The sequence below is a fragment of the Psammomys obesus genome, unplaced genomic scaffold (assembly GCF_907164565.1).
Source record: "Psammomys obesus unplaced genomic scaffold, mPsaObe1.curated_primary_1811, whole genome shotgun sequence".
Lineage (NCBI taxonomy): Eukaryota > Metazoa > Chordata > Mammalia > Rodentia > Muridae > Psammomys > Psammomys obesus.
In genome coordinates this window covers 3413831-3485919 of record NW_026587216.1, presented here as the reverse complement: position 1 = coordinate 3485919, position 72089 = coordinate 3413831, and the positions used below count along the sequence as shown (strand labels likewise).

At 42.8% G+C, this 72089-nt stretch overlaps 1 protein-coding gene across 1 annotated transcript; it reads left to right on the top strand.

Annotated features, from left to right (window-relative positions):
• Positions 1–22631: 22631 nt before the first annotated feature.
• Positions 22632–60899, top strand: Il31ra (interleukin 31 receptor A). Its single transcript, XM_055603486.1, has 14 exons — positions 22632–22704; positions 28636–28750; positions 31940–32103; positions 35328–35474; positions 39546–39695; positions 41568–41647; positions 44053–44269; positions 50413–50598; positions 52005–52106; positions 53123–53269; positions 54705–54845; positions 57402–57495; positions 59028–59109; positions 60429–60899. The coding sequence occupies exons 1-14, from the start codon at positions 22650–22652 to the stop codon at positions 60897–60899; spliced, it is 2151 nt and encodes a 716-aa protein (XP_055459461.1). The 5' UTR covers positions 22632–22649.
• The last annotated feature ends 11190 nt before the right edge of the window (positions 60900–72089 follow it).

Genomic DNA, 72089 nt, shown 5'->3' with positions numbered 1-72089 from the left:
AAGGAGATAACTGACTCCCACAAGCTGTCTTAGGACTTTCACACATCAAACACAAACATTAAAAATGATACAAGAAACAACTTACTAAATCCAATCTGTCTGCTAGGGATATAGTATAGTGGCAGGGAACTTGCCTAGTTTGTGTGAAGCCTCAACCAATAGGAATGGAAAAGAAAAATCCCAAACCCTATCATAAAACCTAAAAACTTGTCAGGTCTCAAGTCTTATCTTTTTTTAGTCTTTTCCAGGGATTGCTTAGGACCTCAGATTGTTCCACTTTTTTCTGGACATACCTTGAAGGAATTTTGGAAAACAAGTGACATGACTACAAATGAAAATTGATATTCATTTGTTTAGCTTATATATAGGAAGGAAAAACAGGGAGGTGAAGCTTGTAAATGCTTCCTTCTGTTTGTGCCGTGACATGACAGCAATTGTGATTACCTGTACAGATTTACACACGATCCCACAGTCAGAATTTCAGCATAGATGGGGAGGAACTCTCAAGGCCCCACTCATTACAAAGGAGTTTATTGGCAGTTGATAGTTGCTGGATGTGGAAGAACCATTCTTCCTTGGGGAATTCTGTGACTGGTAGGCTGCCTAAGGGTGACTCCATACCTACGTACATGGGCAGCATTAATTGGACTTCCTAGCTTATTTTTAAAAAGACGTGAAGATGAGAGAGGCACATGTTGAAGGGAATCTGTGGGGAATGTGATATCTTACTTCAATATAGGTATATGTGTGTATGTATGAAAATTTCAACTTTATTTTAAAATACACTGATGAAATAGATCACTTCACTGGACATTTTGCCAAGGGTGCCAATGAGATGCTCCATATTTTTCCCAGTGCAAAACAGATGAATTAAAAAACGAAATGTCTGTAAGCATCTTAAGAACCCAGCCAAAGCCATTTTACCCAAACCCATCAATTACACCTGCCCAGGAACAAGAACTGAGGCTATAGGTCTAATGGCATCATGATGGTGTCTCTCTACACGGTCTTTCACCATTATAGTTTGAGAAATGTCCCCCACTGGGTCATGTGTTTGAACACTGTCTTTAACTTGTGGAAATGTTTTGGGGTTTTGTGGAATCTGATGCAGAAGGCATGGCTGGAAGAAGTATGTCACTTTGAGGATTGTATCCTGGCCCCACTTCCAGCCTGAGCTCTGTTTTCTGATATAATAAGATGGAAAGAGCTGAGCCATTGGGTAGAGCCAACAGCCTCTGAAACTGAGGCATAATAGTTGTTTCTGTCAGATATTCAGTCAGAATGAGAAAAGTAACAAAAATTTGCTGTTAGTGTGGGTTTGGATACCATAACCAAATGGTAAAGGAGGAAGCCAGAGTCCTTTTATTTTTTACTATTTTTGTGGTGGTGGAGACTGAATTCAGGGTTTTACATATGCTATTGCTGCAAGTACCACGTTGCTGAGAAACATCCTTATCCCCCTTTTTAAGCAAAGACTTTGAAACCAAATCATGGCTCATTGGCCCGGGAAAGTTTTATTTGCAGTGGACCCAACCAAGGGCTTAGAGTTATGACTCCGTAAGATGGAGCTGATGCTTCTTTTGCCTCCTTACCATTCATATATTTCTCCCTCCTAAGTTTTTCTTAAACATGGGCTATTATGTTCTTGTGTGCTCCTACTTAACTACTGGCCAAAGTTACATGATTGTGTGTTCTGATGTTTATTTCCTTGAATTTTGCTTTAGTTACCTATTAGCATAAAACTACTCTTAAGCCTAGTGACATAAAATATTTACTATCTTAACATTTGTGCAAGTTAGAAATATAGACAAGATTTAACTACTTCTTGGGTTTTAAGTTCTTTTTTATTTATTTATTTTTTTAATTTTATTCACTTTATATTCTGATCGCAGCTCCCTTGGTCTCACCATCCCTCCCTCTTCCCCATTTCTTCTGAGCCCTCCTCCCTTACCAACTGAACCCAGCCTATCAAGTTTCATCAGGACTAGCTGCATCCTCTTTTTCTGTGGCCTGGCAGATCATTCCGCCTGGTGGGTTTTAGGTTTTTACAAGACAAGATATCAGCTACAATATAATCAAGGCACAGCTTGTCTGAGAAAGGATCTGCCTGCAGGCCTTCTCGGATGGTTGTGACTATCAGTTTCTTACGAGCTATTGACCACTGTCTGCCTGGAGATTCTTGTCCGAATAGAGTAGCTAGGAACATGGCAATTGACATCAAAGCAGAGGACAACAGTGGGAAAAAGATACTATCTTTTAACTGGATCCAGGCATGTCCCATTGCTTTTGCTGTGCTCTCTGTTTTAAGTGAGAATCCATAGTTTCAAGTGCAGGGGGGGAGAGAGATTACATAAGAGGACAAATAAGGCAAATTACTGAAAGATATTTTCAAAGCTTCCCACACTCTTCTATTCCTTAACTTTTGAGTATAAGGCAATCACCCTTTAAACACCTAAACTGAATCTAACTGAATTTTCTAGACTTAATCCTAACTTCTTACTTGTATTATACTTGATACTTGACTATCCTAGTCTTAGCATCTCTGTTATAATGGGTAAAAGTGGGAAAAAAAATGCAGTACTAATTAAGCTGTCAGAATTACCTCAGTGGATAAAATATCAACAGAAAAACATCTTAAAAGATCATTTAAATATTAATATTGTGCCAAGCTATTAATAATGTTTTGGAAATTTTTGTCTTCTTTGGCAGTCAAACCTTATGAAGGGTTGATTTATCTGTATATTCTGTCTTCTGCCCAATTCAAGCTTGTCAGTGGAAGTGCTAATTGCTTTTGCAATCCTTGTCTGTTTACTATCAGCGTGCATTGCTCTTAATTATCACTCCGTGTTACTGATGTAATGCTGTGAATCTCTCCAAGCAAATGATCATCTGCCCTGCAGAGTTTCCAGTTCTTGGCTGTATTTTATAAAAACATCAAATTACTGACATATTGCTTTAGTAACATGGGAGTGTTTAGCATCAAGGACTAAACTAGCAAAACTTATTTCAGTTATACATTCTCTGTTTTTCTTTTGAGATATCCAAATTTTAATGGAAAATGTTTACAGTAACATGTTTTTATAAAATATATTTTATTATAGGTAAATATAAAAATTGAAATAGTTATAAACAAACTAAAGCATTTATTTAATTGAAGTATTTTTGTAGCTAGTGAGATGAAATGAAGTTTACTTTTTGTTTTTGGTCAGTTTTGAAACACTCATCTCTGTTATGTTTTATTCTTTTGTAAGCTGGAATGAGAAATTTCTCCTCTAAAAGTATTTTCCACAGGTAAAAATTATATGTATATATGCATATATACACAACATATACATATATATTCCTAACTACAACTGCTTACAATTTTTATAAGTTATATGTATGTTCTCATATGATATACATATATGTATATATATGCATATATATGTGCATGTATACATATAACAATGATGAAAAGATGCCATGAATTAGAAAAAGCAAGGAGGGATAAATGGGAGGATTTAAAGGAAGGAGAGAGGGATTGCTACAATTACACTGTCTCAAAACTAAAAGAAATATAAATTTGGTAGTGTGTGCCTATAATATTGCTCTCTGGACACTGAGGCATTAGGTCAAGTATTTGAGACGAGGAGCTAGAAGATTGTTCAGTGGTTGAAAACACTCGCTGCTCTTTCAGAGGACTTCCCTTTGACTGTCAGATCCCATATGGAAGCTCACAACTGTGTGGTAACTCAGTTATGGGTTCTGGTGCCCTTTTCTGGCCTCTGCAGGCACTGCATGTACACAGTGAATGTACATGCATACAGGCAAGTAAAACACTGGTACATATGAAAGAATTAAAACCACTACCACCAGCAGCGACAAAAAAAATCCCATGGGACCAACTTGGGCTCCATAGCAAGTTTCAGGCCGAGTGACATATACAGTGAGACCCTGTCACAGAGAGAAAAGAAAGTTTAGGTGATACCCACTGTTCATATTGTTTAACTTTACCTCTAAAAATTTCAGCCGTGCATCTTGTCCTACCCCTGGAATCCCAGTGCTCAGATATGTTAATTTGAAGGATAGTGAATTGAGGCCAACCTTAACTACTTAGATAGACCTCTTTCTCAAAGAAACTGAATAACTAGATCTGGTATTGTAGCTCAGTTATTAGAATATCTGTCATTCATGGAGTACCTGTATTATTGCCCAGCACAGAATAGAAGCATTGTCTAAAAACTAACTGGAAGGTAGAGGCTGGAGGATCAAAAGTTCAAGATCACCTTCAGCTCCATAGTAAGTTCAAGGTCAGTCTGGGTTACATGAGACACTGTCCTATGTCTCCCCACCCAAAATCGAAATAAATGAACCATCACCTGAAATATATACATGTACCTAGTTTATGAGATGCTTGCCATGCAAGTGTGAGGATCTGAGTTTGATCTAGAACCCATATTTTTTTTTTTAAAAATGAATGTGGTAAATGTGGTAGTGTACGCCTGTAATCAAGCACTGGGTGGTTGATGCAGGAGGATAGTGAGGCTTGCTGGCTAGCCAGTCTAGCTGAATTGGAGAGCTTCAGCAAGAGACCTCTTGCTAAGGTGGAGAGCAACTGAGGAAGATGGCCACCATCCATGTTTCCACGTGCTCATATGCATGTACATATGCATTTCCTCCCACATCTGCAGTTGCTTGTGCTATCCTATCACTGCAGCAAGGACTTGAGATGATCGATCTACTCAGAGAGATCAAAGATGTGTTAATGCTCAAGTTTTTATAGCTTTGGGTTCATTATCAATTGGCATTTTTTTCTTTTAGGTTTATGGTGAGAGAGTATAGTGTGGCCGTGTGTGGCAAAGCCATTCACCTCATGGTGTGGAGGGAAGGAGAGGGACATGTCTGAAATCTAAGACTCTCCACTAGCTCCGTCTCCAAAAAACCACCATCTCGTTGTAGTGCCATGTTGCCGGGCCTTTACCACACGAACCTTTGTGGGAAACACTGTGGTGCGTGTGGGAGAGCCAGTCCTCTGAAGGCTCCCCTACTACTCCATGTTGGTCAGATAATAAGAGTGGCTTACTACTTCTGAGGCTGTGAGCCTTTTACAAGAAGGACTGTGTAGCGCTATTGCATGGATTTAACGTATGCGTGCACAGTAAATAGCTGCAGGTTGGTTTTGCCAAATTTCCCTTGGTACTTATTCTATATTCAACTCACTGTTGGTGTCGTTCCCATCCTTTGTGCCAGGAGAGAGAGCAGGAGAGATGGGTTGTGACCAGAGCTGGAACCCTATAACCTAGAGACTAAAACTGCAGTAAGAGTTATAAATATGAACAGCAAGTGTACTCAGGGGAAGCACTTTGATGTTTCTACTTGTCTTCAATAAGAGCCAGACCTATACATGGAAATTTTATGCAAAAGGAGAATTTGGGGCCCTTACCAAAAAAAAAAAAAATTAAGAATTTCAAGACAGCTGGGCTTGGTGGCACTTGCCATTAATCCCAGCACTCTGGAGGCAGAGACAGGATCTCTGTGAATTCTAGGCTAACCTGGTCTTCATATTGAGACTCAAAAAACCAAACCAAAGCAAAGCCAGAATTTTAAGGCAGTAAAACCAAGACATTAAAACAAAAATATGTAGAAGACATGGTTATATGGGTCATGCACCCTGTGTTATAAAGATTAACGAGCAATGGAAGGTTGCAAAGTGGCTGAAAGCAAAGATCCATTTATGTAAAGTTAGTAACCCAAAAGACTGATTGCATTCCATAGAATGTTAGGCCAAATCTTCGTCTCATGTGATATATGAAAGACTGGCATGATTTTTAGTGTTGGAGACTATCAACTAGATGGAGTCACTTTCTCAGAGGGAATGAGTCTAATTTTTATGTTGGTCAACATAAGGAAGATAAAAACAACAGGAACAGATTGCCAAGAGACTGCAGTTGTTCTTGCTGAGAGCTTCTACTTCTGAGTCCACTCAAAAATAAGAGCCTCTATGAGTAACAAGCAATTAGACCTTGGGAAAAAAAAAAGTTTTCAAAAGTTGAGAACCACAGCTATAGAAATGCATAAATTTGAATATGAAAGATCACGGTGAGAGCTGCAGAATACAACTGCATCTATTCAAGTATTCACAAAGAGCCTCATAGACCCTGATTTGTACAGAAGTGCAGTAAACCTTCTCTTCAAGGTGAAAATTGCTTGTGCGTGCTTTCTCTTTGGACATAGCATGCTCATCAGTGCCTGTGAAAGGGATGGGAGGAATTAGGGTTGGCAGGGTGGTGGGCAACCTGAAGCAGAATGGGAGAGGCAGGTCCAATAAAACCCAAGAATCACTGGTAGACAAGCTCTTCATACCTTTGTGCTGACTGTGGCTCATACTATGAATAAAAACTGAAAGACATGAGGGACCTTATATCTGTGTCCAGGTTTGCTGTAGTTTCTTTTCAGTCATAATGTGGGGAAAACATTTTGTACTAGTGACATATGCATAATTATGAGAAAGCAAATAACTTTTTCACTCACTGTTTTTAAGGAAACATTTTTAAGAGTAATTAGTGAGGCAAAAGCTTAAAAAGCCTGAAGAGTTTCCAGGAAATTATGATACTGCATAATACTTGCCATGAAAAGGTAATGGGATCCATTTGTACTCCCTGCCAAGTGATTACATCTGTGTCATTCTGTTGTATTTGAGGAAGGGTTTCAGAAACCCTGCAAAGTGCCCGATTTGCACTATTTTTTTAATAGTGGAATTGTACGTTGCTGCAGCTTTCTGAGTTAGTGGAGCCATAATTGCATTCTGCAGTCAGCCTGATAAGTTCCCAAAGCCAGTTGCAAGTAAACAATTGGAGGTGATATATTAGGTTAAAGATTAATGTTTTGAAAACATCAGAATTTATTGACCTATGTCAATACCATCAAAGTGTCAACAAATATATTCTAAGGGTATTATAATTGTTCAACATTTAGTAATTCCAAATATCTTTCTTGATAATTCCTTCATTTGGATTTTCTAGGGTGAGAAATTTGTGAGAAATTAGCATTTTGAGAATTGTCCATGTTGATTTTCCTAGTGGCTCCCCCCGTGTGCAATCCCGCTCACAGTGAATAAGGCCTCCCTTTTCACCAGGCCCCTCCAGCGTTGTTGTCAGTTTTGTTGATCTTGGCCATTCTCACTGGGGTTAAAAAAACAAAGTCTCAAAAGTTATTTTGATTTGTATTTCCTAATGCAAAAAATTCATTTCTGTTTTTTTGAGTTATTTCTTTTTTTTTTTTTTTTTTCTTTTTTTTAGACCTTTTTCTTCCACAGTCTTTTTTTTTTTTTGTTTTTTTGGTTTTTTTTTTTTTTTTTTTACTTTTTTTTTTTTCTTTTGAGACAATTTCTTGTGTAGCCCTTGCTCCTTGCTGTCCTGGAACTCTTTGTAGACTAGGCTGGCCTTGGATTCAGAGATCTGCCTGTCTCTGCCTCCTACGTGCTAGGATTAAAGGTAGTTCTGTATATATTCCGTCTTATATAGCTTGGGAGAATAAAGATATTCTCCCATTCTGTACGCTTCTTCTTCACCCAACTAGTCTCTTTGACTGTGCCAAAGCTTTTCAGTTTTATGAGGTCCTACTTGTTAACTTTTGACCTTAATTCTTAGAGAAATTAAGTTCTGTTCGGAAAGTCCTCTCCTATACCCATGTCAGGTAAGGTACTGCTAGTGTTTTCCTCCAGCAGTTTCAGTGTTCCAGGTTTCACATTTAGCTCTTTGATCCATTTGGAGTCAGTTTTGTGCAAAGTGAGAAATACAAGTTAATTTCTTCATGTGGGCATTCAGCTTTCCTGGCCAGCACCAATGGTGGAAGATGACTTTTTTTTTCCTGCAGTGTACTGTTTTTGGCATCTTCATCAGAGAGTAAATGGCTGAAGTTATGAGTAATCATGTTTGGGTCTTCATTTTTGTTCCATTGGTTTACACATCATTATGTCAGTACCATATTCTCATTGTTATGGCTTTGTAACATATGTTAAGATCTGGAATGTTAATTTCTCCAGCATTGTTCCTTTTTATCAGAATTAGTTTGGTTATCCGGGGTCCTCTGTGGTTTCATGTGAAATTTAGAACAGTTTTTTTTTTTCCTATGAATAATGAGATGAAGTTTTTTGGTTGGGATTGCATTGAATCTGTAAGTAGCTTTTAATAAAATGGTCATTTTTCACAATATTAATCCTGCTAATCCATTAGCAATAGCTGCCTTTCCATTTCCTAATGTTGTTTATCTTTTTCTTCAGAGGTTTAAAGTTTTCATTGTAGAAGTTCTTTGCTTCCTTGGTTAGATTTAATCCTAGATTTTTTCTTTTCTTTGACGCTATTATGAATGGGAATATGTCCATAATCTCTAACTCTGTATTTTTGTTGTTGGTATAGAAAAGCTATTGAGTAGTACAAGTTGATTCTGTAACCATCTGAATTTTCTTATTTCTTCTTCTAGAAGTGTTCTGGTAGAATTTTTGGGATCTATAATGTATCATATCACCGGCAAATGGGGATAGTTTCACATCCTTTTTTTTTTTTAAAATACCTTAATTTCCTTTTCTTTGCCTTACTCCTCCAGCTAGTATGTCAAACACAACATTGAAAAGAAGGGGGGTAGACACCCGTCTTGTACCTAATTTCAGTGGTATTGCGTTAGACTTTTTCCACCATTTAGAAAATGTAGACTGTGGGTTTCTCATATATAGCTTTTATTATGTTGAAATTATTCCCTCTAGCTCTGTATTCTTTAGGATTTTTATCATGAAGTCATGTCGGATTTTGTCAAAGGCTTTTTCTGCATAACTGAAATGATCATGTGATTATTTTTCTTTAAATCCGTGTATGTGGCTTATTACATTTATTGACTTGGGTATGTTGAACCATCCCTATATTTCAGGGATAAAGCCAACTTGGTAATAGTGGGTAATGTTTCTGATGTGTGTCTGTATTCTGTTTGCAAGTATTTTATTGAGGGTATTTCATTCTATGTTTATTCTCCATATTTGCCTATAGTTTTATTTTTTTGTCCTGTCTTTACCTGGTTTGGATATTAGAGCAATACTGACTTTATAGGAGTTTTGGAGTATCCCTTCCGTGTGTGTTTTAAATAGTTTAAAAGGTATTGGCTGTAGGTCTTCTTTGAAAGAGAAAGTATACTTCTGCTGATCCATCTGGCCCTGAACCATGTGTAGCTGGAAAGCTTTTTTTTTTTTTTTTTTTTTTATTTCAGGCTCCTCATTTGTTATTGGATTATCTAGGCTGTTGACTTCTTGGTTTAATTTTGATAGTTTGGCTGAATCTAGAAATTCATCCATTTATTTTAGGTTTTCCAGCCTAATGGGGTACAGGTTTTTAAAGTATTCCCTTGTAATAGTCTGAATTTTTTTGTATGGTGGTTTTCATGCCCATTTCTGATTCTGTTAATTTGGGTCCTCTGTTCCTTTTGGTTGGTTGGACCAAGGGTCTATTAATCCTGTTCATCTTTTCAAAAAACTAGGCTCTTTGATTGGTTGGTTCTTTGTATTGTTTCTATGTCATTAATTTCTGCTCTGATTTTTATTATTTCTTGCCATTGACTGGTTTGGATTTGGCTTGTTCTTATTTTTGCAAATTTTTAGTAAGTCATTTATGCTTTCTGATTTCTTCATTGTAGGCAGTTAGAGCTATAAATTTCTCTTTCAGGACTGTGTTTGATGTGTCTTAGAGGTTTTGTTGTGTTGTGTTTTCATTTTCATTCAGTTCCAGGAATTTTTTTATTTCTTGATTTTTCTTTGATCCATTCAGTAAATGAGTTGCTTAATCTCCGTGAGTTTGTGCGTTTACTCCAGATTTATTTGATGTCAATTTTTAAATTTTACTGCATTGCAATCAAAAAGGATACACAGTGTTATTTCAGTCTTTTTGAATTTGTAAAGATTTGTTTTGTGTCCCAGGATGCGGTCTATTTTAGAGAAGCTTCAGTGTTTTGCTGAGTAAAATGTGTATCTTTGGTCTTTAGGTGGCATATTCTATAGATATTCTTGTTTCCCCCCTGTTTTTTTTTTTGTTTTTTTTTTTTATTTTTGGTTTTCAAGACAGGGTTTCTCTGTGTAGCCTTGGCTTTCCTAGACTCACTCTGTAGACCAGAGTGGCCTCAAAATCACAGGGAGTAAAGGCATGTGCCACCATGCATGGCTTTTCCCCCTGTTTTTAAAGACACTCTCAACTTTGGTGGTTGTTTTCTTGCTGTATTAGTTTCATTTCTACTGCTCTGATAAAATGCCTTTACAAAAACAAAAAACAAAAAACAAAACAAACACCTTTGCAGTGAAAGGTTTTATTTTAGCTCACAATTCTAGGTTATAGGTCAAATTGGAGAAGTCCAAGGATTTTGTTTTTTAATTAAAAATTTTCTATTTTTTAAAATAGATTTATTATTGTATGTGAGTGTGTAGAAGCACACACATGCATGTGTGTATGTATGTTGCATGTGTGTTGTATGTTGCTAGAGGAGACTAGAGGAGGCCCCTAGATACTCTGGAACTGGAATTACAGGCATTGTGAGCCACCTGAAGTTGCTGGGAGCCAAACCCAGGTGCTCTGGAAGAGCAGCCATGAGCAACTGGATCATCTTAACATCTGATCCAGCTCTCCAGCTCCTGTTTGAGATTTTTAAACACTGCCATAATTATCCTCAAGTGTGTCTCCAGAAAACTCCATCATTATCAATTTTGTAAATGTCTAAATAGCAAAATTCCTGGATCAGTGACATATCCAATGCTTTTATTTATGTTTTCCACTAACAAACTATGACATGCCTGTTGTCCTACTCTTCAGGACATGGTTATGAGTGGATCAGCCTCAGGGACTATAACTCACAGACCATTTCATAGGAAACTGTTCATCAGTCGGACAATTTGCCTTTAACTGTTTGTCTCTGGCTTTCTCTTTTCAAAACCAATAAACAAGGAAAAAAGAAACAAAACACATATCTCATTTAAATTCTTTAGTTACCCAGTAAACCAGTTCCATTTGTCTTTCATGGCAGGAAACGGTTTAAATATCAGATTGAGAATGACAATTCCTACATTCTTTAGTGGAAAGAGCACTTATTATCTGTTCATTCTCATCATCATGTAATTTTATGAATTATCACAGCACTCTGTGTGCATAAGCCTAAGGCAACTTAGGCAACCCGGTACCAAATCTCTTCCCAAATTTTCCCCAGAAACACCAACTTTAGTTGTATGGTGGAGATTGAGCCCAGACCCTCATGCCTGCTAGGCAAGTACTCTAGCACTCAGCCACACCCTCAGTCTTTGAACTTCTCAGAGGAGCTCTCACTGAGTCAGGTTGAAGTCAGGTTTTCAGGTTTGCAGGTCAAGGGCCTTTGAGTACTGAGCCATTTCACAGCCCCACACTTTTCTATTTATTTAGCACCAAGCCTCCAAACGTTTTAGCAGATCAGCCAAGCTTTTTCAGTTTCAGTATCTCATTTTTTTCTTCATTCATTTGAGCTATCCCTATTCGAGCCCTGTGTCTGCCACTTGTCTGGTAAAGATGATTTCTAGCTGGTCTCATGTTATTTGGGATTCCCCTTGGTCATCATTCTCTCCTATTGCAAGAGTCTGCATTTCTCCTTCAGCATATTTATCTAAACATCTTGAAGACATTATCTCGTATTAAAACATTATTTTTGTAAATCTTCCATGTTGGAGAATATCTTCACCATTCTCCTGTGATACTCAGATGGGTACAGCGCCCTGGGTGAGAAGTAGTTTTCTGAGTGGAGAAAAGTCATTGCTTCCTGGCTTTTGGCTTTGCCTTGAAAAGTCTGAATCATCCTCAAGGCTGAGTTTTTCCTTCTTTGTTTCTATTTATCTTTGATACCTGAATATAGCTTTTGTGCTTGAGGGTGGATTTGTTTTCATCAGTTATACTGGATACAGTGGGAGTTCTCAATCCAGTCAGCAGTGTTCAATTCTGGGGAATTGACTTTTTTCTCATGATTTTTCCCTGTCACTTCTCTCTCTCTGGAACCTGCTGTAGCCTGATGTTATATGTTTCATCCTCTTGCTTTTTCTTCTTTGTGGAACACTGTGCTAACTTAAATTTTGCTTCCTATATCCTTAATCTCTAAGGGGTCACACTCTCTAAGCATGGCCTTTTCTTAGATTATTCTTATTTTATAAGTCCACTCTTTTCTTTTTCTTTTTTGAGTGTTTCAATAATAAGTTTATAACTAAAAATACTTGGTTTCATACACTGCATCCTCTTCTTTCCACTTGTTTCTTTGAAAGTGTGATGGGGGAAATTGAGTCATTTAGCTTTGTGGATTTGGGAAAATTCTAGTATATTTTTTTTTCTCGGATTTTCAACCAATCAATATTTCATATATTCATTTCCCTGAAAGTCAGTTATTATTTCTGAGAGTTTTGTTCTCTAAAGTCACTGAAAACACTGATCTAGCAAATACTGAACCATTTTCCTTGTGGGAAATAAAGGGCTGGGCTCCTCTGGGCCTTTGCGCTGCTTTGTACTTTTGTGTGGATTTGTTTTCACTTACCATGCTAGGGACAGTGGGGCCTTTCAATCTAGAAGCAAATGATCTCCAATTCTGGGAAATATTTTAGTTTTCATATATTTCCATCATCTAAATAATGCATAACCTAGTTTTGAGTATGTTTTCCTTTAAAATACCTTATTTGTAGTGTATCGTTGATTTATCAACATTGAACTCTACTCACGGCTAAATCCTATAATTCACGCCTGGGTGAAGCCTTGTCTAACATTTATTTGCTTTATAAGGCAAATAGACCTGTGAATGGTAGCTAGCACTCAAAACTATGTATGCATGGGGCCATTTGAAACAGAATAGTCAGTAAAAATTAGTGCCGTAAAAAAAAAAAAAGTGATACTAAAAGAATACTTGTATACCCTAAGTGCAGGTCAGAAGGAAGCCTGTTGCCTTGTTTGGCCTCAGCTAGAAAGTTGTACATCAGGCAACTTATTTTTTCTGATACTGTATGCACATAAATTGTATGAACAATACTATATTAATTTGAGATTTTACAAATAAATGCTAGTAGGCAAGTTTTGAAATAAGAGCCATGAAAAATGAAGGTCACTTATACCAACTGATATTTCAACTTCCTGAACCATGTGTGATTCTATGACATAATTATGCCTATGTCCTATTGACATTTTTATATATACTTTTAGGCCACAATTTTCTTATTTACCATTATTTCCACTTTTTTGAAAAATATATTTAAGTTGTTTAATTAAAATATAATTGCTTCACTTTTTCTCCTTCCTGTTCTCCCTCCCACCCCTCTCATATCCCTTCTCTGTAAGGCCTTCCATACACCCCCACTCCCTCTCAAAATGATGGCCTCATCCTAATGATTATTGTTACATATGACATAAGTGCATAAATACAGCCCGCTGAGTCCATTTAGTACGGCTATGTGTCTATAACTTGAGGGCTGATCACTTTGTCCTAGATCACCAAGGAAGGGTGCTCATCCCTGGGAGAGACTGTCTTGGTCTGGGGCGGGACCCTGTGGAGTTTCCTCCTTCCCTGTAAATATATCTGCTGAGCCTATCATGTGTTCAGGTCTTAGTTGGTCAGCCACATTGTTGATGTAACATGAGTATAGCTTCTCTGCCATTTCTAGGAGGCACAAACTCAGCAGACTCTCTGTCCTCTGGCTTTTACGGTCTTTCTGCGTTCAAGTTATATCTAGTGTAACTGGGCTCCGCGTAACCTGTTGATCTTGGCATCATAACGTGTGGTGGTTTTCTGTGATGGTCTTCAGTGAGGCGTGAGAGCTTGTCTGTGGGTATAAGGATAAGTTTTAGAATGTAGTTAGGGATTGTGCTGGTCTATTAAAGTGGTAGTAGTAGGTTCTCTTCTAAGATTCATGACTTCAGTAGCCCTGGGTAGTTGACTAGGCTTCTGCTACCAGTCATGACCTCCCCCCTGTTGAGTGAGACCTGAAGTCCCATGAGATAGCTGTTACCGAGTCTTTAGGCAGATCTTGCCACTGTCCATCCTTGTCATTTATTGGTCCCACACTGTTGATTCCTTCTTTCCCTTGGCAGCTTACATGGTGCTGTAATTTCTGCCACTATGAAAGCTTGACCATGAGAAGGAGGCCTTCAGATTAGAGCCAGCTAGCATTTGAGTTCCGTATCCAACGTGTGCCCAATCTTCAACAATAGAAACTTAACCTGCAACCTCTGAGAGGCAACCAAGGGCAGCAGCAGAAGCCTCTATCGTTTGGGGAGTCATTTACACTACCCTGATAACAGTACAAATGAAGGTTTTCTCATGCCTGGTGTGGTGTTTGTTTTTAGTATATTGTTCTCATAGGGAGCATTGTCAGCCCAAGTGACATAATTTTATTTATACATGTGTGTATGCAAGCATGTATATGTATGTATGTATGTGTATATATATATATATATATATATATATATATATACTTATATGCGTTATATATAATTTTAACTAAACATAAAATAAGTGATTCCTTGAAGCTTTCTTAAAATTTTATTTTATTTATATATTTATTTGTTACAATTTATTCACTTTGTATCCCCACTGCAGCTCCTGTCTCCTCCCAGTCCTGCCTACCCTCCCTCTTCTCCCTAGTCCCCTGATAAGGGAGTACCTCCTCCCTTCTATCTGACCCTAGCCTATCAGGTCTCATCAGGGCTGGCTGCATCATCTTCCTCTGTGGTCTGGCAAGGTTGTACCTTCCAGGGGGAGGTGATCAAAGATCTGGCCACTGGGTTGATGTCAGAGACAGCCCCTATAGCCCTTACTAGGAACCCACTTGGAGACTGAGTTGCCAGTGGGCTTCCTTTGAACAGGGGGTCTAGGTCCTCTCCATACATTATTCTTGGTTGGAGTATTAGTCTGGCCCCCGACCCAGATGTTTTGGTTCTGTTTTTCTTCTTGTGGAGCTCCTGTCCCCTCCGGGTCTTTCTATCTCCCTCTTCTTGCATAAGTATTCCGGCACTCTGCCCAGAGTTTGATTCCCTGAAGATTTAACAAACATCCTAGGTGTTACATTTCCATCTTCCCTTCCCTCTTCACATATATTGAGTATATTGACTTCCCATTAAGTCATACTTTAAAAAAAAATCATTTGCTTGCTGTTATCTCTTTTCTTATTTATTTTGTTTGTGATTCTATAGTTTCCTGAGTGGAAGAGGATGCCTTCAATCAGCCATGTCTTAACTAAAATTCCCTTTGTACATGCTTCTAGGCAGGTGTTACACATTTATTAGGGAGTAAGTATTGGTTGTATAAAGAAGTGCTCTGTACCTTCTGCTACTATTTAGCTTTCCTGTATAGTATGTTATAACAAGACTTTAAATATCTTATATTTATGTTTACTGTATAAACAACTAGATCTGCTTCTCCCTTGTCTTTCTGCTAATTTCTTCTCCATAGTGGAACATTGCCTAAAGAAGGTGGGGAGGGGACTAAAAAAAAAAAAAAAAAAGTGTACCAAACAGACCTTGTCTTAAAACTTAGGCGGGATTTCTTTCCTGTTGCACCACAACATCTTCTCTGGTCTTCTTGTTTTTCTGTGTTTATGATTTTATCAGCCAGTTACAAAAGATTGCAAAAGTGTACTCATCCCCCAAATCTTCTACTTTGACCTTGGTATAGGAAACAACATCAGGTGGCCTTGGCTTAGTTCTTGGTTCTTAGTTACTTTTCTGCTGCTGCATTAAACCAAAAGCAGCTTGTGGAGGAAGGAATTTGTTTGTTTTACATATCCTGAATCATAGACCATTGAGGGAAGTCAGGCAGGAACTCAAAGAGGGCAGGAACCTGGAGGCAGGAGCTGATGAAGAGGCCACGAAGGAGTGCAGCTTACTGGCTTGCTCCTCATGGCTTTTTCAGCCTGCTTTCTCATAGAATCTGGGACCACTAGTCCGGAAATGGCACCACCCATGATGAGATGGGCCCACCCCCATTTATCACTAATTAAGAACATACAGATTTGCCTATACAGACCTATGGAGGCATTTTCTCAACTGAGGTTCCCTCCTCTTAGATGACTACAGCTTGTGTCAAATTGACATAAAACTAGGCAGCATGGCTGCCTAGTTGAAGATACTCTTAAGGTTTTATATCCACTGCCACATTTGTCAGGACTTCCCAAATGTAAACTTGAAAACTGAGTCATTTTCTTTAGTTGTTTCTGGCCTCTCAGATGGTGCTTCCTTTAAAGTCGAGTGGTCTAACAGAAACAGATAATTATTTAATTGCACAGTTACAGTAAATGCAACCCATTTCCCAGTAGAGGTGGGTAAGTGCTACCCTGGGTTGGGCTGGATTTGAAAGCCAAGGGAAAGCCCTCAGAGAAGCAGAGGAAGCACACGTCTCCCTGAGGATAAAGTGCCTGCCACCTCCAGGTGCTGGGTTGTGCGTAGCATCGGCTTCCATAAGGATCGTTTGAAACTGTTGGACATTATAGGGTACTACCTAGTCATGAAGGTGAGTGTGACGGTTCATTTGATAATCAAATTCCCCCCTTCCTATCTGTATGGGTTTGCTTGCTGAACGGATGGGTCAGAACCTTTACATGGGTTTCTCCATAGACAGTTGTTGATAGTTACACTAGAGCCTTGGAAGGTCATGTTTTTAAAAGCTATGACAAGTCATGAAGATCCAGAGAGAGAGGTTAAGGAAATTTTCTGAACAAAATAGATTTCAACTGTAGACTATAGAAAAGCAGATGAGGGTGAATTGGAGCAAATTCCTTGTGGGTAGTGGAGTTTTGAAGCAGGGGAGATGTGGGGAATCAGTCCCTGACAGTGACCGCATAACTCTAGAGCTGTCATACAGCTTTAGTGGAGAGCCTGTAGTGGGAAACTTGGATTTGTTTTTATCCTTCACAAACTTACTTTTGAGTGTTTTGAATGTCTCTGATGTTCAACTTGCTTATCTATGAAGTGGAGATAATACCATCTCTGCAGAGATTTGTAGATGATTTGTGGTTGAGTTTGATTTACAAAAATTGCAATTTCATATAACTTAACCTAAACTACAATAGATAAAATATATTTTACACAATTTAAGATGTGTAAATAAATATGAAATATAAATAAAAAGTTGTCTACTTACTTCAAAGGTCTAAGTAAATATACTTGTGTAAGTGATATATAAAGCTGAGACCATTATTATTATTTCAGAATCCAAATCAGTATTCAAGGGAATAAGAGGGGATATAGATACTTCTTAGATGATAAAGCGCTTGACACACAACCATAAGGATTGGAGTTCAATCCCCTAGGACCCATGTAAAAAAGCTAGGCCCAAGAGTACACAGCTGTAATCCCAGCACTGGGGAGGCAGAGACAGGAGGCTCTCTGGGACCCTGCCCAGCCGAGCTAGCTGAATCACTGGGTGCCAGATCACCAAGAGACCTGGCCTCCATACTGTGAGAAGGGAGAAAGCTTAGCATCCGCTACTCTTCAAGAGGACATGGATTTTGTTCCAGTTTCCAGCACCGCGTAGTGGCTCACAGCTGTGTGTAACTCCAGTCCCAGGGGACTGAAGCCCACGTGTAGGCTCTGCAGGCATCAGGTGTGTGATATATAGACACACATGCAGGCAAAATACTCAAACATAGTTTTTTTAAGGTGGAGACATTTGTTGTTGAGTGCTGACCTCTACACTCATGCAAACATGAATCTATACGCACAGCAACAAAGGAGAATGCGAACAGGGGACCCTTCTCTTTAAGCAAAAGAAGGAAAACTGTATACAAGCTCCTGTGAGGAATTTTGAGTTACTGTATTCAACCCTAATGGGCTGGGCAGCTTGTTGCTTTGTAAAGACAGAAAAAAAAAGTAGGCGTGACCATAAAGGTTCAGTGCCTTAGACTTAACACGGGGTGGCGGTACAGGGGTGGTGGGGTGAGGATGGGGGCGGCGGGGTGGGGATGGGATGGTGGTGATGGGGGATGGTGCAGGGGTGGTGGGGCGGGGGTGGGGGTGAAGCCATCAAGCAAGCTGCCACGCTTCCCTCCGTCCCTCAGAATTGCTCACAGACCAATAGGAAGTGGTTGGCAGCCATTCTGTGCCAGGCACAGTGGAGTAAAACTATCAACAAATAGTTGAATGAATTAATGACTGAATGAAAAAAAAAAAAAATGGAATCGGACAAAATGTACCATCTAGGACCCAGCCTTGATTGAAAATGGAAATGCCGACAAAGCGTCATGTAAACTGGAGGGTTGCTAGGGCGTAGAACAGCCATCCCTCTTGCTCCTTCACATTGTGGGCATGTTGATAGGACGTGGAGGCAGAGACAACAGTCTCAGACTTGAAGTATCTACTCCAGAGGCAGGAGACTCCTGCTTTTCCCCTCTTCATCCTGGCCACTCCTTGTAGCAAAATACAATTTTTTGGAGTTTCCTCATCCGTGATGGCAGCTGCCGTGGGGTTACACGTTTGTTGGTGTAATGAGTGCGTAAGATGGAGGAGCAGTATCACTGAAGGCTCTTAGTCTGCTATGGCATATCCGTTGTGCTTGTTGGAAAATTCTGGGCCTCCGCCAAATACTCCATCCAAATGAGTTTCCTCCGAGTGAGAGTTTCTAGGAAGGGAGGGTTTTCTCTGAAGACCAGTGGCTGCTCCATTTCGAAGGGAATGCTGATGACCCAGGGGCTGATGGCTTTCCCCGGGAGCATAGCAGAAGCTTTGTGGATTTCCCATAACAGGCTTATGGAGACTGATTCACCTCACTTAAGCCTCTAAGAGACCCGTAAGGCATGGTCTGCCTAAGACTAGAGTCCGCATCCCTTGCCCTGGGCTGCTCCTTCTGCTAAATCTGTAATCAGAAAAGGATTCACTGATTATGAGCAACTGGTTTTGAGGTATCTTTCACAAGGCTGTGGCATGGTCTTACGGCTGCCCTGCTATAATCTGTCACTCTGGTGACAGAACATTTTGCAATTTCCCCCATGAAATGATACTGGATAAAAACTGCCGTGTGTGTGTGTGTGTGTGTGTGTGTGTGTGTGTGTGTGTGTGCGCGCGCCCGTGTGAAAGCCTTCCTGCTCATGAGTGCACCTGAAGGGCCCTTCTACATCCTGCTCTGTCACTGTCTGCCTCAGTGCTTTTGAGGACAGCTCTTGTTGGCTTTCTAGTCATCACCTCATTTCTCTTCTTAGTTGCTCTGTGTCCTTTCCGCATAGTTTATGATCACCACGGAGTATTTAAGATCAGTTCGTTCCCAGACTCTACAAGGAGACCCAAGGCTTTTACCCACTCTGTGCTCAGACTCCCTGGAGGAATCGCAGCCTGATAGTCATCAGAACTAACAGCTCCCTCTGGCATCGGTAGCTTGAAAACAGAACAAAACAAAAAACCACTCCGGCTGTCCTCTCTGTCTTTGCCCCTTATGAAGAAGCCACGATCCGGCTCCTGGGAGTCAGAGCTGGCCTCTGCCACATTCAGAGCACAGTGCTGAATGAATCCAAGAAATCCCAGCTGTCGGAGTCTCTAAGTTTTTAGAAAGTCACTCTCCTCAACTGTGAGCTCTCCAGCCTTGCCTCCAGGTGTGATAGTGCCACATACTGTTTTAAAGCTTGTTTTTAAACTTTCACAAGTAACAGGTAAGTGTTCTCATAAGAAAGGAATGCAGTGATAATTGGCACGAATTAAAACAATATTACATGTTAAATTTTATCTGCCATGAAATAGGCATAGGTTTAGAAATGAAAAATAACTCATGGTTAACAGTTTTAGCTTTATTATATAGTTATTAATTGATTAATTATTGGGTTGGTGGCATCTGTTTTTATAAAATTTTTGTATCTGAAATTTCCATTCTAATAATGCTTTTTGAACATGTAAGGAAGTGGGAGGGAAGTCTAAAAGACATGTTTTTTTCCCTAAAACTAGAAACAGATTAATAGAAATTTTTAACAGTGAGAAACAGAAGAATGTTATTGTGCAATGATTAAGTTTTTTGGTCTCTTCTTGTTTATTTTTGTCTTGGTAAAAAAAAAAAAACAAAAAAACTTTATAGCGTGTATGTGTGTGTGCGTATCACAGTGTGCCTGTGTGGGTCAGAGGACAACTCTCAGGAGTGAATTCTCTTCTTCTGTGATGTGAAACCCGGAGACTGAATTTGAGTGGTCATACTTGGCCTCACATGTCTTTGCCCACTAAGCCATCTTGCTGGTCCACATTATAAAATTTTAAAGACGTATTTATTCTTCAATGAAAAATTAAAATTTCCCCTTGATGTTTTATACTCATTTATATCCAAGTGGCTACATGGTAAGTAGAATTCTCTAGAGTAACATTAGCTATTAACTATCGCTCTTCTGCAACCAGCAGTCCAGTCTTTCATTGATGACATTTTCATTCTTCTTACTTTTTTCCCAGTCTTGTGAATTGAGCTTTTATGTAGTTTAAACTCTCCTTAAACTTGCTATGACGAGTAGGATGGTGTTGAATTCACAATTGATCTCAGGCCTCAGCCTCCTGAGTGCTGGGATTACAAACATGCTTCACCACTCCTGGCCCTTTTTATTCCTGTAGATCTGAGCTCTCATTCTGCTTTATTCCTTTAGGTATTTTCATTTAGGAGGCATTTTTGTTGGCTTATCCACAAGAGACTTTTATTCCTGTAGCTTTCTCCAGAAATTTGTTTCATTTGTTTTCTTTAGAAACCTCCCCCAAACACACACACACACACACACACACACACACACACACACACACACACCACAATGTGTCACAGGGAAATGTATCATCATTTATTTCGTCCTGGAAGGAATTACATTTTTACATTTGCCTCACCTTTAGGTTCTCCTGGCCCAGAGCTAGCATTCATTTTACTCCTTATTAACAGCTCATGTTACATAAGCAGTACTGAATGTTTGATATGCAGCAGGCTCTGCATTTAATAGGCTTCATTCTCACAAAGATGCCAGAGTGAGGGCATTCATGCAGCTCTGTGGGTGAGGCTTAGAAAGGTTCAGTGGGTGTTCAGAGAGGGCATCCATCCTAGCATAGAGTCTGACCTGACACGAGTCTAGGAAAGTGACCAACTTGTTGGGAATAAGGATGTGGCAAAATAACTGCTGTTATAGCACAGCCACCACAGAAACTTGGAATAGCAGATGGGTGTGCATTTCTCACATAGCAAACAATTGATTCTGTAGCACTGATGCCAGATGTGTGTCCTCTCATCCGATTCAGCTCTGATACCATATTCCCAGATGTTACATCAGCCTCCCCGCCCCCTAGTTGGAGGCACAAACCCCAAGACTGTCTCCCAGAAAATGAAGCTGTGAATTCCAAGCCTTGGTTTTTATTCGTGTGTTTGACCAACTGACTATAAATCATTATTGTTACAACTTTCTCTTTGAGTTTGGCAAATTTGCCTGAACAGCTCACCAAACTCAGAGAATCAGGCTTGTTGGGTTATTATAAAAGGATATTAGGAAACATAGAGTTAAAGAGATGCATAGTAAGTGTGGAGTAGAGGTAGAGGGAGCTCTCACAACCCTCCAGGTGTTTCTACATGTTCATCTGTTGGGGAGCTCCTGGAGATGTGTCCTTTGTTTTTGGTCCCCCCACCTACCCACCCATTGTATAAGCTTAATTCCTAGTAGGTTAGGTGGAAAACCCCAGCAAGTCCTCTAAAAGATGGAGTGGGCTCTCTCTGCAATGACAAGAGTTTTATGACTCTTGATCCTACAGGAGAACAGGTAGGTCAGAGTGTTCATGTATGTCCAGTAGCAAGATAGAAAGGCAGGAGAAGCTGGTATGGTGACTTATGCCCCGAATCCTAGCACTTATGGTGGCTGGGACAGGAAGATTGCTGCTGTGAGTTCAAGGTCAGCCTTGGCCACATAAAGCTCTTGGCTAACCTTAGTTACAGTGTGAAACTCTGTCTCAACAGAGAAAGCAAGAAATAGATGAAAGGAGGGGTAAGAAAGGGAGGGAGAGTAGAAGAGAAAAAAAGAAAAGATAGAAGTGAGAAAGGGGGGGAGAATTAGAATTTCTGTTAGAATTTCTATGGCTCATCTCCAGAAAGAGAAATTTTAGTTTTTGTGGCCTGCCTTAGGGGAAGGAGTTATAAGGCAAGAATCAGGTTCAAAACCAAAATAATCGTGTATCAGAATTTCATAATGGAAAAGGGCCCTGGTAGACAAACACAGTTTGGAGGCATGAAATGAGAATGGTATTTCTGGGAAACTATGGGTTATTCCATTTGTCCCAGTGCTCAGTAACTGAGGCAAAGGCTAGAAACTGGTCTTGGATCTGTACAGATTCATAGTACCTTCAGACTCTCTCAGTCCCGTTCTCGGTAGTGGTTTGCTTTGGGTGTTGCAGAGTGCAGTGCACTAAGGACAAAAGAGAAACCTGTTGCCGGTACACGTCTTTAAAATGGGGGTTGAGTGGATGTACTAGAAATGATCTGTGTTGTGACAGCCAGCCATTGTGACAGGATGGCATGGATGGGATGGAATGGGATGGAAATAAAACGCTCCTTCCTGCCTAACTGCTTAGAACCTGTCACTGGAGTAATGTTAAAGAGACAAGAAGCAGCCTCTAACTGACTGATGATATTTTTAACTCTTTCTCCAGCCTCTGGGTGTGAATTCTGGAACAATGTGGACCTTGGCACTGTGGGTGTTCTCTCTACTCTACAAATTCAGCCTGGCAGGTAGGTTAGCTTTTTATAGAGCATGTAGTTTGTATGTTTTTGGACAAGAATTTTTAACTTTGGAACAAAGGGATTCTGAATATGCACAGATGAACAACAAAAGAATCTGTGACATTTTGAATGTGTGTGTGTCTGCGTGTGCATGTGTGTGTGTGTGTGTGTACATGTATGTGTGCCCTTACATGGGCACAAGTTTGAATGTGTGTGCCAACAATAGAAAGTGAATACTCTAAAATGTGTAAATTTGGAGAGATGATGTGTCACATTCTTAAAGGCAGGGATGATCTCCTAAAGGTGAAGAGCATTCAGACATGTTCAACACGTGATCCACAGGCTACATGCATTCCAGGACAGCTCTGAATGTGACTCAGTACATTTCTAGATCACAGCATCACACCACCATGTCAAAGGGGTGGACAGCCCGAGGATATCTATAAGTACAGTCTGACATAAAATTGTAAACTTGCTGTGTGAGATAGCTTTTGAATTTTTTTTTTTTTTGTAACTCAATTGTGTGGTTCTCAAGAGTGAAACGTGTAGATGACAGTTTCTTGTTCCAATGTCAAAGGTGTGTTTTGTTCACACCTAAGCCATGCCAACCTAAGAGCAATTTATTTTATTACAACCTATGTGTTTTTTAAAAAATTAAGATTGAAAATAATCACAGTGGGCTGAATATTGAAAAGCAGGGATTTAATCATTTTCCCTTGGGTCCTTCTTGTTACTTATCTTCTTTGGATCTGAGAATTGTAGTATAGTTATCCTGTACTGTATGGCTAATATTAGCTATAAGTGAGTACATACTATGTGTGTCTTTCTCGTTCTGAGTTACCTTACTCAGGATGATATTTTCTAGTTCTATTCATTTACCTGCAAATTTTATGATCTCCTTGTTTTTAATAGCTGAGTAATAGTTGTGTAAATGTACCAGTTTCTTCATCATTCTTCAGTTGAAGGACATCTAGGTTGTTTCCAGTTTCTGATATTATGAATAAAGCTGCAATGAACATAGTTGAGCAAGTGTCCTTATCATGTGGCAGACCATCTTTTGGGTATATGCCCAAGAGTGGTATGGCTGGGTCTTGAGGTAGAGCTATTCCCAGTTTTCTGAGAAAGTGCCAGAATGATTTCCAAAGTGGTTGTACAAGTTTGCACTCCCACTAACAATGGAGAGTGTTCCTTTTCCTCCACATCTTCACCAGCATGTGCTGTCACTAGAGGTTTTTTTGGTAAAACATTTTTTATTTTTATTTTTTTCAGTGTTTTTTTTAATCTATTTATTATGTATACAGTATTCTGCCTGCATGTGTGCCTGCAGGGCAGAAGAGGGCACTCGATCTTGTTATAGATGGTTGTAAGCTACCATGTGGTTGCTGGGAATTGAAATCAGGACCTTTAGAAGAACAGCCATTGCTCTTAACCTCCGAGCCATCTCTCCAGCCCCAAACATATTTTATTAATTATAATTTATTTACTTTGTATCCCAGCTGTAGCCTCCTCCGTCATCCCTTCCTAATCCCACCTCCCCTTCTCCCCCTATACCCCTCCCCTAGTCCACTGATAGGGGAGGTCCTCCTCCCTTCCATCTGACCCTAGCCTATCAGGTCTCAGACATTCTAATGGATATAAGATGGAATCTCAGAGTTGTTTTGATTTGCATTTCTCTGAGGACTAAGGACATTGAGAGGGGAGTGATCTCAGAGGAATGAGGATGGAGATCAGACCTGGGGAGAGCTGGATGGGAAGACAGAGGGCTTGCAGAGAGAAGAGAAGCCCTGTATGCCACACACACCAACCCTATGCACACCACACGCAGCAAACATACATACACGTACACATATGCCACTATTCTCTTTGGGTCACGGAGAGAGGGAGTGAATCAGTCAGTGAATGAGTCATTTCTCTTGGGAATTTTTGGATGGGCCTTAGTTCCTCTTCTCTGAAATTTTCCCTGTTGCATTTGTGAAATGTTCAACCTCTTAAGAAATATCCTGTTTGCTGTCCCAAGGTCTCCCTGGGATGTTTTAAATTGTGCGGGCCTTTTGTGGCATGTATTAATTGTGCACCTTATAACCTCCATGTAACATGCTCTGTTACTTGGCTCTAGTCCTGTTCATTTTGGTCTTGTTATGCATCTAAATGTGTAGGTTAACACCTTTATCATGGTTTTGGAGGTGTGAAAGTAGGAATTCTTACTGAGCCAAGAGTGGTGGCACACGTCTTTAATCCCAGCACTCAGGGAGGCAGAGGCAGGCGGTCTCTGTGAATTTAAGGCCAGCCTGGTCTACAAAGCAAATCCAAGAGAGCTAAGGCCACACAGAGTAACCCTATCTTGAAAAACACAAAAGCCAAACAAACTTAAAAGAAATTCTTACTTATCTGCTGAGTGTATGGATACAGAGCTTGTAGGAAGGAGCTCTATATCCATACCACTGAGTGCTAATATAGAGGTCCTCAGCCTCTTGGTCACTCTTCAGGGGCTCCTTTGTGGATGTACATATTATACATATTTGTGCATGTACATATTATAGAACAAATATATAAGTAAGTATATATACAAACATTTGTTTCTAAAGCCCTTTAAAAATCATAAATGCTGGGCTGGAGAACGGTTAGTTCCATTCCCGGCACCATCAATAATGAGGTCTTGTGCCCTCTTCTGGCTTTCAGGCACACATGCAGGCAAAATACTGTATAAATAAATAAATCTTTAAAAAAAAATCATAAACGCTAAAATCTAAATAAAAGGATGAATGCCACTCAGCCTGGAGCCCTTTACTGCTGCCTTCCCAGTAAAGATAATACCTCAGGCAGAGTTAAAATACACATAGTATTGTTCAGGTATTGCAGAGGAGTAGAGCACCCTTATTTTCTGTGATTAAGCTAAATCAAACAAAGTCCCCTGTCCACTGAAAGAAAAGTCAGACAGGAATTCAGAAATAAAGGAGGGGCTGAGTAGGCCTTAAATTCATTAACTCTATCTCTCTTTTTTCTGGTTCCCAGTGACTTTGGGTTAACTCAGTCTTTCTGGGGTAAAACCTTCTACTTTCAAGATTGCTACTATTCTCTTGCTCTTTCTTCTGATGGTGTCTGGCCATTAGAGTAGGGTTTGTATAGCACCAGTGTCTGTCGAAATGGGTCCTTATGCTCTGCTGGGCTTCCCTGGCCCAGCTGGTATTGTCCAGTCTCTTCTCTGTCAGCCATTGTGGGTAGGCTGGCTTTACCTGACCACTGACCACCATCCGCATCAAGCTGTCTAGTCCGGAAGTCCACCTGTATACAAAACTATTCATCCCAATTCTAGACCTAGCTTAGTAATACAGATCCATCCTCAGCCCACTCCTACTCCTGAAGCACAGGAGAGATTCTAACTTCTGGAATGCTCTGCTCACGTATAGGCAGCTCACCAAAGAGTTGCTCCTGGCCTCCCCTCTGCCACTCAAAATGTAGATGCCCTGCTGGACTTTGTGTCGAGTGCTGAAATCTCCTTCTAGATGCCCCCACCCTTTCATGCTGAGCCCTGTAAAATAGGGTGTTAGCCCAGGTGGCTGGCTGGACCCATTTGCGTGTTTATCTTGCTGTGCTCTCTTTTCATTCCAATCACCTTCTCTTCAGTTGTTCCTCGCTAGAAGGGATGGGTTGCTGCTACCACCAATGCCTCTTCCTCCTTTCCAAGCCCACCTTTCTCTACTATGAGCATGTATGTGTGTGCTTGTGGGAAGTGCTGTATGCACGTGCAGGTGCCCGTACCAAGGCCAGAAGAGAATATTGGATGTCCTGCTCTTTCACTCTCCGCCTAATTCCCTTCGGGTCTCTCATCATGAGACCGTGAGCTAGGCTGATGGCCAGCAGGGCCCAGCAATCCTCCTTTCCCCACAGTGCTGGCTTGCAGGCACACTGGTGGGCCTATCCACCTTCTTACGTAGCTGCTGGGCAACTGAAGCAGGTTCTCGTTATACAGAAAGTCCTCCTGCTCACTGAGCCATCTCCACAACCAGCCTTCTCTATCTCTTGTTAAGTAGGGACTTCCTTTTTAGGAAGCATTAAAGCTTTGGTTAAAATGTGATCATAACTTGAGTTGATTTCCTCTCTGAAATATACCTTCTCTTAGAGACTATTATCTTGTCAAACATTCAAAAGACGTTAGTCAGTTGAACATCGTCCTTAGTATAAAACTTCCCTCAGCTCTTGTATTTGTATACGTGTTAAAAATCCATGCCACCTGGTGTAGCTGATAAACCCACTCCTCAGGATAATATCTGTAGATGCAAAAATCCCTACCCAAAACAATACTGTACAAGATTACAAAGGAATCCATATATGCTAAAAATCAAATTTTCAAAAAAGAAAATATGGCACTTATTCTAAATAGTAAGAACTAATGGTTAATTTATGCCATTAATCAAATCTAATCTCTACTTTAACCTAGAAATTGTGACATTGGTATTTTATATTTCATGCTATCTACAACTGAAGTAAAATGTAAAAATTCAAAGTCAAAGGCAATGATTCTGTTTCCACAGTTTGTTGACTATTTTCATGATGAAATCAAATTCTAAAAATTAATATCCAATGTCATCACCCTAGATGCTGTGGGACCTGGGAGAATGGAGGCACTAAGTGAGCTAACTAAAGTCTCATGTAAGAGCTAACTTTATTTGGAGTGTCAGACAATTTATACTCTGAAGGTTAAGAAGGGCCCCATGACTAAAGCATACAATCACAAGGACAAGCCACACATGGCAAAAACATGTTTTTCCATAGAGGCATGTAAACAAGTAGCAAGTTGTAATGAATAGTCTAAAGTAAGCTCTCTCCTAAATGCCATACTTGGGAGAAGCACAAAAAAAAAAAAAAAAAAAAAAAAAAAACACATTCCAAGAACAATTCCATGCTTTGAAGAAAGGAAGGTTACAAGACTTCCTTCCTTCCTTCCTTCCTTCCTTCCTTCCTTCCTTCCTTCCTTCCTTCTCTCTCTCTCTCTCTTTTCTTTTTAAGACAGGGTTTCTCTGTGAAGCCTTGGCTGTCCTGAACTCACTTTTATTGACCAGGCTGGCCTCAAACTCAGAGATCTGACTGCCTCTGCCTCCCAGAGTTCTTGGTTTACAGGCAGCCTGTGCCACTGCACCCAGCTAAGACTTGTTTTCTTGAAATTTTCTCACAGCACTCAGAATTCTCCTTATACAGCTGCATTCTTGGATCATATTCTGACAACATCATTCATTGTCACTACTTTTATGAATATGTAAATTCTACCACTTAGGGACGTCTTTTGCCACTAGACTTTTGTTCTGGATGACAAAACAGTATGTGTTTTCTTGTTCAGTAGGGAACTACCAACACCATCAGCTGCAGACGTGCAGACATCACACACAAAGGTGTAGTGTAAATCAGCATTTTTGAATTTTTCTTACGTCCATAAATCGTAACCCAGTTTTTCCAAGTCGCTTGTTTGATGCCTCGCTTAGTAGTTTACCTGTATCTAATGTTTACTTTAAATTGCTTTTGCTACTAAGTGTTTGTTTTTATTAGGACTCTAAAATATATTATTATTTTAAAGTAGACATTTATCTCTTCAAAGGGAATAACTCAAGTAACAGGCTTATTCCTGAGTCTGATCAGGACGGTGATTCTCAACCTCTTCCATGGTGACCTCTTCCACAAGGGTTACTTCAGCTAGCCTGCATATCAGATATTTTCACTGCAATTCATAACAGCAGCAAAACCACAGTTATAAAGTAGCAATGAAATAATTTTATGGTTGGGGGTCACCACAACATGAGGAACTGTGTTAAAGGGTGGCAGCGTTAGGAAGGTTGGATTAGGAGAATCTCCCCTGTGCAGCAAATGCCGTTTGGACGACTCTGATTAAACTACCTAGTACTAGCAATGGCTCTCGTGTACTAAAGTGTTTCTGTGACTTCTCCCTAGTTCTGCCAGCTAAGCCAGAAAACATCTCCTGCATCTTATACTTTGACAAACGTATGACTTGCACTTGGAATCCAGAGGAAACCAATGGCACCAGCTACACTGTGAGGATGACATAGTAAGTGTGGGAACTGTGTGTGTGTGTGTGTGTGTGTGTGTGTGTGTGTGTGTGTGTGTGTGTGTGTGTGCGCGCCCTGAGCAGGAGGGGGGATGGTGGTGGAGGTGGGCTCTTTATTCACCCCTGCAGTCAAGTCACTGAGGAAGAGTGACATTTCTCAATGACAACTTGTGGGTGGCAGCTACACCCGTCAAGTGTCTGGGTGGCATCCCGGGCCCTTGCAGATATGCAGGCAGGACTGAAGCTCCTGGGGGAGGACTGTAGGCCATGGGGCTCTCTGCATTAGAGATGCCAGCGTGGCTGAGGATGGTCTCCAGGCAGGAGCACAGTGGGAGAGTCTTCATTTACCGTATCTGGTCAGATTCCTCTTCTCTCTGTACCCTGCTTTTCTTCATTGATCCAGACAGAATGACTATGGCCTAGAGCCTAAGAATCAGTCTTAGGTGATTCTTATGGGACTGTTGTCAGTTCAGTGGTTGCTAAATTTTTTTTCACTGCCTCAAACATCCCTTTTGATTACATTTCCACTAGAATAAAAAATTTATCACCTAAAAATTACAGTTCTAACCTTAAGCCAAATGTTTTAGCATGTACAAGTTTTTAATTTTTTTTAAAAGTTAATGAAACTGTTTCTTCATGTTGTTCCCATATAAAAGTATTCATGCCAGGCGCGATGGTGCCCACCTGTAATGCCAGCACTCAAAGGAGGCAGAGGCAGGCAGATCTCTGTGAGTTCAAGGTCAGCCTGGTTTACAGAAAGAGTCCAGGACAGCCAAGGCCACACATAGAAATCCTGTCTCCCAAAACCAAAGAAAAAAGTATTCGGTATTCAGGCTGGAAATCATTATGAGATGGAGTTTTGTCTTTTTCGAACAGAGAGCCAATTGTTACAAAGTTGTCATGTGTATGTGTGTTCACATGGGTGTGCACTGAAAAGGAAGTCTACTTTATGTTTACAATAGAAGAAAAGAACGAATCCTCCCCCTGGGGAAGAGAGAGAACTTGGGGATGGCCTCATGCAGGAAGTTTTTAAGTTGAGACTTCAAAAAGATCTGGACAAGAAGAGAGGGGATGCCACTCAAAGACGATGGCGTGAATACCCACAAACATTGATCACAGCACTAGCAGCTGTCACAGCCCACACTTCCTGTTCACTTGCCATTTATAGAGTACTATATGTGGGTTTACGTATTTCACCCTATACAGACCTGTGCCTGTGCACAGACCATGACACAATACTACCCCAGGGGCCATCTTTGCATAAAAACCCTCAAGGTCCCTTCTGATCCTCAGATTCCATGTCTAAGCTCTTTTTCTCCCTAGCACAACTTGCAAGCTGAGCCTCCTGCTCCGTTCTGCTCTGTGTCCACAACCTCAGGATCACATAAGCTGTGTCCCCCTGACACTGTCCACCTGACACTGCTCTAGAGAGGGTGGCACCTGGGAGCCTGGAGCGGATAAGTGAGGTGGACTAAGTCTCATGCAATAGCCACTTTTATTCAGAGCATCAGACAATTTACGCTCTAGGGTTTAAGAAAAGTCACATGAGTAAATTTCTCATGAGTTCAAGCTGAATGCAATGACAAGGACAAGCCACAAGTGGCAAAACTATGTTTTTTCATAGAGGCATACAAAGGACAATTTAGATAATTAATTGAATGAGAACAGCAAGCAATAATGAATGAGTAACCTGAAGTAAACCCACTCCTACCTGCTGCACTGAGCAGGAGCATGAAAACACTAACCAAGAACAATTCTGTGTTTTGAAGAAGCTGAGGTCACAAGGCTCTCGCCTCGTTTCCCCCGAGGGTCTCACAAGCACTCAGAACTCTCCTCACACGAATCCCTTCCTGGGTTGTATTCGGACACTCACACACCTGATTCCATGTGAGGATAACAGCTTGAGAAGGTCTATCAATCACTGATCATTATCTATTATCTCCTGTCTTAATTATTGCCCTGTTGCTGTGAGGAGACCCACGACCAAAGCAACTCTTATGAAAGAGAGCATTTAACTGGGAGCTTGCTTACAGCGTCAGGATTAGTCCAGTATCACCATGCTAGGAAGCAGATAGGCTTGTCCCTGGAGCAGCAGCTGAGGCCCTTACATCCTGATCCACATGAACAGTAAGCAGAGAAGGAGGGGGAGACAGGAAGGAGGGGGGAAAGCAGGGAGAGCGGTGTGGGAGAAAGAGAGATAAAGAGAGAGAGAGGACACACATACATTGGGCCTCAAAGCCCCCCTCTCCCACGACACACCTCCTCCATCAAGGCCACACCTCCTCATCTTTTCCATATGAACCTATGTGGGGCATTTTCATTCAAATCACCAGTCTATCTATCCTCTATCTGTCATCTGTTTGTCATCCCTCAAATCTATCTTTTATCTATTACCTATCTGTATGCATAGCTATCTTAATGAGTTATTAAAATAATATACACAAATGATAAAATAATTCAGTTCTAAACATACAAATTTTAAAATACATAATCAAAAGACAACTGTTTAAACATTTTTATCAGGAACTTTCCAAGCAGCTCTGACAAATCACATAAATAAATGTTTTTATAAAATGGTGATTATTCTGTACATCCCAAATTAGAAGACAGAGTATTTTAAATATTATTTATATTTATAATAATTTGTTTAGCAAATCCTCTGATGTTTTCAAAGAATTTTTTTTTCTGGAGACAAGATTTTTTTTGCATAGCCCTGGCTGTCCTGAAACTCACTCTGTGTAGCAGACTGGCTTCGAACTCACAGAGATCAGCCTGCCTCTGCCTCCTGAGTGCTGGATTTAAAGGCACTACCGATTGGCTTGCAAAAAATAAATTCTTAAGGCTCTAGCTTCAATATTCTGATCCTACTCTGGAATTTGAATGATATGTTGATTATTTCTTAAAGTAGGGATCCATTGTCATGTGGTCTACAGGGCTGATTACAACGTGGACATTGAGCAATGGGGCATGCACCGTGTCTCATGGTCTGTGGCGTCTCCAGGAGGTCTGTGCAGCTCACAGCATCTCAGGCAGGCAGGCAGCTGGTATCCTTGGCAAGCGCACCAAATCCAGATACAATTCCCGAGAGAAACCCGGAGCAAAACTGACAAATGCTGCTTAACCCACATAAGTGTGATTTTGTTTTTAGACTTCTGTACCGAATTCATTGAATTCCTTTTCCTTTCAAAGCTCCTTTGGAAAAAGAAATCACACTGATTATACCACGAAGTCTTCATATTCTTTCCCCCCCTCGGTAACATTACCCCCCGATAACTGCGATGTTGAAGTGGAAGCTCAAAATGGAGACGGTAAAGTCAAGTCTGATCTCACACACTGGGATTTAGAAGCCATAGGTAAGTGGCTGATGGTGTCTGTGCAGTGGCATGGAGTAACTCTCTCCCCCTTCCTTCCCCTCATTCAGGAATCTTTAGGTTCAAATGCAGACTCCGAGTCTAAGGGACTAATAGGTAAAAACCGTGGGCCTATAAAAGGGAGAGGATAGAAAGGCAAAAAAGAAGGGAGGAGAAGGAAGGAAGGAAAAAAAGAATGACAAGTAGAGGGATGTGGCTGACCACCGGTCTCTCTTGCAGAGTGTGACATAAATGGTTCTCAGAGGAATAAATGTCATCATTGCTCATGAAGGAGAAGAACAACTCTTACTTTAAAAAAAAAAGTGCCCGCCAATTGCGTTCTTTCAAACTTTTTTGAGAAGTCATTTTTTACCATAAAATTGAAAGGAACTATTTATTTAAATACAATTAATGTACTATAAATTCAAAACACTAAAGTAAGCAACTCAGTGGATTCACTACAGGCACAAGGCCGTGCAAATATCACCACTAATTCAGGAATAGGATTAAGTTCAATGTAGTCAAGACACGCCATATTTATCAACAGCAAGCCCCCAGTCATTTCTACTTTTTCCTCTAACATCCAGAAACTTCAAACCTGTTTTATTATTCCTATGGATTTACCTGTTAGGAACATTTCGTGTAAATAGAATAATATAATATGTGGCCTTTAAAAAAATCTGGCTTCTATAATATTTTCAAGGTCTGTCATGTATTAGGACTCTATTCCATTTTTGTGGTTGAATTGTGTACCTTGGGATGGATATATTGTATTATGTTTATCCATTTGTCAGTTAATATATTTTAGGTTTTTCTACTTTTTGATTAGTATGGGTACTGAATCTGTGAATATTTGTGTAGACTTTTGCTTGAAAATATGTTAAATTCTCTCAGATCTATACCTACTGTGGTCATGTGGTAGTTTCTTGAAGATTTACCAAACATTGTCAGAGTGGCTGTACCATTTACCCTTCTCACTGGCTGTTTATAAAGGTTCCAGGTTCCCTATAGCTTCTCTGATATATCTTGTCCCTCTTACCGTTGTTCTGGTGAGTGTGAAGTGAGATCTCATTGTGGTCCTAATTCACACTGGGGCATCTGCAATGACTAATGTTTCATTTATTGTCTTTTTTGTTGTTGTTTCGAGGCTGAGTTGCTCTGTGTAACCTTGGCTATCCTGGTATTCACTCTGTAGACCAGGCTGGCCTTGAACTCAGAGATCCGCCTGCCTCTGCTTCCCAAGTGCTGGGATTAAAGGTGTGCGCCACCACCACTTAGCTTTTACCATCTTTTAAAAGCATTTTATTAGCTATAATAATTACAGTTAGCAATGGCTTTCATAATGACTTTTCACACACATAAAAATATATTCTGATTATATTTACCCCCATTACTCTTTCTTGACCCCTTCCTGTTCCCACTGATTCCTCCACCTTCTGAGCTATATCGAGTTTTAAAGTTTTCTTTATATTTGGAGTAGATTTACAAATATTTTCTCTCTTTGTTCGAGTGATCTTTTAAATTTCTTGATGGTGTCTCTTTAGACAGCAAAATAAGCTTGAGGAAATCAATGCAACTGTTTCTCTTTTATCGCTCATACTTCAGGTATCGAATCTAAGAAAGAAACCATTCATTACCAACCTTAATTTATTGTTGTGTTTTCTTCTAAGGTTTATAAACTGCTACATTTTTATAGTTAGTTCATTCTAAGTAATTGTTTTGTTTGTTTGATTTTAGTGTTTTGGGACAGGCTGGCTTCACACTATAGAGCCAAGACTAAGTTTGAACCCCTGATTCTTATGACCTCCACGTCTCAAGTGCTAGGATTATAAGCATGTACTTCCATGCCTGGCTTATTGCGCTCACTTTGAAATTTTTTCTTTATTATTATTATTATTAATTATAATTTCTTCACTTTGTATCCCAGCTGTAGCCCCCTCCCTCATCTCCTCCCGGACCCACCCTCCCTCCTCCTTCTCCTCCTATGTCCCACCCCTAGGTCGCTGATAGGGGAGGTCCTCCTCCCCTAATGTCTGACCCTAGCCTATCAGGTTTCATCAGGACTGTCTGGATCCTCTTTTTGAGCTCACTTTTTAAAAGGTGGCTTTTTATTAATTCGAATTATGAGTGTGAGTATATGCACATGAGTTCAGGTGCTTGTAGAGGCCAGAGGTGGTGAGCACTCCTGGAACTGAGGCCAAAGCTGTGTGTGAGCTGATACCAGTGCTGGGAACTGAACTTGGCCCCTCTGCAGTGGCACTCCGCGCCCTTACCACCAAGCCGTGCCTCTAGGCTCCTGAGTTCGTTTTCTCATACGGCGTTAACTGTGTCCATCGGCTTTATGTTACTGTAACACTTATCTAGAGAACTTATAAGGAGAAAAGGTTTGTTTTCACTCACGGTTTAAGAGGTGTCAGTCTATGCCAACTGGCCCCATTGCATCAAAGCTGTTTAATTCACGGCTGGAGAATAAAATAGAAGAGAGAGGAAGGGGTCAGGGCTCTGCTGTCCCCTTCAAGGGTAAATGCCAAGTGGCCTCCAGACTTCCTCCTATGCCTCACCCCTTTAAAGTTCTACAGCCTCCCAGAAGCCACTGGTGAGGTCCAAACTTCTACTATAGGGACCTAAGGAGAAAAATGAGTGACATTTTTTTATTTGAAACTAAAATATTGTTTTGCTTTAGGACTTTTAAAGAAAATTGTATTTATTTGTGTAAGCCAAGCTCTAGCTCTGGGTCATCCAGAAGTCGGTTCAGTCTTCCTGCCTCAGTCCTCATGTTCCGGGTTTATAAAGGAAAGCTACCGTGCTTGACTAAAATACATAGTTTCAAGGAAAGAAATGGAGGGCCATGATGTCTGCAGTGTGCGAGGAAAATGAGCAGCGTTTGCTGGTGGCCCCTCTTCACCATAGCGGGCGAGCGAAGCAGGCCTGATAGACGGCTGTGCAGTGTCTTCACAAACCACTCAATTGTAGTTTATTCTATGAGCCACAGTTTGCTTACGATGGCATCGTCATCATTACTGAGTGTATTTGTATGTTTTGCCATCATGATGCCAGGCTTTGAGTAAATGACGGATTTGCAGTGAAATCATAAGAGCAATCTTCCTTTTGCTGGGCATGTTCTTTCCATTGGTACAAGGGCTTGGGAGAGTGGCATTCTCTTTTCACTGCCTTTCTAATGCATCTGTGAATAGGATTGTTTGTTTGTTTTGTTTTGTTTTTTTCAGTGAAAACCGAACCACCTATAATTTTAAGTGTGAATCCAATTTCCAATAAAATGTTCCAGATACAATGGAAACCTCGTGAAAACCTTCATTTGGATTACCTAAAGTGCATGATTCGGTTCAGGACTATCAACAGTACCCACTGGGTAAGTTTCATCATTATGCTGTGTCTACTAGTAGACCTAAAGAAGGGCCTTATTGGCAACTTTTGTTCATCTGGAATTGTATTTTTCACTTTTTACATGGAAAACAGAAAAAAATTAATAGTGACTATTTCATTTCCCCATTTTCCATTTGTATCTTTTAGCTTAGGAGCCCATTCTACCATATGCATTTTTGTATGCTGAGCATAGAGACAACCTGGAGAAATAGGAATTTGGTTTTGTGCTTATACCCTGGTTATACATTGCAGTGTTGGCCTTCAGATTCAGCCACTTTAAAACAAATTTTTAAATCTTTTAGGAAATATATAACACATTTTAAGTGATCAAAATATACATTGTGTCCAGTAAATTGTTATTAAGTCAGCATTCTTATAAAAACCCACCTGAAACGCTGTCTGTCAGAGCCTGCTCTTACCCATTCCCGATGGCTGCCGTCCATCAGCACAGTGATTGTCATCCTGTGGGGCATACCTTTTAGGGGGATCACATATTTACATGATTCACAGCAGTAGCAAAATTATAGTTATGAAGTAGCAAGTAGCAACAAAAATAATTTATGGCTGGGGTCACAGCATTAGGGGAACCGTTGCCTTAGAGTTAGCCACTTCTTCATGACAGTCATCTCTCTGCCTTTCGTGTTCGTTTGTTTCGTTTTGTCTTGCCTGAGACCCTGAAAGGCATCACTCAAAAAACAATTATCCAATAGAATAGAGAAGGAGAATACATGGAAGTTTTGTCTGCCCGCCTGCCTTTCCCTCCCACTTTCCTTTCCCTACTTCCTTCCTGTCACCTTTTTGTTCTGTTTTCTCGAGACAGGGTTTCTCTGTGTAGCCTTGGCTGTCCTGGACTGGTTTTGTGGACCACAGCCATCCACCTGCCTCCGCCTCCCAGAATGCTGGGATTACAGGTGTGCACCACTGCGCAGGCTCCTTTCAGTTGCTGAGAGAGGTTCTCATTATGTAGCCCAAACTGGAGTCACAATGTTCCTCTTGCCTTAGCCTCCTGAGTGCTGTGCTTATAGACCATTTTATACTTCTCTATGTTTTGTTCTGTTAAGATGCACTCATGGTGCATGATGGGGCAGTTTACACATTTCCATTGCGTACACACAAAGGCACTACAGCTTTAACTAGCTGTTCCAACTGTTCATGAAACGCACCCCTTTTCAAGGCTCATCAGCCATTTAGATCCCTTCTTCAGAGTTCTGACTTAAGCCTTTGCATTGTTTTCTCTTTGGGTTTTTGATTGACTTGTGGGAATTTTTCACGTATTACATTTAACATTTTTGTTTGTTTAATTTTCAAGGTAGGGTTTCACTGTGTAGCCTTGGCTGTCCTGGAACTCTCTCTGTAGACCAGGTCGGCCTCGAAATCACAGAAATCTGCCTGTCTCTGCCTCTCAGAGTGCTGGGATTACAGGTGTGCACCACCGTGCCAGAATTATTTAACATCTTTTACTTATATGTACATTTCCCTATCTTGGCTCTAGTTGATAATAAACTCCAATGGACAGAATTTTATACTGTCAGATTTTTATTAGCCTTTTCTTTTACGTTTAAAGTTCTTAAAGAACCTCAGAGTGGAGAAGATGTTCTTCCATGGCCTTCAACATAGGTGGAAATGATATCACCTTTCTATTTTGGTGATCCCCTCATGCTACCAAAATGGTCAATAATTAACAGTAAGCCAATAAAATCTCAAGCACAGATTTCCTCATAACTTGCTAGTAAAATGCATTTCACTATTTTTGATTTATTGCATCTTAACAAAAATTCAGGTGGTTTTTTTTAAATTACCATTGAATTTCTTCAATGTTGAATGTTCTTCAATGTTGAACATTCTTGAATGTTGGTCTCAGCCATCATTTCAGCCTATTTAGAGTCTTTATTCTGCTTCTCCAAACTCACCATTACCATCTTGCTTTCTGATGCTCAAGACCTTCAGATTTGAAAACTTCTGTAATTTCATCTGATCATTCATAACAGTGGTGACTAATTCAGAGCTTCCCGGCAAACCAGCAGACACTCAGGGACAGTGACTCTCCTTTTTCTATTTGTTGTTTGTTTTCCAGGCCTTTGTGATAATATCTAGTCAACATGACATTCAGCCTGCTTTTGATTTGTCTAGGTGTCTGTCATAGGATCTTTTCCCTTGCGCAAGCTCACATACACATAATGTCTATGATGTCCTAAGCACTGGAATTCTTTCAGAAAAGAAAGTTGGTTGTTATCTGTCTTGTGTTCAAAGAGATGATTACGTCTGTTCCTTCCAACTGCCTCTGTAAGCCAGTTCCAGGGCCCTTCCCTGGAGCCAGGCAGTGTGATGTTCATGAACTTTTAAGCCAAGCCGTTCACATCCCAGCAAGTTTATACCACATGTCTTAGCAAAAGCACACGTGAAGAATATCTGGGCTGAGCGACTGACTACCTATCCTGCTTCCTTCCACGGAGCCTTGAGTCAGTACAGCTTATGGGGTAAATTTCGTCAAGAAAAAGAAACTAGAACTTCTACTCTTCTGGATAATTATTAAGCTGTGTCTAACTCCAAGGGCACAAATATGAACTAGCTCCAACCCTTCCTATCCAACACTCATCCTCCTCCTTTCCTAACCCTGAAGTAAGATGGCTTCTTTCCTGCTCTTCTGGAGGATGTGAAGCAAAGTGAAAAGTACAGTCAATGCCTTCTCTCTCTCTCTCGTCTCAACTTTTAAACACAAGCAAGCCTCCAGTTCTTGGCCAGCTAAGCCCACGTTGCTCGTTCCAACCTCCTATCAGTGGACCCTCCTAATGATCTCAACCCTGTCCCCACTGGGTGTCACACATAACAATGGGGCCCAAGTTTTGTTCCCCCAAACACTAGCCTGTGGTCACTGAATCTACCTAGGTTTTTTGGAAGAGACTTTCAAGGGACCTGGCCTTTGGCAGCAAAACTACCACAATCTCTGCATTCTGTTTCTTGCTCCATTCCTATTTTACTAGTCCTAGTGCTAAAAAAAATATTCCTTTGTACCTCCCAAGTTCACTTGTTCCCTTCACCCAATGTTCTGGAGGCCCAGCCCAAGACCCATAATTTCATATTTGCTTTCATAGCTGCTACATGCATACAAGAAATATAGGACGGCCTTCTCCTGCAAAGCACCTTGCTGTGCGCATACTAACGAAGGGACAGCCTGCAGATACAATGTGCTAATTCAATATATGTTTTTCCCCCTTTGGTTTTTCTGAGATACAATTTTTCTCTATATCCTTGGCTGTCCTGGATCTCCCTTTGTAGACTACGCTGGACTAGAACTTACAAAGATCCACCTGCCTCCACCTCCCGAGCCATGGGGTTAAAGGCGTGTGTGGCTGCTGCCACCATCCCCAGCTGATATCCATTTTATAAACCAACAGCTGACCAGTTTTAGTGTTGAGACTGTGACATGGTTAGAAATGAATAGCTCAATTTTTAGTCTCTCCAGAGGGCCTAGATCCAGAGACTCTTGGAGCTTCAATAAAGCAGAACCCTCATTTTACCATGACAAATTGGCACTAAGAGAGGGGAATGGACTTGTTGACCTCTCATCTTCCCAAGAGAGTGTGAATTTATACATCTAGGCTGCCAAGATTTTTAGCAGCTCTAATGGTCATCCAAAGAGCCGCTAGAAATGGTAGACTCTCGGCTAAAGAGAAAGAGTCTAAAAGAAACCTGCCTTCTGCTCATCACAGACATTGAGGTTATCCAAGGTCACTTAACTATAACATACAGGTTAATCCTGGCGCCACTCGTGTCTTCGTTCCCCTCCCCAACTTCTGGGAGGCTAGATTTCTGGGTGTCAGAATCTCTTCAGGGTTTAAGCTAAAGCCTGGGTGGCCCCAGGTCATTGGGCTCTGTGCTGCACCTTCAAGCGCAGTGGACATGAGTCTCTGTCCCACAAGTTTCCAAATAGGGACTGGAGAGCATGGTGGTGACTTGGGGCATGATCAGCATTTACACAGGTATAAATTATCTCAGCAAGAAAACGCTGAGGCTGAAGCTGTCTCTATTTCTGCTTAGAGTTTATTTTGTCTTACAGTCAGGAGTCAACTTCGAGGGTTATGACCGGGTCTGCAACCTCACAGGGCTTCAGGCTTTCACAGAATATGTCATAGCTCTGCAATTCAGGACTAATAAGTCAAGATACTGGAGCAACTGGAGCAAAGAAGAAACTGCAACGACTATGGAGGAAGGTAAGCCACTTCCTGCTACTCCTCATCTGCTTCTTCTGGTGTGGGCTTCCTGGGTCTAGCCTTGGTAGGTTTTGGCACATGCCAAAACATTCATGGATTCTTGGGAAACCTGGTCCTAAAAATATCTACAGGTCTCCTCTCCGTAACTCTCAGAGAGTGAGCTGTGCATCTCAGATGGCTTAGTTACTGTAGCAGCATTGTGTTCCCAGAGATACAGAACCTTATCTCTCATACTCTCAGGAGATCCTTATACTGTTAGAAGAAATACTACCATATCCTCCAAAGGAATCCTATGATAAATGGAAGCTATGCATCTCAAACCTTCAAAATGGTACTAAGTACATGAAGGTAGAGATAACACAAGAAAGTAGGTCACATTTTTAATGACAACAAGGGAAAGAAAGAGTCAGGCTGCACATAGCCAACTCCTACACTGGTCTCTGTAGTTGTGGCCCAGATTAGTCCTCTCTGGTCCTGCTTGAGTTTCCATGAGACCAACTTGGAACTATCAATTTTGCCACATTCAGCCTATTGTTTAACTCGGAAACCCATCCTGTACCCTCTGAATGTGTGTTCTCCATTGGAGGTGTCTGACTTAGGCTGTAACCTCCACTTCACGGATGTAGCTTCACGAATCAGTTGAGCAGTTGGGCCACTGGGCACGTGGGTGCCCTGACCATCCAAGATTCAGCTCTCAAATGCCATGCTCTCGGAATGACTGGAGAGATCACAGAAAAGGCAAAAATCTCATGCTCAAGTGGTAAGACCAGCCTGACACACAGTGATGGCAATCTAAATGAAATAAAATGTTTGATTAAAACTGTATGCTTTTGGCATCTATTCTATAGATATCATCTCTAGCTGCTTAAGCAATACAAATATCGACAGGTATGAAACAGCACATGAAACGTACAGTAAGAAGTGGTCAAATGGTGCTGGAATAGTCAGTGATGTGACCGAGCTGAGCTTTACCTGTGAAAACACCAGAATGAGCTTCATATCCTTACGAAGATTATCAGATTACCAGATTCCTCAGCCACACCTTTCACCAGGCAGTTTGGGGATTAACTAATACCTGGAGTATGGTTGTAGCTCATCCAGTTCTCCCTGCCGTGGCTATCATTTTCCTTTCTTGGTGTTTTCATGGCTCAGTCTCAAGCCTAGCCTGCTTCTCAGTCCAGTATGTCCTCATGTCACTGTCCTCAACTTACTTTGCTGTCAGCATTATAATTTATTATTTCTCCTGATTACTAGTTCAGCTAGCTGCCATTTGCTGACTAATCCAGATCAACACTTAATATATCACTCCTAGAGAATTTTGGCTCTGATCAGAGCATTCATTTCCTCTGGTTTTATTTTTCTTCATTCTTTTTCAGGATCTGAGATGGATGGACAGACATATGACCTACGCCCCAGAAATCCCTGAGTTTTTGTTTTCCAATTCATAAACTACCTATTTCCGATTTCATAATGAAAATTAGCTATTGTCATTGTTGGTCATCAGTAGTACTACTAGTATGTGTCTGGTCGCAGATGAAAGAGTCATTGTAATAATGTACACAGGTATCAAATCTCAGAGGACATAAGATGGTGCATTTCCATCCAACTGTAGGTGACCAGTGGATTATCTTTTACTTCCCGCACCTCTTATATTATTATTAAGTTATCAGACCAAGAGCAGTTTTAGTTTGAAATATGGTTGAGTCCAGTCCTTCAACCACAGAATGAAGACCTTGTTGGTCATTGCAAGGCTGACTTCCTCCTCTCTGCAAGCATCTCCTTGCCAAGGGCAGGGTGCCCAGTGGACCAGTGCATAGGCATCTCCTGCTACCGCCCCTTCTTTCAGTCATGAGCTTCCTCTTGTTCTTTCAGTTCCACATGTCCTGGACCTGTGGAGAGTCCTGGGACCAGCAGACATGAACGGAGACAGGAATGTGCTATTGCTGTGGCAGGTGATCTCCCTTTGTCTTACTTAACCCTACCCCCTGGTTAAAAACCTCTGGTATTTTCCCCTCGGAACACTGTGATTCTTGATGTTCTACCTCCTAACTTTCCCTACCATAGGGCTCTGTGCTGCCTCAGAGCTCACAGTTGTGTGCAGGTCAGAAATTCCCCGTAGGTTACCTGTAGTGGCTCAAGTACACCATGCAGACCCGGTTGCTTTCTTTGACTGAATCCCTAATAGTTGAGGCAATTATAAAGTACAACTATAGGATGTTCTGTGGTTTTCCAGAGGAAGCTGTCCCTGGGTGCCATCCCCTACAATACAGTATAAAATTCTGCAGCCTCATTCTTACACCCCAAGAGCAGAACTGCCTGGGGTCAGGTCATTTGCTATTACCAACACATTTGGATATGTGTGTTCCTTTACATACTAGGATAGTATGGAGTACAAAAGCAAGAGAATGGTCACATGGTCCTTTCTAAGGTAAAAACATAGACCTAAGGGAAGAGAAGATGGTAGGTGATACAGGGAGAGAAGAAGGGAAAGGAAGAACAAAGAAGATGATGATGATGATGATGAAGAACAAGAACAAAAAGAACAAGAAGAAGAAAAAGAAGATGGAAGAGGGGAAGGGACAGAAAAGGAGAGTGAAGAGGTAAACAGAAAGGGAATGAAGGAAACAGGTCGAAGGAAACAAGTCAAAGAGGAAGACCCTGTTAAAACTCTTTAGTTTGCCTCCAGAGCTATCAGAATCTATTTGCTAAAATTCAGCAACTTAAGTCCTTTTGAGTGACATCACCATGGCTTGCTAAGTAACATTCCCAAATCAATTATTCCAGAGTTGAGATTGCCTTTGTCCATCTCCTTGTTACACCCTCGGTTCCAGAGGTGTGGGCATGGGAAAGCCCAGCCATAGCATTGAGAATATTAATCTCAGATGTGGTGAGATGTGGAAAGAGATGACCCTGTTGATGTGTTTTGGGAAGGAAAGTGAATAATAATGCAAACCCTTGTGTGGTTTTAGCTATACTATGGAGGAATCCACTAGGCCAGCCTGGGAAGTAAGTGGCCAGACTTCTTGGCCTGCCTCCTCTTACCTCTTGCTAGAAGACTGGTCTTCTCTGTGCCTCAGTAAAAGAGGGTTTTCTTCTTTTTTTTCTGAGACAAGGTTTAGTCAAGGTAGACAAGGTGTAGTCCTGGCTGTTCTGGAACTCACTCTGTAGACCAGGCTGCCTCAAACTCAGAGATCCGCCTGCCTTTGCCTCTCCAGTACTGGGATTAAAGGCTTGCACCACCACCACTCTGCTAGGCTTCTTAAGAATTCAAGTTACTTAGCAAAGTATCCACTAGAAGACTCTGAAGTCTGATAGTGGTAAAGGATGTGTCTTATTAAAACAGTCTTTAAAACCACCAACTTGTAATTTAAATAGTGAATTTGATAGGTTTAGTGACAGGGTGCTTACCTAGCACTGGTAAGGCCCTGGGCATGATTTTTAGCACTGCAAATGAACAGACCAGTAAAGCCCAGCATTTAAAAAAAATTTATGGACTACATGTCATCAAAGGATAAAGGGGGAGAGGTAAAGAGTCGTCTAGAGGGACAAGAGAACCTCTTGTCTAGGCATTAGAGGTTCTAGCTGCCCTCTTATTGCTGTGTAGTCTGTGAAAGGAAAATTCCCAGACCAGGAAGACACTGGGTCAAAGTGAGTTAAAGCGCTGTCTGACCACACATCCACTCATTTGTTCCATGTATGGTTGTAATCAGTAGTAAATATTAAAAAAAAAAAAAGGGAGTCCCCATAATTCCAAAGAAATACTTAGCTTGCTTACTCCTAGGCAAACCATCTGGTTGTTGGGTCTACGTTCAAGGCTAGAAATAAGAATTTGGGTCAGAGTTTCTACGGTTCCACTTTGGGCTTCTTGCTAAGGGGATGGCAGGGAAGCCCTGAGTATTTTTGTCCTTTTAGCTGGATTGTCTAACTGGACATCTTGCCCAGAACACAGCTATCTCTCTCTTTAGAGGGGAACTATGGGATAAAGACACAACTATAGGATAAAGAAACTAAGGGATAAAAGCACAGCTACCTATCAGCCTTTGATGACTTCTGAATTTGATTTTGGCTCAGAAGGGAATACCTTGACTCTTTAGCTAGAAGAAATCAGAGGTGGCTTGCTCATACCAGCTTGGCCCCATGAAACTGGACTTCTGTTAAGAGTTGATAACCAAGGTAGATAATCTCTTCTGGAACTTGAAGGGTTAACATCAACACACAACAAATGTTGTTCCTGCTGGAAAGATAACCACCTGCTTATAGCATCTGATGACTAACGTTGACATCTCTCCATTTATCACTGTCTCTGTGGCTTTCTCTTCTTGGCATTGGCAATAACTTTTATTTTCTTTGGATACAGAAAGCAAGAGGAGCCCCAGTCTTGGAGAGAACACTTGGCTACAACATACAGTACTTTCCAGAAAACAGCACTAACCTCACAGAGATAAACAACATCACAGGCCAGCAGTTTGAACTGCTTCTGACGGGCCAGACACACTGTGTGTCTGTGACATCTTTTAATTCTCTTGGGAAGTCCCAAGAGGCCACACTGAGGATCCCAGCTGTTGATGAGGACAGTAGGTACCTCTTCCTCGAGTGTCTAGTCGCATCTGGTTGAAGAAGGAGTGGTCTCTGTCTGCAGGGCAGTTGTTCCTCCTGAATCAGGTCAGCTAGAAGGGGGTGGGGGGGGACAGTGCTCTGTAGGTTGTTGTGGGGAAACAGAATCTCCTTAACAAGCCCTCCCACCCTGAAACAGTTCCTTTCGGAACAAAGCCTGTGCTAACAATGGAGACTGAGTCACACGGCACCGTCAGAGCCTAGAAGCTCTGTGTCCTGCTTTGGTTGGTTCTGCTCCAAACGGCTGAATACTGGGTTGAGCCATATAAAATAGTCATGGTTGAGACCAGCAAGCATCCTCAAAACTGTGTCCTCTCCTGAACTCTCTTCTTCCCAGATGGCACTATGTCCCAGCTGTGGCTTGGTGTCCAATGTCCTCTTTTCTCTTTTCCCCTTTGACAGCCCATCTAGGAAAACTGCTCTGTGTATATAGACTTGCCAATATGTTGCTTGTTAAATTTCTTTGAGAAAAGATCTCACTCTGAGGCTGGCCTCTAAGTTACAGACAGTTCTGCTTCAGCCTCCTGAGTGATGGCATTGCTGACATCAGCCACCAGGCCTGGCACCCATACTTTTGATGAAGTAGTTTTGGACATTTCACTGAAGCCAGGCAAAGCGGCAAAGCCTCATTTTCTATGTTTTGGAATAAGAAGCCTTCTTGGAATGTGTGTGAGTGCTGTGCCATGTGTGCATACGTGTGTGTGTGTGTGTGTGTGTGTGTGTGTCTGTCTGTCGTGTATGTATTGTATATATCATGTGTGACTGCTGTGCTGTGTGTGTGTGAATGTGTGTGCCACTGTGGAACCCAGAGTTTGATATCAGATGTCTTCCTCTGTTGCTGTCCACCTTATTCCTTAGGATGGGGTCTCTCAGTGAACACAGACCTCACTGACTGACTATATGCCTGGCAGGAAAGTGCCTTCCTGCCCTGCTCCCAGTGCTATGCTGGCAGGCATGTGCTGGCATGCCTGGAGTTTTACATGTGTGCTAGGGATTCAAACCCAGCCACTCAAGCTTGTGCAGCAAGCGCTTCATTGAGTGTTCAGCCGCCTCATTTTGGGGCTTCAGGTAAACTTGCAAATAGTAAGTGGGACTCTGCCATCTGCACAGAGCTTCTTATCTGCAGATCTTTGTCTCTCTCTATGTGTGTCTCCTTCTCTCTCTCTCTCTCTCTCTCTTTCTTTCTTCTTCCTTCCTCCTTCCCTCTCTCTCAACTTTTCTTCCTCAAGAAGATACATACCTCATGAGGGCAGCAAAACAAACAAAAACAAAAACATACATTTACATTTAGTTTTTGGTTTTTCAAGACAGGGTTTCTCTGTATAGCCGTCCTGGCTCATTTTGTAGACCAGGCTGGTTTTGAACTCAGAGTGATCTACCTGTCTCTGCCTCCCAAAGTACTGGGATTACAGGTGTGCACCACCACGCCCGTTTTTTTTTTTAAATTATTATTAATTCTTGATTCATACAATTCATACAATGACTTTTGAGCATGTTTATCTCTGTCTCCTAACTCCTCCTGGATCCACCCTCTCCCCATTCCCCTCCTTACCCACCCAAACTAGCTTTCTTCTTCTTCTGTCCTCTCCTCGTGAGCACAGTTTGTGTTACCCAAGTACTCTTGAAAGTGGACCCAGAGGGCAGGGTTTTGCTCATTTGTATGGCAGGTTTTGTTTGTTTCTTTAAAAAATATGATTTCTGACATGCAAAATAACCTAACAGCTAAGAGCTGTTCTCTCTAATTGATACCTCTGTTTGCTCAGCCTGTCCTAGTTCAGGCACTTGTACAGCCAGGTCTGGAGTTCCCTGCCTGTCTTCTCCCCCTTTCCTCTTTTTAAACATAGCTCATTTGTGCCTGCATTTTAGAATTCTGGGAGGCTCATAATTTTGTGGGTTTTGGGTCAGCATTTAGTAGTATTCTCCATTGTTCATAGTTCTTAATATCCTAGTTCCAATATCCAAAAGTCTAGTGATGTTTTCAACAAATGATATATGATTGGAATTTGTATTCTTTGTTACATAGAGGTGCTGCCAGAAGAAATTAATCTCACTTCCCACTATTGCCCTGTAATGTTAAGCAGTAGAGAGCAGAGGGTAGAAGCATGGTCCTTGTAGTCCAGCAGCCCTGGGTTCAAATCTTTGCTCTTCCACAAGGTACCATTACACTGGGCAAGCCATCTAACCTCTCTAAGATGCCTGTGAACTGGGACCCTTATACAATGCACCTGTCTCACAAAACTGTTGTGGATAGTAAATGAGATTCTCTGTGGAAATGTTCTGTCTACTGCTGATTATTGTCCTTTTTTGCTTGTTTTGGGACGAGGTCTGTCCTTGTAACTGGGCTGTCCTCAAACTCACTATGTAGCAGAGGATGACCTTGAGTTTCTGACCCCCATGTCTCTTTCCCAAGTCATACCACATGAAACCCACATCACACCCTTAATGCTGTGCGGAGGATTGAACCCAGAGCTTCATTTGTGCTAGGCAAGTGCTCTATCAATTGAGTCATACCTCTAGCCTCATTGTCCTTGTTCTCTTTGTGTGTCTCTCCGCCTCTGTTTGTGGTGTCTATCTTGTGTGTCTTTCTTCTCTTTGTCTTCCTCTTTCATGCTGAGGATTAAACACAGGACCCTGAGCTTTGGTATATAGTACCAAATACCACTGAGCTTCTGGGTTACAGCAGCCCACTATCATCATTCTTAATAAAGTTCTGATTAATTACATTTCTGTTAGATATGGATCGTCAACTTAAAATACTATAAAATATACGTTAACTAAAATTATGCTAAATTTACTTAGGGATTTTTAGATTTTTATATTGAAACTATTGCCTATAATGGTCCTAGATAAAGCATTAACCAAATATGGCCCAGCACATTGTTTTAATTTTTGCAAATGAAGTACTTTCATATGCTCTGTGGCTTCTTTGCACAACAGTCAGATGATGAGTAATTATGAAAAAGACCGTGTGGCCTACAAACACTAAGATGCTTACTGTCCGGCTCTTTATAGAGGAAGTTTGCAGAGCATTATCCTAGAAAAGCACAGGTCATGCTTTTTCAATATCAGCGATCACAGATAAAGGCAGATGTTTGAGGCAGTACACACGTGTCAAAGGCATTATCCATGCATGTTGATGGAGACACAGAAAGAGATGATATGCATTACATCTCTGGCTATAATTTCAGTGTTTATCATAATTTACCACAGAAAAGGGAGACTCTACAGACTTTTGCTTAATAAAATCAGCTGGGAAAGTGTTAAGTAGTAATAAGTATATGATGCTTAACTATATATGGAGTTAATATGACCATCACATATTATGCATTAGGCTATGTCAGACATGGTAACAAGATGACATAGGTTATCTCAGCTTTGAAATGATTCTGGTGGATCTATCTTCTATATAATGAAACATTCCAGGAAAGTTTTGTGATTTGTGCAAGATTTTCCCAGTGCAGTTCTAGCCTGGTTCTGCATGAACTAATCTGGAGTAATATATTTATTTTAGAATTAGTGTTCATAACGAGACTTGGAATTCTGGTCACAGATGCTGTATGAGCCAAGATGGTGTTTGGCCTCTGTGAGATCCATGTCCCCATCCATGAAGTAAAGGATTGGCAAAGATAACCCTTCAGGGTCCCTCTAATTTACTTCTTGGATTTCATGTGTCTTGGGTTACAAGCAGGAGTGGTCTGGAACAGGATGTGGAAAAGCAAAGGCCCTTGTGTGGTGAGTTGTCCTGAGGGGCAGAGAGAGCTGCATCAGGGAGAGAGTTGGTCATGAGTCTGAACTGGCAAAGGAGAAGTGGCCCTGAGAATGGAATTTGCTAGATCTAGCGTGGCTGTCTTCACATCTGTCACAAGATATCATTGATGCTCAGTTAAACCTCTTCCCACTTTCAGGGCTGATCTCATTTTCCTCTTACTCTTGAGAATCTTTTATATCAGGATCAAGTGCTCATGATGTTCTTGATGAAGTACACCGATTAGTCTACTCAGTAGGATGAAACTTTTTAGAAACTTTTCGTGCTCCTTACTGAGGCCAGACTTTCCTTCCTGCCTGGCTGACTCAGTTTCTGGACTCCTCTCCAACCTCCCTATGATCTTCTTCCCAGCCCCCATCGCACACCTGACACTTTAGGCCTGGCTCTCTGATCTCTCTGAGCTCTCCAGGATTGGTGAGCAGGAGGAGTGTGAGGTCTGAAAGCTGTGCTCACTCATCTTTAGGGCAGGAGTCCTTGCCCAGTCACCTGTTAGGAAAATGTCTCCAGGAGACCAGAAGAGAAAGTGGGCGACATAGGTCAGAGGCTAATTAAGCCAAGGTACTATCTTATTGTCCTAAGGCTGCTGTAGTGGACAACCACAAACTGGGTGGCTAAGAACAACAGGAACACACTGTCCTACATGGTTCTGGAGGTTAAAGGTATAAGAAAGCAAGCTGTGGACTGGACCATGCTTCCCACAGAGGCTCTAGAAGAGGACCATCTTTAACCTTTCCATGCTTCTGTGGCCCTAGGCCCTGGCTTGAGGCAGCTCTGGTATCTTTGATTTCTTCCTTTTTTCTTTCTTTTCTTTGCTTCCTTCCTTCTCTTTTTTTCTTTCTTTCTGTTTCTTTCGTATGTGTCCCTGTGCATGTTAATTTGTACATGTGTGGAGGCCAGAGGCAGACTTCAGTTGTCTTGTGTGTGTGTGTGTGTGTGTGCGCGCGCGCGCGCATGTGTGTGCACTTTGAGATGATCTCTCTATGTCACCCTGGTTGTATTGGAACTTGTGTAGACCAAACTGGCCTCAGTGATGATTCTCCTCCTCCAGTTTCCCAAATGCTGGGGTTAAAGACATGCACTACCACACCCTTCCAGATTTATTCTTATTATTTTTAATTATGTGTATATGCAGGTGCCTGTGTGGCACTCACATGCGTGTACATGGGAGCAAGAGAAATTGGTTCCCTTTGGAGCTGAAGTTACAGGCACTTGTGTCTAATGTGGGTGCTGGGAACCCAACTCCACTCTTTACTGCTGAGACGGCTCAGTAAAGAGACGGGGTCAATCCCTGATTTTCAGTTACCAGTTTGGGTAGACCAGCTAGCAGAGGAACTCTGGGGGTCCTCCTGTCTAGGCCTCCCCCATCCACTGAACTCAGCTGTGTGGGTGTTAGGGACCGAACTAAGTTCCTCATGCTTATAAAGAAGTACATTAAGCACTTTACTGACTGGGCTGATTTCCCAGTCTTACCCTCCCCCGACTTCCCTTTTATATAAGGACATGAGTTACGCCGAATGCAGAGCCCACCGTCCACCACACTATGGTGGTCCCATTTCCACAGAAAGTCATTTTCTGTGGCACAGGGGATATCATTTTGGAGGATATTCACCCCATAACAGTGATAAGGACAGGAAGGCAGGGGAGAAGAAGCAGGAGCCCAGCAGAAGAGGTGGCAATGATGTCCAAGGTCCATGCTCCTCACCCTGGCTCTGCCTCTGCCTCAGCTTCATGTTCTTCAAGCCTTAGTTTTCTCAGAGTTACCTTTCAGGTTGACACATTACCTGGCTTAGCTTCCGGGAGTAACAATTGAAATCTCAAATACAGAGCCAGTTTGAGAAAGGAACCCTGAGCTGTAACTTTTAGGGATTAAAATGGGTTTCTACTCCTACTTGGAGAGTTTGGCTTGCAGAGAATGCATAGGACGTTAAGTCCTTTCAGGTACTAGCTTGCTAGAGAAAGCTGTTTCTGGAAACTCATTAGTTTGGAGAAGGTTAAAGCAGATTAAGAAAGTATTTAATCAGCTGGGCATGGTGGAATACACCTGTGATCCCAGTTCTGGGGGGGGGGGCGGTTGAGGCAGGCTGATCTCTGTGAGTTCGAGGCCAGTGAGTCCAGGACAGCCAAGTCTTCACAGAGAAACCCTGTCTTGAAAAACCAAAAAATGTAATCATCAGAGGTATTTAATAAGAGAAAAGAGAGGAAATGAAAGTTATGAAGGCTACGATGGAGACCTTGAACTTTGACATCTTGTAATTTGGCAATGCCTGGATGCCAGTGAGGCTGGTGCACTTGGGCTGAGTGGGGCAGCTGTGAATTAGTCCTTTCCCCTCTCTTCAGCCTTCCAGTGCATCCGGGCCATGCAGGCCCACCTTGCTGAGCCCCTGCTGGTGGTCGAGTGGCAGACCTCCAATCCCGAGGTGGACACGTGGATGGTGGAGTGGTTTCCAGAAGAAGCAGAGTCAAAGTTCCCTGCTCTTTCCTGGGAATCCGTGTCTCAGGTCACCAACTGGACCATCGAGCAAGGTAGCTGGCACAGAGCCTGCAGGCTCCCTTCGTTTGGGATTTGGTTTCCTTTAAATCAGCTTTCAAGGCTATGAGGACAACACTGGAGAAGGTTAGCAATCGTCACAGTTCTCAGCATTTCCTACATGAGGCTGGCACAGAAAGCCTGCCCCAGGTGGGAAGTAAACATAATCTTCTCCACCCATGTTGATGGAGGCACAGGAAATAATAATGCTCACCAGCTGGCCTGCCAGTGTGAATCATACTGTAACAGAGAAAAGCAAGGTTTTTAAAAATAATATTCTGAGTCTGATAATTTCATCTGAACATACAAGGTAGTTTGCCTCAATCTACCCTAACTCCTCCCAGATTTATTTCCCATTTTCCCCCACCTCTCCCTACTTTCTATCCCTCCCTCTTTTCTTTTAATTTTTTTTATAACTCACTGAGTCTAATCAGTGCTGCCCATATAGGCAGGGGTGTAGAGCTGTCCCTAAGAAGTGGGGACACACCCTTGAAGAAAACAGACTCTCCTTTCCCTATCATCCACCAACTGTCTATAGTGGCCCCTTGGCTAGAGATGGGTCTCATGAAGGCCTCCCCACTCCGTGCTGGAATGTGTGATCTCGTGCAAGCAACCCAGGCTGCTGTGAATTCGTGAATGCAGTGGTCCCGTCATGTCCAAAAGAAATAATCTTGATTAGCACCTACCTGAGGAGAGCCAGGACAATCGGGGTAACAGCAGAGTTTGGTTCCCGTTTGTACTACCTCAGAAACTCCCTTCTGTTCCAGCGGCCTAAGAGCTAGGCCCCTTCCTTAGCGGCCGGCTTTGTTTTAAGTTAAGCCCATTTCCCATGTGAGATATAAGTTCAGCTTTTCCTTTTAAGTCTCACCACTCCAGCTCTTTCTAAATACTACTGACATCACTCGCCAGGCATGACGGTATGTACCTATAGTCCCAGCCCTCCAGAAGACACTGAGGCAATCGGAGGATCTTGAGTTTAAGGCTAGCCTGGGCTATATCATGAGACTGTCTCCCAAAACAAAACAAAGCAAAAAGAAACACAAGCCTTATGAAGGGATTCAAGAGCGAGAATTCAAGGTATTTGAGTATATGCTGTTGTCATAAGGGCTAAATTTTATCCAGCATGTCCCCAAATCATATGATAAAATCAGTGATTAAGGAAGGACCGGCTCCCCCCTCCACCCCCATTCATGATGGAGCTGTAAGCTTATTAGAAATGTCCTCAGCTTAGTTTTGGAAGTTAGAACATTTCACAACAAGAGTAGACATTAGAGACCATCTCACCTAGAAAACAAAATGTCTTCTGTGAGTCTTAGGTTACAACTCAGTCCTTCATTTTTTTTCCAACTCTGCCATTATGTATACTTATGCCATTCTCTCTCTCTCTCTCTCTCTCTTCAAGATAAATTGAAACCTTTCGTATGCTATAATATATCAGTGTATCCAGTGTTGGGACACAAAGTGGGAAAGCCATATTCAATCCAAGCTTATGCCAAGGAAAAAGGTAGGTGTGGACCAGCCTTGGGGGAGGGAAACAGGCTTTTACAAATTCAGATGCAGGGTTGTCTTATGACCCATTTCTACCTGACTTTAATCTTCATCTTCAACTGTGTGTGTCTGACACACTTGGGCCCAGGGTATAGAATGACTAAACTTCAAAGGTGGGTAGATATAATGAGTTCAAAAAGCCCAGTCACTTCCCACTTTACAAATGGGAAATTGAGCTTCACAGAGGGGAAGCCTAATGTCACAAGGAAATATCAGCTGGGGCTGTAGCCGAAGTTAGCATTAATTAGCATCAATTCAGGAAGCCTGCCAAGCTCATGGTACACATGTTGAAAATGGTTCTGTGAGTGCACACATGTGCACGTGGGCTTGTTGTTCATGTGTGCTTTGGTGCACATGTATGGAGGCTAGAAGTCAGCCTTGCTTATCACTCCTCAGAAGCACCCACCTCTTTCTGTTTTGACATGGTCTCCCTGGGACCGGGGCTTGCCCGTTAGCCTCGGCTGACTGGCCAGCAAACCTGAGATCTGCCTGACTCCACCTCTTCAGCTCTGATCTTGCAAGCATAGACTGCCACGGCCAGCTTTGTACCTGGACCCCAAGCTTGCACACTGGCTGGGCTCTCTCGCAGTCTCCAGCTGGCTTATGAGCAAGGACTTTACCAGTCCATTACTCAGACTTTGTTATCTTTTGGTCTTCCACTGATTCTAGCTACACTTTACAGACGGGAATGAAAGCTGGGTGCTAATTGGAGTGGGGGACCTATAAGAAAGTACATTTCCTGGGGGCTTTGAAACCCCGTGTCATGTTGTGTAAGATGTCTGACTGCAAACAAGCAAACAACAACAAAACAATCTCTACAATCAAGTTTACTCATCAGTTTCCCCATTCAACCTCCTTATCCCACCCTCAGCATTATGGGTTTTGCCTGAACAGTGGGTTCATCTTTTAGGGTGTGATCCAGCCTTGTTTTGTTTGTTGGTTGGTTGGTTTTAATCTCCCTGTCCTCTGAAGCTCCCTCCAAAGGTCCTGAGACCAGGGTGGAGAATATCGGTCTGAAGACAGCGACAGTCATATGGAAAGAGATTCCCAAGAGTCTTAGATACGGATTTATCAACAATTACACCATATTTTACCAAGCTGAAGGTGGAAAAGAGTTCTGTAAGTATTCGCACGGCCAAGCTGAGCAAGCTCAATCCACCCCTCCCCCCAGATGATGTGAAGACACCTGACACAGGGGTGGCTCTCAGCCCTGTGACCTGTCCACTTGTCCAAATACTTAGCTTCTGTATACCTCTCTGAAAATAGAGTCAAGGGTGCCACCTCATGAGCTGAAAAAGATTAAAGGAGTAGTGAAGAGGATCGGGGAGGGGTTGATGCAATCTCTCCTGCTCAGTCACAGCATGGGCTGGCCTACTCCCATGAGCCCCTCAGACTTTTCCGACCATTATGCTGGTGGGATCTGCCCTGCTAAAGAGTGGGTTCACATACAGGGACAGACCTCGTGTGGTGGTACTTGCCTTAGTGCAAAAAAAAAAAAATTTTAATTAATTAATTAATTAATTAATTTAATTAATTAATTTAATAAATTAATTAATTAATTTAATTAATTAAGCATGAGTTCTACTCCCCATTGCCTGGGGTCCACAGTATCTCCTGATGTCCTAAGCTCTGGACTCTCCTCAGAGTCCCCTTTAGGCTAAATCTGATTTTGTTATGGTATAGTATACATAGGGTAACATTTGGCAGTAAACATTTGAAGGTGTATAGTTCAGTGGTCTTAAGAACACCCGCCATGTTGTATAATCATCACCTCTCCCTCTGTTCCCTCTCCATGTGGAAGCTTTGTATTCGTCTAATCAGTTGATCCCTGGCCCCTCAGCCTCTGGTAACTGTGTCTATTACCTATTCAGGTTGTTTCAAAGAAGTGATCAGGGCTGAGGGGGCAGCTTAGAGCCCAAGCACTTATCTGGCATGTACAAGGCTTTGAGTTCACTGTAAAATAAAATAGGTTAATCTTACACTGGTGTTTTCCCAAGGGGTACCATTTAGAAAACTTTCCTCCTATTCGCTAATGATATCACGCACACCTTTGTGTAGTTGTCGGCTAGTTGCATATCTTCTTCAGAGAAATGTCCTCTTAACTTCTTCACCCATTTGAACACCGGGGAGTCTTTGTGGTTTGGGGTTACAAGTTCTTTGTATTGTGAGTATAAGCTTCTTATCAGATATACGACTTGCAAATATTTTCCTCAATTTTGTAGGCAGTTATTTCAGTCTTGATACTGTCTTTTGATGAACAGAAGCTTTTTAACTTCAATGAAATTCAGTTTAATATTGTTTTATATAGTTGCTTGTGCTTTGGGTATCATGTTTAAAAACCCATTCAGAATTCAAAGTTGTGGTTTATTCATTTTGGCTTTTGAAGAATTTTACACTTTCAGCTCTTATGTTTAGGCCTTTGGTCCATTGTGGTGGACTTGTCTTAAGCAAAACTAGAGAATCTAGAATTACAGGTCAGGGCTCCCAAGCTCAATAACTAACGCACATTTTCAGTTTGGTTTGCTGTGCTATTTGGCTTCTTTTTTCCCTTCAGCCAAGACAGTCAACTCCAGTGTCCTGCAGTATGACCTGGAGTCTCTGACACGAAGAACCTCTTACACTGTTCGGGTCATGGCCAGCACCAGAGCTGGGGGCACCAAAGGGGCGACAATAAACTTTAAGACTTCATCAATCAGTGAGTACTAGCTTCGGGCTTCGTTTTTGGCGGTTACCTTGGGTTGGAAACGCCATTTGTCAAGTGCAGGGGAGGCCAGCGGAGGGCAGCAGAGGACAAAGCTTGGTGCTCTCTGGCTCCCTCCACCCCTCTCCCCAAGGTGAACAATCAGCAGCTGCAGAGGAGCTGGCAAACTGAGGGCTGACTTGGACAGAATGGCCTTTTTGCTCCTTCCTGAGAAGCAGCCTCAAAAATCAACATCAGGTTCAGCCTGAGCCATTTCAAAGGCTGTTGCCCCATCTCACGTTCACGAGTTGCTAAATGTCAAGAGTTGTGCAATAGAGCCTGGGAAGGAAAAATTGGTTGATCAAAGGTCACTGACATACAGGGAGAGACTTAATATTACCATCTGTGGTGGGGTTTTTATTTTGTTGTTGTAGCTTTGTATTGTTGGCAAAACAATGTGTGTGTTCAACTTATCAGCTTTTACACTGAAAACATGGAGAACAAGAAGAATTTGATAGCTGTAAGAAATAAGGTAAAATGTAATAGTTTCATATGGTGGTTCGTTAAGGAAGATATTTAATAGGAAATCAGAGGATATGTAATAGACAAAGGAAAAAGAAGGGAAAAGCTAGCCTGTTCTACATTGTGAGTTCAGGCTACAGCCAGGACTACACAGAAGGATCCTAGCTCTAAAAACTGAAAAAAAAAAAAAAAAATCTTCTTGATACATCTCAAAAGCCTCATTATTTATATTCCTAAAGAATAAAGTAGACTTATGACTCTGGAAGCCCTGAGCAGAACATATTCCTTTACACAGAAAACGTGTTCTGTTCTGTGGGCTAACAATGTCTTTTTGAATTCTTTTTGATACTACTTTAAAAAAAAATCATTTAAAAATCATGTTGTATTTTCAGAGCTCCGGGTACAAGTTGTGTCAGCTCGTGAAATTTTCTCTTGGGATCAGATTGAAAGCGAGATCCTGTGCTGGAGCCTAGAATGTCTCCCCTTGGTCTCTAGGTTAGAGTACAGACCGCTGTACATCCGGGACCCTCTACAGTCCATTCTCTTTCTTTAAAGACTATGATGATGATTGTGTGTGTGTCCGAGTAAACCTAAGCGCACCACATGTCTGCATAGGTCAGAGGTGTCTCCCATGGCTTGGAACTGGGACGACAGGCATGTGGGTGAGCGAGCAGCCGTGTGGGCGAGAGCAGGACCTGGTGGTCCTCTGCAAGTGCATCCAGCGCTCTCAACTCTCTGCCAGCAGTCTGTAACCCACTCACACACAGCAGCCACAGTTTAAAGCTCTAGATTCCCTGCTGAAAGGACACCAGTCTGTGCTTCATGATTTAAACAAAATACAAGCTGTCTGCCCCTTACCTCATTTCCTGTCGCTTTCTGACTCTGTGTCTCTGACTCACTCCCTGTCCAAAGCTTTCATATCTCTCTGGAATGCTTCTCTCCATTCAGGGCAGGCTCTTCTTTCTTGTAATCAGATCTAGCCAGGCATGGTTGTGCACTCCAGCCTCAGCACTCAGGAGGCAGAAGCAGGAATATCTAAAGTATGAGGCTATATGGTGAGTTCAGGCCAGTGTGGCCTACACAGTGAGACTCTATCTGGAAAATTAAGTAAACTATATATATAAATAAATATAAAATTAAGTTGCCTAACCTCCCTCCACTTTACCCTAGTTTTCTCCATTTGAATATTCTATGTTATCTGAAGTACTCTTACATTATTCTATTAGGATTCTCTAGAAGAACAGACCTGGCATGGTTTAAGTGACTGGAGGCTAGGCTTTCCAACAGTGCCATTCCTCGTGCCGCTGAAGCAGAGCCCCTGACAGCTGCTCAGTCTTAGAAGTCAGAATCTTGAGAATAAGTGTGGGGGTTAATGATGCAGTCCTTGTCCGAGCTGGAGGCCTGGAAGCTGTCTGGAGAGGTGCTAGAGTGAGTCCGTGTCCAAAGGCTGGCTATGGTCAGTGTTCATGCTCAGGAAAGAGGGTCTCCCATGTCAGTCTCTGGACACACCCTCACAGACACACAGAAGCACGGATTCACTGTTCTCTAGGCATCTCTCAGCCCAGGCAAATCAACAGTCAAAGATTAACTGTTTCACTGTGTGAGTTTTTCTACCCCAGTACTTACTCAATGTGAGGAAGGATCTGATATTTCTTATTTGTTTTTATTTCTTAGAGTGATGTCTGGCCAATAGTTATGCTCAGTAAGTACTGACTGAATGAATGAAGTTAGAAGATGTCCCTGACAAACACAACCTCTATCAGTATATAATGTGTAATATTTGAAGATGCCAATGAAACCCATTATTCTATATAAGTAATATATACTAAGACAAAAGAAAATATTTCAATGTCTATCATATTGTCTAGGGGAAAGACAGCTAGATGGGGAACCAAAATTTCAGTGGTTTTAATAGAAATAAATTGAAATTAAACTTAAAAATTAATGAGAAATGTTGTTGAAACTGAAAGAAAAAAGTGAATATTTGATTTTTGTCAAAGAGTCAGTGAACTTTACTGACAAGGGTATTTTGTTCTCTTTGTTACAAAGGTGTTTTTGAAATCGTCCTTCTAACATCTGTAGTCGGAGGAGGCCTGCTTCTACTTAGCATCAAAATGGTGACTTTTGGTCTCAAAAAGTCAAAGTGAGTTCATAATTGACAGTGAATGCCTTAAAAATCAGCTGCAGAAAGCAGCAGCATGGTGGCTCACAGTGTGAGAAGTCACTCCACCTGGAGGGGGTTTCTGTTCATTCATTCATTTGGCCCATACTTGTGGGAATGATTAAAAACCACACCCTCGGACTAAGGAAGGTTCTGACAAACAAGAAGGCTTATTTGGTCAGGTCTGTGCACCAAGTTTAGATTCTTCTGAGGCCAAGGAGTACCTCTTCCCCAGAGGCTCTGTCTACCAAGGTCTACCACCTGAGGCTGGAAAGGGCTGGAAAACTGAGCCCTGGAATCAGACTGTTAGCCAGCCGGGGGAGAGCACACATCTGTCCTCTGTTGTGGCACAGAGTTGGAGGGCTAGCTGCAGACACATTTGCCCTGCCTGCTCTTGCAGTGTGGGGAAAGAACTTTGTCTTCCTCATCTAGTATTTCTCCCTGGACTGAGCCTTATGCTGCCTCAGTGTTCCGCCTTGGTAGGGCGCCCTTCACTGGCCCTATGAGCCTTCTTTGCCCAACAGCTGGGACTCATTCTTCATTATTCTAATGTCAACCCTCAGTTACCAACAGTGTGCTGCAGCCAAGTCACAGCAGAGTTTTTTGTACATCATACTCTTAAGTAATCATCTTCAGTCTGGGCACGTGTCAGAAGCGGGTCCTGCCCTGACAGTTTCTGACTCAGAGTTCTGGGATAAAGACCAAGAATCTGTATTTTGATTAGTTGGTGATGCCGATGTTGAAGTTGGGAACTCATTTTGGGAACCTCTATGCAGAAGTGTGGGTAGTTAGTGCTCCTAAGAACACATTTGCCAAGAGTGACTGTAATTCAGTTTCCAACATCAGGGGAGAGATTCAGCAGTGATGAAGAAAGGAAGATAAGGGTGGAAAGCATGTGTCTCCAGTTGTCTCCATAGACAACTGCTTCACATTTCCTGTCAGTCAAGAGTGCAGAAGTTTACTCTTATTTCCTGTCAGTCAAGAGTGTAGAAGTTTACTCTTATTTACTCTTATTAAATAATGAACTGTGCAATTGCCTTCTGCCTTGGTATTTTCTATTGCTGTGAAAGATATCATGATCAAGGCAACTTATAAAGTTTTTATTTGAGGCTTACAGTTTCAGAGGGTTAGAGGCCATGATCGTTATGGTAAGGGAGCATGGCAGCAAGGAGGTTGGCTTGGCTCTGCAGCAGTAGCTGAGAGCTCCCATCTTGAGACACAGCCATGAGACAGAGAGAGACCTAGCTGGGAATGGGTGTGCTTTTGAAAAGTAAAGTCTTGCCCTCAGTGACACACTTTCTCCTACAAGGCCACACCTCCTAATTCTTCCCAAACCATTCCACCAACTGGTGGCTAAGACTCAAACATAGGAGTCTGTGTTTGTCATTTAAAGCAACCACACCCTTCTTGAGTAGGGAGGAACACAGTTGCCTTTAGTGAACCTTGCCCTTAGCTCAGCCACACACTACCCACAGATCATGTCCTAAACTCACCTCCTCTCCATCTTTTAGTAGCCGCTTTACTCGTCTGTGTTGTCCTGAAGTTCCCAACCCTGCTGAAAGTAGTTTAGCCACGTGGCTCAAAGATGATTTCAAGGTATGCATTGCTGGTTTTTTTTCCAGGATATCATACAAACTGGGTGGGAGAGGTGGACTGGGTGAATGGAAATGAGAGAGGCTTTTTCCCAGGGTTCACAGAGAAAGAACTGAAAGTTTGAAAGGCCCAGGGAATGGCTGAATGGGCAGATGGAAAGAGCCTTCCTCTTGTGACTTTAACCTTCTGCTCTGGACTGGAGGAAAGGCCCTCACCAGTGCCTGAGGTGTTCCCCACAAAGAACTGGTCCTGTAAGGATGCTGTGGAAGAAGGACTGTTTGAATGACTTGGCTTTCTGATGGGGAGCAAGAGGGCCTGACTACCAGCTCTGTGCCCATTTAAAAAGCAGCCAAGAGAAAATTAATCTAGGGGCTACTCAGAGACACAGGAACACTGAGGAAATGACAATCCAAAGGCAGCTTTGAATTGTATCTCTCCGATGGTAAGCGTTAATTAGCAGTAGGACTTCCTGGTGTGTTTTTCCAAGTCAAAATCCTCCTTTTAAGCATATTTTTTAAAACTTGGAAAATGTCTAAGTTCCCCCAAAGTGGAAATCAGCCCAGGCAAATGCAGCTCTTAAATCCTTACTATATTGAAAGCCCTTTCCCAGATGGGCCTTGATGCAAAAATTTAAAACATTAGTCTTCTTTTTTTTTTAACTTGGAATTTTTTTAAACACGGATATTTTTGTAATAATGAGCACTTTTTGCTCCGTCCTTTCTTCACATATGTTATATTGGCCTCTCTGCCCTCCTGTTTATTAAATTGCTGAGACATGCTTTGCAGAGTCAGCAGGCTCTCCCTCTCCAGCATGTACTGTTTAATTGCAAACTGTATGTCAGGCATTGGGCCAGGTCGGCAGGAGACAAAGATGACAGAGACCCTGCCCTGTTATGAGGCCACCTTCGATTTTCTGGTGGTGTCTTTTCTGGTGCCTTCTAAGAGTCCTCATCTCAGCCGGGTGCAGTATACATGCTTGTAATCCCAGCCTCTCTGAGGATGGCTGTGAGTTCAAGACCAGCCTGCTCTACTAAGTGAGTCGAGGACAGCCATGGCTACACAGAGAAAACCCTATCTTGAAAAACCAAAAAGGAAAAAAAAAAAGTTTCATCTAACCTTTTATAAATATGATGTGGAAAATAGCTTTGAACGCTCTAGAAGGATTGTGGGCCCTTGGGTGCCGTTCTGCCGGAAGTGGCTGGTCACTGTCTGGACCGAGGAGAGATGTGGGGGCTAAGTGAGGGGCAGGACTGCTGTGCCCCAAATCTAGCAATTTGGCTGCGTCATTTGTGGTTCTTACATGACCCCTTTTCTCTCCGTAGGGCAAGTCAAATCTGAAGGATTCCAAAACCACTGGGAATACGGAAGACAGGGCCCTAAAACCGAGTCTGGTCCCCGCCGACCTCATTGACAAGCTGGTAGTGAGCTTTGAGAATTTTCTGGAAGTAGTTTCCAGAGAGGAAGCTGGAAAGGGTCAGGAGAGCCTTTGGGGAGGAGAGGAGAATGAGTACGTGGCCTCCCCGTCTAGGCCTGCCAGTCCCCCGGGGAAGAATTTTCAGGAGCCCTCCCTTTTAACCGAGGCTGCTTCTGGAGACTCCCACAGCCGGCCTCTGGGAATGGTGGAGGAGACAGAGTCAGAATTCAGCAAGCGACTTCCGTCTTCCGGGCAGAGTCCGGGACAAGAGCCTCCCGGTGAGGAGCCAGCTCTGAATCCGTACCTGAAAAATTCAGTGACAACCAGGGAGTTTCTCGTGCATGAAAATTTCCCAGAGCACAACAAGGGAGAGCTCTAAGTGCTCCCGTGGAGCGAGGACATCGGAGACCGAATGGGGACACCGAGACTTCCAGATGCCTCCCTGCCCACCCCCGCCCCCATTCATTTTGCTGCCCAGAATTTGGTGACACAGATGACGACTTATGCCTGGAAGAACCAAGCGCTTTAGAAGGAAAAGTAAGTTTCTTTCTTCTGCACACGCTCACCGAGGCCCCTTGAACCGGTGGTCTCAAGAGAAGGACTCCGCTTCGGAGCTTAGAGGTGGACGTGCCTGATCTTATCCCCAGGGGCCAAGCTGTCCTGGCTGTTGCTGAAGCTGTGCTCCGGATTACTGGACAGTTGTTCGTTCCCTGAACACCTCCTCCCCTCCGCGCAGAGGCCAGGAAGTGGACGGGTTCCTAACGGTACACCAGGCTCCCCCCGTCCTTGGCACCATCTCAAGGGTCTCGAGCAGTGCCCTTCCTGGGACTCTTCATCACCAACTTACTTTATTTTATTTTATTTTATTTTTTCTTATCAATATTGGGGGTTGAACTCAGAGATGTGTTTATGCTAGGCAAGTGCTCCACCCATCCCATTCACCCCGAGTTTATCACACATTGACTGCTGGTAAGTCAAGAAACCTCCGCTACTGGCATGGACTGGCAGCTCTGCCTACTCCGTCCGCCGGTTCTCAGCTCTTGCTGCTCGTGTCTTGTGTTGTACCGGGCAGCAGAAGACACCGACCCTCACGCTGCCATGGAGCCCAGGAATGCTCACTGAGAAGACCCTGAAATGGCTTCTTCCAGCCACACTGAGCAGGGCCTGGGAGCAGGCAGCGCTTACTTAGCAGCTTCACTGCTGTACCAGGAGGGCCTCTGCACCTTTGCTGCAGCCAGGGACAGAGCTTGTGACAAGAGGGAGCCTTTGGCGGAAGTGCCAGTGAGAGAATTTATTTGCCTGGCCCTGAGGAACTGTGTGACTGCGTACAGTGGTCCGGGTCACTTGGGTGGAAGTCTTTGTAGGTGACTTGGTGTTCCCCTCCCTCCACCAGGAGTCCTGTCTAGTTAGAGGGTGTCATCTGCAGTCTCCATGACCCCTGCTACCAGGAAACTCAGTCACCCCCATATCCTCCCAGAAGCCTACCGTCTTAGGTCTCCAGCTTTTCTCAGAGATGCCCCCACCCACGGTTTCTCTTCTCCCTGTATACCCTTTGTCTTCCCTCCCATCTCCCCAAGTCTGATCTGAACCCTCATTTTTCTCTACACTCCCTCTCCGACCTTGTTCCCTCTCTTCAACCACTTCTGCTGTCTATTTCCTCTTCTGAGTGAGATTTAAGCCTCCTTTTTTGGGTCCTTCTTGTTACTTATCTTCTGTGAATTGTAGTATGGTTACCCTGTACTATATAACTAAAATATACTTACATATATACCATGTGTGTCTTCGTGGGTCTGGGTTACCAAACTCAGGATGATCTTTTCTAGTTCCATCCATTTGCCTGCAAATTTCATGATTTCCTTGTTTTTAATGGCTAAATAGAATTCCATTATGTATCCATTCTTCGGTTGAGGGACATCTAGATTGTTACCAGATTCTATTATGAATAAGGCTGCTATGAATACAGCTGAGCAAGTGTCCTTGTTTTATGGTAGAGCATCTTTTGGGTATATGCCCAGGAGTGGTATAGCTGGGTCTTGAGATAGATCTATTCCTGATTTTCTGAAAAGGTGGCAGATTGATTTCCAAAGTGATTGTATAAGTTTGCACTCCCACCAGCAATGGAAGAGTGTTCTCCTTTTTCCACATCCTCGCCGCCATGTGCTATCACTGGAGTTTTTGATCTTAGCCATTCTGATTGGTGTAAAATGGAATCTCAGAGTCATTTTGATTTGCATTTTCTTGATGACTAGGGATGTTAGACATTTCTTTCAGTGCTTCTCAACCATTTGAGATTTCTCTATCGAGAATTCTCAAATCCACTTTTAACTGGATTATTTGGTTTGTTGGTATTTAATTTCTTGAGTTCTACTACTAGGGAGCAATAGTAATAGAAACTACATGGTACTGGCATAGAAACAGAATGGTGGATCAATGGAACCAAGTTGAAGACCCAGAAATAAACCCACACACCTACAGACACTTAATTTTTGACAGAGGAGTCAAAACCATACAATGGAAAACCAAAAAAAAAAAAAAGACAGCATCTTCAACAAATGGTGCTGGTCTAACTGGATATCTACATGTACAAACACTGGCATAGATTCATATTTATCATCCTGCACAAAACTCAACTCCAGGTGGATCAAAGACATAGAAGTAGAAACACTGAATCTCTTAGAAGAGAAAGTGGGGAAGAGCCTTGAACTCATTGGTGCACGAGACAACTTCCTGTACAGAACACCAATGGCTGAGGCTCTAAGACCAAAAATTAATAAATAGGACCTCTTGAAACTGAAAAGCTTCTGTAATGTAAATGACACTGTCAAGAGAATGAAATAGCAGTCTTCAGACTGGCGGTCTACACCCGACAAAAGGCTAATATCCAAAATATAGAAAGAACTCGGCCACTTTTTTGGTTGCAAGCTTACTGTGGGCACAAGAAGGTGTGTAATTCCCTGAAGCCCCCCTCTCTCCACGGACCATTTAAATAGTCCCACTGTGTCTCAGAGGCTTACACCTCCCCCAACCCTGCTCTTTGTCCCTGATCTATACAGTGACTGTTCACAGATCAGGAAACCAAGGAGGGACACGGGGAAACAGAACTCTCACTCTGGAGATCACCCTCCTGTCTGTCTGCTCTCAGGCCTTGGAAGTGAGTTAACAAGCGGGCTATTTGATCCCAGGACTGGCCCAAGCTCCTTCCCTTCTTCCCACTGTGTGGCTCTGCAGTGCTCCTCTGAGCTTCTCTCCCTGGAACCTCTGCCTGGGGAGGCTCTGACCCAGCAGCCTTCTCTTCTGGTCTGAGGAGAGACAGTCAAAGATGCTCCTACACCTCCTGCTGGGGGACTCTCAGGTCCCATGGGAGCTTAGCAGCGGTGGTGGAACCTCAAAAGGGTCTTGAAAGAAAAGACATGTTGAGTCTTTGGCATGTAAAGTCCATGAAGGGGGGGAACAGGGAGAGAGAGAGAGAGAAAGGAGCCCCACATAGGGGACTCCCAGAGCTGAAGCTGCTGCCCTCTGCCTATGCTACATAGCTGGTGCCAGCAGTGTCCTGGGTTGCCTTTTGCACCAGCGGGGCCCCTCCCCCTCGTCCTCTGTTTCTTTTTAGCACTTTAGCCTTCCTGGTTAGCCTCTGGATCTTCTCCTCTCCAGGCTCTCTGAGGAGCTCATCTCTCTACCTCCCTGTTTCTTTCCCCCATCTCTCCCCTTCTCAGCCTTCTTGTGCCATGCTTCATGTTTACCTTTGCGGCCTTTGCTGGGTAGAGTTGTTGAAGGCCCTGTGCTACCCTAGGTGGGCTTCGGGTGGTCCCAGAGGAGGCCATGATGGCTTCTTGTCCTGGATCAATCATCATGGGTTCCCGCTGGGTTCCCGCCTCTGTGGGTAAAGAAGGCCGTCTGTGCTTCCCCTCTTTACTGTCAAAGAAAAGGAATGTTGAGAGGACTCAGGGAAGTTATTGGGTGGCACAGTCAGTAAGAAATGATGAAATTCATTAGAAAGAGCTTTCTAGGGCCCTGGGAGCCATGAAAACAGCTAGATTAATGCCATCAATGGTCTTTCATTTTCAATAATAGAAAAAAATTAGATAATGGTGGAGAACCCAGTCTGTTTTTTTAAACAACAAGAAAACGGAGATGAAAAAGCAATGCTTTCCTTGTGGCATCCCAGGAGGCAGTGCCAAGAGGAGCCCTGGACCCCACAAGGGGGTTGGTGGAACTGGAGGTGGGGGAGAAAGGAATTGCGGCGAGACTCCCTCTCAGGGGGCTTGCAGCATGGGCCCGTTCAAGGGCTCCAAACCAGCCCCTTGCCATTGAGCTCTCAGGCATAGCAGAAGGTTAGGTAAGCTGTAGCCCAGGGGCCTCAGGCCGCACCTCCCCTCAGACCAATCTTGGTGCTGTTTGTAGAGAGCTAAGAGCGAATGGTGGTATTGGCATTTTTAAATGGTTAAAACCAAAAATCAATGGAAGAATAATGATTTGTGATGTGAAAAAGTGTAGACAATTTCAGTACTTACAAATAAAGCTTAATGGGGGAAGGGGCTCACCATACCTCATTTACATATTATCTGTGGCCAGTTCACACCTGCCCATCCACTGAGCCTGGAGACACCCTGACTGTCACAGCTGGGAAGGACGCTTTTGGCATCAGGTGGGCAGCAGCCAGCAGGCTGAGCTCTACCCTACAATGCACAGAGCCTGTGGCATCTCCCATCTGGCCCTCTGCAGGGGGCTTGCAGGCACCAGTTCCTCTGTGAGGCTCAGACAGTATTGCTTTAACTCTGAATTAGCTGCTAAATCACAGAATAAAATAGAGATCCAGGGACTTGGAAGAGGCTTAGCAGGTAAGAGTGTCTGTGAACAAGTACAAGAACCTGAGTTCAACCCCCCAGCTCCCACATAAAAAGCTGGGCTAGCACGTGTGCCTGTAATCTCAGGGCTGTAGGGGCTGGAGACAGGAGGCATTCTAGACAGATGCATGGACGCATGCACACACTGAGGATATCTTTCTGGCTTTCTAGCGGAGTACCTGCCTTCTGTAGAAGGGCACACACTCAGGGTCCGCAGCCCTTATCTGTCTCCTGTCCCCTGACAAACCCTGTGGAGAGTTGGTTGCCATTTGTCACTTGTATTGGTTGTTCTCGACCAGGGTATGTTTCCCCTCCCACCTCCAATGTCAGTCAGCAAGGCCAATGCGGGGGGGGGGGGGGGGGGGGGGGCTTTGACTGTTACGGCGGGGAGGGGCGCTTTTGGTGTCGGGCTGTAAGTCCCTGCTTTAGTCAATAGGGCTGTGCTGAGCATCTTTTGAGTATAGAGAATGACGACGACAAACTTCTTTGTTCAAAATATTTTTCTTATGTCTTATCTGCTCAGGACTGTGTACAAAGTTGAATTTCCTGATATATTTTTTTTTCATAGACCAAGCCTTGACTTTTATTACTTGAAAAAGCTGCACATTTATTTTGCTTTCTGACTCTGTGCTTGTGCCTTCAACACTTTCACAATGATTTTCTGCTCCTCAATAAGGAAAGCCTGCTTGATCCTGTCTCGCACATACTTGGCACACATGGAAGCACCTAGGCCCTGCTGACGTGCTTCCTGTCTCAGATAATCTCATAAGGACTTTAGGCCTCACGGGGCGAACCCCTCAAAGTCTGCCCGGGCACACACCCCATACAGATTTAGGTGCTTTTCCAACCTTCTTGGTATACAGGTAAACGATCCTGTGGCTAGGGTTCGAGACAGCCTAGTTTTGTTAGAGGCTGTACTGTAGGAGAGCCTTCAACAGTGTGTCAACTGCTGGCCATTTTGAGTGTTTCTAATCACCGTGCCTGGAAGAGGAAAAGGAAGACTGCTGAAGGTTTTTTTATGGTCACATCTTTCCTGATACGACCTCAAAAGGCTACGGTGTTGTCAGTGTTACTGGGGGTGTCTGAGGGGTATGTTCTTTTCCACCGACAGTTGCTGCTCACTGCTGTATGTTTGCTTTTGCTTCTGTTAATTGTTTGATGTGAATGTTGGCTATCATAATGCCTGTCCACTGGGTTTATGGAGGTGTTGGTGTCCTTGCACTCTTATTGGGGGAGGCGGAGCACCTGAGAAAATGGAGCCTAGCAGATGATATTAGAGGTCCTCATTCCCTCTGCACACTGGGGTCTGTGGGGAATTTTTGCAGGAGCACAGACAGCCCCAGTCCATGTTGGAAGAGTATTGAGTTCTGTGTGCATAGTCCTGGCCAAGGCACCTGCCCTGCTCAGGAGAGGACAAGAGCTGAGTCAGCAGGGTCTCCCAGGGGCCTTTGGGGGAGGTTGGATGCATATGCTACCGACTTGCTTTTAGACATAGGGTCTTTGTCTTTCCCCAAATCAATCTATGTGTGGATGGGGTAAGGTGGGAGAGAACTGTCGTGAAGCCTAGACTTGAAATGGAAATTTAAAAAAAAAATGTGCAAACCAGAAAGGGCACAGAGCTCTAAATGATTGCAGCAACAAAGAACACCAGGCCCGTGTCCCCTGAGGCCGGGCGTGCTCACTTCTCCACAGATTTATTATGTGTTGGGTTAATATATGACATGAATGGGAACTCCGTGTTGCAGAATGGGGATGATGGCACCGTGACTCTTGCAGTGGGAGGAGCTTTTCAGGTACTTTATTTCAACAAATTTGTATTTTGACCATCCATAAATAAAGCCATAAAAGCACCTTTATAATGTTCTGTACTTCTAAGGTTTTGCCTACTTCTTTTTTCCCCAACAAAATATCTTTATTGATCATTTCAGAATTTTACACCGTGCACACTTATCACACCCCTCTTCTACATTCTTCATTACTTTGTGATAAAGTCACAACAATTATTTTTGTGAGGCTCTGCGCCGGGCTTTGTACACCTCTCCTCGGAATCTTCTCATCGTCTTGTTGTGAGGCACTTACTGTGACCAGCGTTACTGTCACAGATGCCAAGCAACTCTGAGAGGTTAAGGGAGTGTGGCTAGGTTCTCCGGGGAGCTGGAGCCCAGGCCCTGACTGCCTTTGTGGTATTCTGCTTTGGGTTAATAATCAGATGATGGTAGGATAGTTCAAAGTCCATAGTAGGAGGAACCTTGAATGTTCCTAAAATACAAGAAAAATTAAATGTCTGTTTAATGCTAAGTGAGGGGATAATTCTAATCCTGCCATCTGATCATGGCCCATTACACAATCGAGAATGTGCTTCTGTCCAGTTTCTAAGAAAGTCCATCAGAAGGAAAGAGGAAGGGAGAGGAGGGGGAAGAAACAGGTTGGTACCAGAGAGAGAAAGAGAAAGGGAGTAAGAGGCTCAACGGGTGTGTTTTTTAGTGTAGTGGATCTCAACCTTCCTTACTCTGAGACCGTTTAGTACAGTTTTTCATGTTGTGGTAACCCCCAATCATAAAATGTGTTGCTACTTCGTAACTATAACTTTGCTATTGTTAGGAATCATAATGGAAATACCTGACGTGCAGGATATCTGCTACTCGACCCCTGTGAAAGAGTCATTCAGCCTCCTAACGTCATGAAGCACAGGTTGAAAGCAACTGCTCTAGAGGCTCTCCTTTTGATGGGGATATAGAACCTCCTTCCCCTTGGTGCCTTCCAGGGCCCTGGGGCTGTTTTCAGAGCCAGCTGACTCTGAGAGTAACGCAGGAGAGAGCCATGACCATGTTCACAGCACAGGGACGGTGAGCGAAGACCCAAAGGACCCAGGCTTTAGGATGGGCCATGGATAGCTGTAGCAGGAGGTCTTGTGGCAATGTCAATTTTGTGAGCATCTGACCTGGCCAGGGCAAAGGAAGTCCGGCAGAAAGATGGACTTCAGCATGACAGCTGGGCTCAGCTCCACACCTGACTTCCCATTTCTCTCCTACTCCTCTTCCTATTCCTTCCTAACCCCCAACTCCTTCACATCTCTTCTTCATTATCCTCACTTTTCCTAAGTAGTCTTTTTAGCTGCTCCCTGGAAATCTCCCCCTGGGAATGACTGTATCCAGTACAAACTCTTAAAAATGTACCCTCAGCTTGCTTCTCTCTTCCGTTTTCTCTCCCTGTTTTCCTTTTGCCTGAGTTTGACACTTGAAGTCACTGGGATCTCTTTTCTCCCTTCCTCTCCACAATACCTAATGCACGCCATTTCTTGGGCCCCTTTCCTGAAAAACCTTCTGTCTCATCGGTCCTTAGGTTCACCCTCCCTGACCCCGTGACAGTACCAGCCTTCAGCGCCCCACAGAGCCTCCTCACTGCTGCCCGACTTCACAGCCATTTCCTCCCAGAGATGGCTTCTGAAGTATGCTTTGGCGCATACTGCTCCAGCTGCTGCAGCCTCTCAGTTTCCTGTGATTTCCTGCTAAGGAATGAATGACCTAACATAAGAAGGAATGAAGTTTCTTCTAAATTACTGCCTCAAGGAATGTGCTTTCAAATAATTAAGTCCAAGCGTATCTTTTGGGAGAAAACAAAAAACATGACTATTATTATTTTTTTTTTTGCATGCCTTGGGATTCCTTCCTTTATTATTATGTATGTGTGTGTGTGTGTGTGTGTGTGTGTGTGTGTATGTGAGTGTGGGTGTCAAGGCACATGTGTGGAGTTCAGCAGACAACTTTGCAGAATGCTTTCTGTCCTTCTACCTTAACAAGGGTTCAGAGGATCCAACTCAGGATGCCAGGCTCACATGACAAGCTTTTTATCTGCTGAACTATTTCATTATTGTAGCACATTATCATAAATCTAATTAATTCTTTTAGGGTTGTGTGGGTTGGAAGTCCAACTAGGTCTCTGGCTCAAAGTTAAAGCTGTGCTCCATTCTGGAGAAACATCCTGGCCTTTTCTAGCTCTAGAATGTGTCCTTCTGTGGCTGTGGCCTCTTCCTCCCTCTACCAAGTCATCAGGGTTATGTTCCTCTGCTTTCCCAGTCCATCTTGCTCTGCCTGTTGGGCCTGCATGCAGCTTGAGGCTTGGAGTTCATCCTGTTGTTGACAGTCTACCTACACCTACAATTAGGCCACTAAAACTCTTGAACTCACACCAGGTCACAGGCCCCGCTGGACTTTTGTAGTTTTGTTTAGCAGAGACAGCCCTGCAACCCTATGTGGGGGCACAGAGCAAATGAATGCCATCATCTACTAGGGAGGGGCTCCAGGGGCAGGGCACAGGACGCACAGGTCCACCCCAACTAATGAACCATTCAGAGCACTAGGAGGGCTGAAATGGAAAGGGGCCAGGTGTGGCGGTGTACGCCAGGAGTCCCAGCATAGCCCATGGGAGACAGGCAGCTAAGGAGAGTTTGGAGCTAACCTAGGATACACAGTGGCCCCGTCTCAAAACAACAAAAGCCAACCAAAGCAATGATCCATCCATCCAGCCAACCAACCAACCAACCAACCAACCAACCAACCAACCAACCAACCAGACAATCATAGCTAGACACGCAGACACTTCCAGTTTCTGTGCTTCAAAATTGCCTTTATAGGAAACATCTCAAAAGAGCACACCCACAGTAATGCAGCTGGGTTTTTAACACCAACAATTTACTTAAACACTAGGCTGCACATTCCTCCATGTATCAGCATGTACTAAGGGGGCTGTTCCCGAGATATATTTATCTGCCAGGCTGTGCTGTCCTCCAGGAAATAAATCGGAGTTCCAGGAAAAATGACAGACTTGCTGGCTGTCAATTTCTACACAAGCCTGGCAACAGCCTTCTAGCTGATGAGTCAGGATATCCCATGGGCCAGCTCCACAGAACATTCTTTCATCCCTTCATTTGGGGGCATGCTCCACCCAAAGGCAGTTACTCTCAGACTGAGGACAGTATTTCCTTCTCCTTTTCTAGAATTGAGAGCATCACCAGTCCTCCGCAACCCCAAATTAAAACCAGAAACAACAATAATGACAAAACCCAATGCAAAAAACTTCTACACAAACTGGAGAAACAAGGGATTCCTGCCACCTGAGTGTTCTGTGAAACCCCCTTGACGTCCTTGGCTGTAAAAGCCAAGGGGATGAACTCAAGACAGTCCCTTGAACAAGCTCTGTGGTAGCTGCGGCCCACTGTTGCATAGCAGTATGGCCACAGATGGGCACTGTCCCCATAAAAGCTGAACGGTACATCAGAGGCAAGACTTGGCTAACTTAATGGGAGGGAAGAAGGGCAGGTTTATGGAGCCCAGCAGATACTGCGTGTTTATTCATAGTAGTGTGTGATCTTGGGACCAGACCTCAGAAAATATCAGAAGGGTTCAGGTGATCTCACTATGCCCACTACTTTGTGGTAAGGGAATTTCTCATGGGCTTGGAATGGTTCTGGCAGCTTCCCTAGAGAATGACCAAGGCTGCCTTGGTCAAGACCACACAGGGTGATGGGTGACTCACATTGCATTGTGGACTTATTGGTCTCTTACACGATACTGAGTATTTGTTCTTGGGTAGGTCTGGGAGTCAAGTCCACCTTGGCTCCTGGACCATCAAGAACAGTGGCATCAACAGATAGACTTGGAGATAGTGGTATAAAGGATTAAGCTTGTCTCAAGGGTGGGCAATTATTGGCCCCTCTCAAAAGTGTGTTCATTTCTCATCTCAAAGAAGTATATTAGAGGTAGACATTGTTTATTCAGCATGGGGTCCTTGTATTCACTAGTTGTAAGCAATGGAGAGTCAGGGTCTAGGGTATCAGCCCAGAGCCTTTCTGATACCTCCCTATTGGTTGCCATTAGTAGTGACAGATTATATGCAGGCTCCTGGAGATCAATGGTTGCAAATGACCCTACCCAGCTATGGTAAGGCATGTTACTCTATCAGCGTGCCAGACAAGATGTGTACAGAGATGAAATTGTGGCATGACTATTATGGCTGCAACCAATTACTTTCAGATTAAGTTTAAAGCCCATTCTACAGCAGGTACCGTGTTTGACACTGTCAGTCTAGGCAAAAACCATGGCTGAGGAAATGATAGGCGCCAGTGAGGAGAGACAGGTGTAGTGTTACGAAGCTCTGTCCTCTGACCATGACAAAGCTGTTGTGCTCTTGAAATCAGAGTGTTGGGGTTACTTACACGAGACCCTCACATCCCCTGACAGGAGGGGAAGAAGCTGTAAGTTGTCTGCGTTTCTGTAAGTAACTCCTTACCGTGCTGCTGTAAGCAAGTCACAGTTAAACTTGTTAATTTGTCAAACTGGAGTTGGGTGGAATCATTTCTTTGATCTCTTCTTCTCCGTGTGGGGTGAATAGAGGAAAAGTCACGAAACATGGAGTCATGTCACAGAGTGAACCCCAGAGGCAGCCCTTCCCCTCCCCACAGCGGCATCAAACTGCTTCACTGTGTGAGCAACTGACACCCTTTTCACCTTGTTCTTACCTCTGAGCCAGGTGAATGTGGGGTCCAGTTCGAAGGTTTTGCTGTCTCATCTCCTAAGATGACTTTTCCCCTTAGGGACACTGTAGCACAAGGCGGCTGCTCTCAAAGGACAGAAGCAGGACAAGCCGTTGGTACAGCCTGCACATCCATCTGTGTCCTCAACAGCCCAGTAGTCTCTCGGATGTCCACACAAATGTCCCTTCTCCAA

What these genes read in the sequence shown, in the direction of transcription:
- Il31ra (XM_055603486.1), top strand. Translation starts at nt 22,650, where the DNA reads ATGTGGACCTTGGCACTGTGGGTGTTCTCTCTACTCTACAAATTCAGC. An exon ending in TGCAACGACTATGGAGGAAG is followed by an intron (nt 39,696 to 41,567) that starts GTAAGCCACTTC and finishes TTGTTCTTTCAG; the next exon opens with TTCCACATGTCCTGGACCTG. An exon ending in CCCAGCTGTTGATGAGGACA is followed by an intron (nt 44,270 to 50,412) that starts GTAGGTACCTCT and finishes CCCTCTCTTCAG; the next exon opens with CCTTCCAGTGCATCCGGGCC.